This window comes from Xenopus laevis, chromosome 3L (genome assembly GCF_017654675.1).
Source record: "Xenopus laevis strain J_2021 chromosome 3L, Xenopus_laevis_v10.1, whole genome shotgun sequence".
NCBI classification, from domain to species: Eukaryota; Metazoa; Chordata; class Amphibia; order Anura; family Pipidae; genus Xenopus; species Xenopus laevis.
This window is the reverse complement of record NC_054375.1, coordinates 18,398,375-18,470,463: the sequence shown is the minus strand read 5'-3', so window position 1 is coordinate 18,470,463 and position 72,089 is coordinate 18,398,375. Positions and strand designations below refer to the sequence as shown.

Sequence of the window (72,089 nt, the reverse complement as noted above, 5' to 3'; positions counted from 1 at the left end):
GAAGCCTCTCCAATTTGCCTTAGAGAGGGAAAAATTCCTTCCTGACTCCAAAATGGCAATCGGACTAGTCCCTGGATCAACTTGGACTATGAGCTATTTCCCATAACCCTGTATTCCCTTACTTGCTAAAAAGCTATCCAACCCCTTCTTAAAGCTATCTAATGTATCAGCCTGTACAACTGATTCAGGGAGAGAATTCCACATCTTCACAGCTCTCACTGTAAAAAACCCCTTCCGAATATTCTGGACCCTCTCTAATACAATAAATGTCCTGTTTGAGTGATGGAGACCAAAACTGTACGGCATATTCTAGATGGGGCATTACAAGTGCTCTATACAGTGGAAGAATGACCCCCTCCTCCCTTGACTCTATGCCCCTTTTAATACAGCTCAAGACCTTATTTGCCCTTGATGCTGCTGACTGGCATTGCTTGCTACAGCCAAGTTTATCATCTACAAGGACTCCAAGGTCCTTTTCCATAATGGATTTGCCTAGTGCAGTCCCATTAAGGGTATAAGTGGCTTGGATATTCTTACATCCCAGGTGCATGACTTTACATGTATCAACATTGAATCTCATTTGCCACTTAGCTGCTAGATTGCCAGTTTGTCAAGATCATGTTGCAAGGATGCCATATCCTGGATGGAATTAATTGGGCTGGATAATTTTGTCTCATCTGCAAACACTGATACATTACTAACAACACCCTCCCCTAAGTCATTAATGAACAAGTTAAATAAAAGTGGACCCAATACTGAGCCCTGGGGGACCCCACTAAGAACCTTTAGAGAATGTCCCATTAACAACCACCCTCTGTACCCGATCCTGTAGCCAGTTTCCTATCCACATGCAAACGCCTTCATTAAGCCCAACAGACCTTAGTTTAGAAAGCAGTCGTTTGTGGGGCACAGTATCAAACACTTTGGCAAAATCCAAATAGATCACATCTACTGCCCCCCCACTGTCCAGAATCTTACTTACCACATCATAAAATGCAATCAAATTCGTCTGACATGACCTATCCTTCATAAAGCCATGCTGATTGTTGCTCATAATGCCATTCATTAGGACAAAATTTTGAATGCGATCCCTTAACAAGCCTTCAAATAATTTGCCTACCACAGATGTCAAGCTTACTTGCCTATAATTGCCAGGCTGAGATCGTAATCCCTTTTTAAATATTGGAACATCAGCTTTTCTCCAATCCATAGGCACCATACCAGTTGACAGTGAATCTGAGAAAATCAGAAATAAGGGCTGGTCTAAAACTGAACTAAGCTCTCTTAGAACCCAGGGGTGTATGCCATCAGGCCCTGGAGCCTTGTTTACATTAATTTGTATTAAAGCTTTTTGAATCATATCCTGAGTCAGCCACTGACTAGATTGAGTTGAACCATTCGTGCAGTTATTAAGTGAGCCTGTGAACCCAGACTCCTCTATTGTATACATTGAAGAAAAGAACTGATTTAACACATTTGCCTTATCTGTATCTGTTACAACCATACTGGTACCATTATTTAATGGAGCAACACTCTCAACCTGCATCTTTTTACTATTAATATATTTAAAAAACTTTTTAGGGTTAGTTTTCACCTCCACCGCAATTAACTCTTCATTTCTTTTCTTAGCCTTCCGGATTGCTGATTTACAACATTTATTACAGTGTTTATATTCATTAAATGCAGCTTCTGTCCCTACAGATTTGTAGTTTTTAAATGCCTTTCTCTTCTTTCCCATTAACTTCTTTACTTCTGTATTAAGCCACACAGGATGATTCTTAGAGCTTCTGCGTTTAGTCCTTAAGGGAATAAATTGAGAACAGTAATGATTTAATATCATTTTAAAGGACAACCATTTCTGTTCTGTGTTTTTAGCTGAAACCCTAATGCCCCAATCAATGCTCTGTAGGGCAGCCCTCAAGGCACTAAAATTAGCTTTTCCAAAATTCATGGTTTTTGTTGCCCCAGTATATTTTTGTTTTTTGCACCAGACATTAAAAGATATAACATTATGGTCACTATTACCCAGGGGTTCAATGACTTGCACATTTGCTAGAAGTTCTGGGTCATTTGAGATCACTAAATCAAGAAAAGCATTTTTTCTTTTAGGCTCCTCAACAACCTGTGCTATAAAATTGTCGTGCAATAAGTTTATAAACTTGTTTCCATTAACTGATCTAGCAGTACCGTTGCTCCAGTGAATATCTGGGTAATTAAAATCCCCCATTATCATTACTTTACCTAAACTAGCAGCCTTTTCTATTTGCATTAGGAGCTTTGTCTCTTCCTCCTCACTTACATTAGGGGTCTTTAACAGTATCCCCAGCCAAATCTCCTCCCCCATTTTCCCTTTCTTTGCCCACTATCTCATCTAATCTGTCTTCCACTGAATCTTTTACTGACCCCCCCCCCACACCTAGTTTAAAATCTCCTCCAACCCTCTAGCCATCTTCTCTCCCAAAACAGCTGCCCCATCATCATTGAGGTGCAGCCCATCCCTAGCAAAGAGCCTGTAGCCGACTGAAAAATCAGCCCAGTTCTCCAAAAAAGAAAATTACCTTGGAAGTCCTCGCCCTCAGCTTTGCACCTAGTTTTTTAAAATCATTTTTGAGGACTTCACCACCTCCTCTAACTTTGTCATTGGTACCTATGTGTACCAAGACCGCTGGGTCTTCCCCAGCCCCTCCCAATAATCTGTCCACTCGTTCCACCACATGCCGAACCCTAGCACCAGGCAAGCAGCAGACTGTTCGGCATGTAGGGGCCTTGCGACAGATTACGATATCCACCTTTCGAATAATTGAATCCCCTATAACTAGAACCTGCCTTTCCTTCCTTGCACTCCCCCCACCACCCGTATTAGAGCCACTGCCTCCCGGGGTGCTCCGAGAGTCAGCCTGCTCCATACACGCCAGTTCAGAGTTTTCCTCCCCAGCATCTTCAGCCAAAACGGCGAATTTGCTGTTTTGGACAAACTGTGGACCAGCCCCCTTACTCTTCTGTCCCCTACTTCCCCTCTTGACTGTCACAAACCTTCCTCCCTCATTAAGCCTCCACTGCCCCTTCTCCTCCCCCCACTCCACTAGCCCCTGCCAGTGGTTGCTCTGCGAGCCTCCTGTCATTCCGCTCGTTTGCCGATGCAAAAGAAGAACTTGCAAATAGTGGGTGAGTAAGGTAAGTAACTGGATATCCATTAACAACAAAATTAATAAACGGTTAACTTGCAGAGTCACATGCATAAGCCTAAAATTCGCATGGCTACAAGCATAGACTACAAGTGAGGGATTGAAAACTCAAAAGGGTGTCAAAAAAGAAAATTCATATCATACTTACCGGAATTTTCTTTTCCTGGCCATCCTCCCCGTCAACATGAAAATTCACTAATGGGTCATACCCAAGCAATTAAACCACAAGGGAGGGAAAATAATTATACTTCAATTTATATGGCCCAACAGGCTAAAAAAATAAGAGAACTGTCCAAACAGGACCTGAGATGAAGACATAACCTTGAATCTGTAGAGTCTAAAAAGAAGCGTAGTAGGGGTAACTGCAGATCATTTCGGAAGACACTCCTGCCTCTGATAGTTACATAGTTAAATTGGGTTGAAAAAAGACAAAGTCCATCAAGTTCAACCCCTCCAAATGAAAACCCAGCATCCATACACACACCCCTCCCTACTTTTAATTAAAATTCTATATACCCATACCTATATTAACTATAGAGTTTAGTATCACAATAGCCTTTAATATTATGTCTGTCCAAAAAATCATCCAAGCCATTCTTAAAGGCATTAACTGAATCAGCCATCACAACATCACCCGGCAGTGCATTCCACAACCTCACTGTCCTGACTGTGAAGAACCCTCTACGTTGCTTCAAATGAAAGTTCTTTTCTTCTAGTCTAAAGGGGTGGCCTCTGGTACGGTGATCCACTTTATGGGTAAAAAGGTCCCCTGCCATTTGTCTATAATGTCCTCTAATGTACTTGTAAAGTGTAATCATGTCCCCTCGCAAGCGCCTTTTTTCCAGAGAAAACAACCCCAACCTTGACAGTCTACCCTCATAATTTAAGTCTTCCGTCCCTCTAACCAATTTAGTTGCACGTCTCTGCACTCTCTCCAGCTCATTTATATCCCTCTTAAGGACTGGAGTCCAAAACTGAACTGCATACTCCAGATGAGGCCTTACCAGGGACCTATAAAAAGGCATAATTATGTTTTCATCCCTTGAGTTAATGCCCTTTTTTATGCAAAACAGAACTTTATTTGCTTTAGTAGCCACAGAATGACACTGCCCAGAATTAGACAACTTGTTATCTACAAAGACCCCTAGATCCTTTTCATTTAAGGAAACTCCCAACACATTGCCATTTAGTGTATAACTTGCATTTATATTATTTTTGCCAAAGTGCATAACCTTGCATTTATCAACATTGAACCTCATTTTCCAGTTTGCTGCCCAGTTTTCCAGTTTAGACAGATCACTTTGCAAAGTGGCAGCATCCTGCATGGAACCTATAGTTCTGCACAATTTAGTATCATCTGCAAAAATAGAAACAGTACTTTCAATGCCCACCTCCAGGTCATTAATAAACAAGTTGAAAAGCAAGGGACCTAGTACAGAGCCCTGTGGTACTCCACTAACAACACTGGTCCAATTAGAAAATGTTCCATTTACCACCACTCTTTGTAGTCTATCTTTTAGCCAGTTCGCTATCCAGGTACAAATACTATGTTCCAGGCCAACATTCCTTAATTTAACCAGTAACCTTTTGTGTGGCACTGTATCAAATGCTTTAGCAAAGTCTAAGTAAATCACATCCACTGCCATCCCAGAATCGAGGTCTCTACTTACATTCTCGTAAAAAGAAATTAAGTTAGTCTGGCAAGATCTATTACGCATAAAACCATGCTGGCACAAACTCATAGTATTATGATTTGCTATGAAGTCCAGTATCTTATCCTTTATTAACCCTTCGAAAAGCTTTCCTAATACTGACGTCAGACTAACTGGCCTATAGTTTTGAGGCTGAGAACGGGATCCTTTTTTGAATAGAGGCACCGCATTAGCAATTCGCCAGTCTCTCGGCACAATGCCAGATCTCAATGAATCCTGAAAAATTAAGTAAAGAGGTTTGGCAATCACAGAGCTAAGCTCGCTAATTACCCTGGGATGAATACCATCTGGCCCTGGACCTTTGTTAATCTTAACCTGTTCAAGTCTCTTTTGAATTTCTTCATGTGTGAACCATGCATCATTAGTTGTATTACTAGAATTGGGAGTGTTAAGAAGGAAACCTTCACTTACTGGTTCTTCATTTGTGTAAACAGATGAAAAATACGAGTTCAGAATCTGCGCTTTTATTTTGTTTTCATCAACCAGCTGACCCCCCTCTGATAGTAAGGGTCCCACCCCTTCCTGCTTCATTTTTTTACTATTGACATATTTAAAAAATAATTTTGGATTTTTTTTACTGCTTGCTGCAATATCCTTTTCTATAGCAATTTTAGCTTGCCTTATAGCTTCTTTGCATGATTTATTGGCCTCCTTGTACCTTATAAATGTTTCGGCTGTACCAGCTAACTTGAAAGCCTTAAAAGCACGTCTTTTCTTACCCACCTCAACACCAACGCTTCTATTGAACCAAAAAGGTTTTGCTTTGCAACGACGTTCCTTGCTTACAAGTGGAATATACTGACAAGTATATTTATTAAGCAGCATTTTAAAGACTTCCCATTTTTGTTCTGTGTTTAACCCTGTGAAAAGCATTTCCCACTTAATATGTTGCAGAGATGCCCTTATACTGTCAAAGTTTGCACGTCTGAAATTTAGTGTTTTAGTTACTCCCTTATAGAATTGCTTCTGCAACAGAATCTCAAAGGAGACCATATTATGATCACTATTCCCTAAATGCTCACCCACACAAATGTTAGAGATGAGTTCAGTATTGTTAGTTATTACAAGGTCCAAAAGAGAGTTATTCCTAGTAGGTTCTTGAACGAGCTGGAATAAAAAGTTGTCATTCAGCATATTTACAAACCTACTAGCTTTTTCTGTCTTAGCAACCCCATTACCCCAGTCAATGTCTGGATAATTGAAGTCACCCATAGTAACAACTTGACCCAGCTGTGAAGCCGCTTGTATCTGCAAGAGTAGCTGGGCTTCATGCTCGACACTTATACGAGGTGGTTTATAGCATACACCAATGATAATTCTTTTTGATACCTTTTGCCCAGTCGAAATCTCTACCCAGAGTGATTCTACACCCTCACCAGTGCTAGCTATTTTTATTTCTTTAGCGCATGGCTTTAATTCAGGCTTTACATACAAACCCACTCCTCCACCCTTTTTAAACCCTCTGTCCCTCCTAAAAAGGGTGTAACCATTTAAATTCACAATCCAGTCACATGTTTCATCCCACCAGGTCTCAGTGATACCAATTATATCATAATTTTTAGAGCATGCAATTAATTCTAGGTTTCCCATTTTACCTGACAAACTCCGTGCATTTGCCAGCATACAGCGGAGGTTACTACTTTTACTTTTGAAATGTGCATTACTTAGTGAAGAATTATACGTTAAGTTAGTATTATTCTGTTTTCCTTGTAACAGAGGGACCTCCTTAGCTGGTAAACTGTATGCCCCCCTCACTCCTCCCCCATGACCCCTTACTAACCCCACTACCCCGTCTACACTAGCTTCCCCATAATCCTTTATCTCACCCACCCCCCCTTGCCTAGTTTAAACACTCCTCCAACCTCTTAGCCATTCTTTCCCCTAGCACCGTGGACCCCCTTCCATTGAGGTGCAAACCGTCACGGCTGTATAGGTTGTACCCCAACGAAAAGTCAGCCCAGTGCTCTAGGAACCCAAACCCTTCCTTCCTGCACCAAGACTTGAGCCACGCATTAAGCTCCCTAAACTCCCGCTGTTTTCCTAAACTTGCACGTGGCACAGGCAAAATTTCAGAAAAGATTACATTGGAAGACCTTTCCTTGATCTTAGAGCCTAGATCCCTGAAATCATTCTTTAAGGTCTTCCATCTACCATTTATTTTGTCATTAGTACCGATATGCACTAAGACAGCTGGGTCGTGCCCAGCCCCACCCAATAATTTGTCTATCCGATCAACCACATGCCGAACCCTGGCACCAGGTAGACAGCAAACTGTTCGGTTGTAGCGATCCGGACGACAAATTACCCTATCCACTTTCCTAATAATTGAGTCCCCTACAACCACAATCTGCTTAGGCCTGACTCTACTCTCCCCCCCACCACTACTAGAGAAACTGGTCTCCCGGCTGTTAGAGAGATCAGCCCCATCTAGAATTGCCAATCCAGAGTTCATACTCCCATCATCTTCACACAATCTGGCAAATTTGTTGCGATGTATAATCTCCGGATCAGCCTCTATTTTCCTTTTGTCCACCTTAGATTTTCTAACTGTCACCCAGCTAGCTGCCTCAACATCCTGCTGCTGTTCTGTTCCCCCCAAACTATCTGACCCTGCTAGGTCCTGCTCAGTGAGCAAAAGACTCCTTTCAAGATTGTCAATCGACCGCAGTGTTGCAATTTGTTGCTCTAGTTCTCTAACTTGAGCCTCCAAAGTGGCAATTTGCTCACAACCACCACAGAGGTAAGCATTTTGGATCTCTTGTTCCAAATCTGCATACATATGGCAGACTGTGCACTGAGTCAGACCTTCAATCTTGCTAGCACTCATTATCCCAGTTATAGATCAAAACAGGAAAAAATATAAATAAATATATAGAAAAAAATGTGGGTTTAGAACAAACTTTTGACCTAGTTTGAACCTCCTTTAGTTTTCAACTCCGGTGTTTGTAACTCCACTTACAGATCCCCCACTTAACTCCGGTGTTTGTAACTCCACTTACAGATCCCCCACTTAACTCTGGTGTTTGTAACTCCACTTACAGATCCCCCACTTAACGAGCAAACACTTAAGAGAAGCTAACACTAGAGCAAGCTCCACTGGAGTCCCAGGGGTTCTATTTATACAGTCTGTTCAGGTGCAACTAATCAAACCCCACCCCCTCAAACGGAGGGAAAACTGCAAAGTAAAGCAGGTTGTGACAAACTTGCTGTAAGCACACTAGCACACCAAACTTTGCTGTTTAGCACCCAAGACAGAAAAAAAAAACCTTTTAAAAAAAATTAAACCACAGTAGTTAAATATAAACCTTAATATAAAAAAGCAGTTAAGAAATACTTATCCTTTTCAGATGATTTGTTTGCTTTAAGTTGCTTTAAACCTGTCAGCAGCCTGATTTAAACAGACTCACTGGAGTCCCAGGGGTTCATGAGGCTGCCACACCAAGTGTCTAATGTACCTTACTCCCCTAGGCAAATAGTTGCCCTGCTATTTATAAGCCCTTGATATGGTCTTGACTATCCAGGAAGAGTAGACTTGGAGGAAAGTTCCCCTTTTTTCCTTCCTGCTGGCACAGCAAACAGTATTCTAGACTTTCTGAAGTCTTCTCTTCTTCTGAATAAATCTCAAAACATTGTAAGTCTATATCTATAGTTGAATCCTCATCCCGAGAGGATGCTGTAGGCTCCTAGGACAGCAATACAATTGGTTAATTAATGTGGAACTTAGAAACAACTTAAGGCAGGATACTGATTACAGTCTGAGAAAACTTTCTCCTCATGGAACATCCTGTAAGGAGTATCTATCGAAGGGCCTGGCCCGCAAAGGGCTGACGTCAAAAGTTTGACTTCACAGCTAACTAGGTGTAAGCAAACACAAAGAACTTGATCTAAATGCTCAGTTGTGCAGTAGAGAGGGATCTCTGATCAAGAGGAAGACCCATGGTTGGACAAATAGACCAGTTCAATGGTGGACGTATTTTGAGTTTTGATTGGAAAAACGTATCTACTAATGGATCTCTCGACCACCTCTTCTCCAAATCGCCAACAATGCAGAGACTTGGTCTTTTAGAGTGCTGAGACTCAGACCCTTTTGAAGCCCTGTGTTAAGAAACTTCAGGATATCCACCGCAGATGGTGTCAGGCTTACCAGTATAATCCACTCGTAGAAGGAGCTGGAGCTGTAGATATTGAACCCACAAGCGCCTCACACAACCGCTACCCACCTGGAGTGGAACAGGGAGCAGGGTTGTGGAGAGTAGCCAATGAGACGATCAAGCGAAGTACAAAAGGATTAGGCAAAGGTCAGGAGGTCCGAGGTCAGAAGGCAGGCATCGAGATTCGTAAACGATGAGACAGGCCGAAGAGTCGAGACAGGCAGCACAAATCGTAGTCCAGGTACAGGCAAGGGTCAACAACAAGTATTCAAAGAGTATAAGATGCTAGAGTTTCAGTTAAACAACCTAATAACCAGGCAATGCATCTCAGTCTGGATCTGGTTTAAGTATTGTTACTTTGGCGCCAAACTGGCGTCCTTGCGCTGGCGTTGCGGAACTGACGCCAGCACGTCCGTCTTAGGCGTTTTCGCCTGCGTCCTTGCGCCAGCGACCGCCGCGTCCGTCCGTGCCTGCGCCGGACAGGACGCATGCGTAATTTCTCACATTGCCCCCCATCAAGGAGCGGCCTCAGGACGCGACAACCAGAAGGCTTACCAGGGTAAGTTCCATGGAATTTTTCCAGCACCTCCGGAGCGTGGATATTAGAAGCTGGTTCCCAAGAATTCTCTTCCGGACCGTAACCCTTCCATCTTACCAGGTACTGGAGACGCTTGCCTCTTAATCTGGAATCTAGGATCTCCTCAACCTCAAATTCTTCTTGACCATCGACCACCACAGGAAGCGGAGGAGGAGCCGTACGCCCAGGAAATCGAAACGTTGAGGCCGGTTTCAGGAGTGCAGCATGAAACACTGGATGAATGTGCCAGGATGCTGGAAGTTTAAGCTGGAAAGCCACAGGATTGACTTGACGCATAATAGGAAAGGGACCCAAGAAACGTTGACCCAACTTCCTACTGGGACAAGAAAGCTTAAGGTTAACAGTTGACAACCATACACAGTCACCCACCTTGAACTCTGGGTCACCTCTCCGTCTCCGATCAGCATAAGTCTTGAAATTTTGTTGAGCCTTCTTCATATTTTCTTGAAGTTTTTGAAAATTATTGGACAGAAAAGTTAATCGGTCCTTGACAGCAGGAACTAAAATGTCAGCAACAATGGCAGAGGGAAAAGTTACTGGATGAAGACCATAGTTTGCGAAGAAAGGGGACTGATTGATTGAAGAATGGTGGGAATTATTATAAGCAAACTCTGCAAGAGGAAGAAGATTCACCCAATCGTCTTGGAGGTACGAAGAATAACATCTCAGATATTGCTCGAGAGTCTGGTTAGTTCGCTCGGTCTGGCCATTGGACTGAGGGTGAAAAGCAGAGGAAAGGGACACCGAAATCTTGAGTGCTCCACACAACGATTTCCAAAACTGTGATGTGAATTGCGGTCCCCGTTCCGACACCACCTCATCTGGAATACCATGAAGTCTTACTACTTCCTTAATGAAGGTATCGGCCGTCTCGGAGGCAGAAGGAAGTCTTGGTAACGACTTAAAATGAGCCATCTTAGTTAAACGGTCCACAAAAACAACAATGGTGGAACAATCACAGGACAATGGTAAATCAGAAATAAAGTCCAAAGAAACTGATCCCCATGGACGAGAAGGCACTGGCAGTGGTTGAAGAAGATCTGGATCTGGTGCAAACTTCACATGATGAAACAAACTTAAAACAGTCTTTAGCCATCCCAGGCCACCAAAATAATCTCTTAGCCGAGATAATGGTCTTCTTGATACCTGGATGACCCGCCAATTTGGAATCATGAATATTCTTAAGGACCTCTAAACGCATTTGTTCTGGAACAAAAATTTTGCCTTGATGAAGAAGAAAACCCTCCTTGGAAACTAATGATGGTTCAGAGATGATTATGGATGCGTCTTTAATTCCATCTACAAGAGTAGACTGTAGCAGGAGGAAATTATTAGAATTTAAAATCATCTCAGGAGCCAAAGGAACCTCGTCTTCAGGAGAGAACATTCGAGATAAAGCATCCGCTTTAACGTTCTTAGACCCAGGTCGGTATGTGAGATGAAAATTAAATCTCATGAAAAATAAAGCCCACCTTGCTTGTCTAGGTCTCAACCTCTTGGCCGAACGTAGATACTGCAGATTCCTATGATCCGTAAAGATGAGAATCGGATGTTTAGACCCTTCAAGGAGATACCTCCAATCTTCAAGTGCCAACTTGATAGCGAGTAATTCACGGTCAGCTACATCATAATTACATTCGCTCTTGGCCAACTTACGAGAAAAAAAAGCAACAGGATGAAGATCCTCTTGAATCCCAGTTCTCTGCGACAACACAGCACCCACCGCAAGTTCTGAAGCGTCTACCTCCAAAATAAAAGGAAGGGAAACGTCTGGATGGTGAAGAATTGGGCCCGAAGTGAAGAGTGTCTTCAGTTTCTCAAAAGCCCCCTGAGCCTGTGTGGACCAAAAAAACTTTTGATTATTGCGAGTCAACTCAGTAATTGGAAGGATAACTTGAGAAAAATTCTTTATAAATTTTCTGTAAAAATTTGCAAAACCAATAAAACGTTGAACCGCTTTTTTGGAAGACGGAATTGGCCAGTTAAGAATTGCAGAAATCTTCCTGGAGTCCATCTGAATACCCTGAGGAGAAATGAAGAAACCCAAAAAGTCCACAGATGATTGTTCAAACACACATTTCTCGATCTTAGCATACAGCTGATGAGTGCGCAGACGTGCCAGGACCCTCTTTTTTTTTGAAAAGTTGTTTTTATTGAAAAGTTTTGTAAACAGACATACAGCACATACAATAAAGCAAAAAAGACAAGGGCAGGAGAGAAATAATAAATCAAGGTCAAAATATAATGCAGTATCAAGGACATACAGGAACAAGTCGCCCGACAGTAGGAGGAGTTGTGAAGAGTGGTCACATCCACTAGCCAGACAGCCTGGCCGAGATTCAAGGTACAGAGGCTGCATTGCAATAAAATAACAAATAACACTCCTGCAATTAAATCAGTGGAACATTACACACAAAACATTTACCCAACTTGTTCTGGATGTTGTCGTTTCTGAACCAGGGGGGGGAAAGGAGAAACTAGGGGGGTGTTCTCAAGGGGTTGGCGGGGGGTTCCCTAGATCAAACACTTCCTCTGTGCGGGGCAGCAATGATGGCATATGGTCGGATAGCCACGGGGACCAGATCTTTCCAAACTTCTTGGGGCAACCTCTACGCATATAGGTGATTTGATATAAGGGCAGTGAGTCATTCACCAGTTCTATCCACTGCTTTTTTGTAGGTGGGTGCTCGGACTTCCATTTGAGAGCAATCAAGCGTTTCGCTTGAATAAACAGGAAATTTAACAAAGCCCTCTCAGCTACTGTGGGGGCTGTTTCTTCAACTTGATTTAGGAGTAAGACCAGTGGGTCCATAGGAATGATAAGAGCCAAGAGCCCGCTAACTTCCTCTGTCACTCTCCTCCAGAACATGGCGACACAGGGGCAACTCCACACCATATGAATAAAGTCTGCTGGGGAAGAGTTGCACCTGGGGCACACATCCGGGATGGAGGGGTTCATCAGATGCAGTCTATGGGGTGTTAAGTAGGTTCTATGCAGATACCTAAATTGAATCATTTTGTCTTTTGCACTTATCAGCACAGCCATGTGACTGTCTAGTACATCTTCCCACATATCAGGGGTAAGGTGAGGAGCATCAAGAGACCATCTAGAGAATAATTTCGGTAAGACTGGTTTCTGAGGTGTGTTTAGTAGTGAGTAAAACCGTGAAACTGGTTTACTAAGGGACAAATCAAAAGCCAAAACCTCCAGCCGTCTGGGCGTTGTATCAATTTTCATGGATCCAAATTGCGCCCTATAGGCGTGTCTAAGTTGAAGATAGCGAAAAAACATGGTATTTGGTAACTGAAACTTCACTTTCAGATCGTCAAAGGGAAGCAGCTCGCCCAATTCAGTGATTTGGCCCAAATACTTTATATGACAGTTAGCCCAGAGTTGGACATCTGGAATAGTTCTCAGCTGGGGGAGAATAGGATTAAACCATAGGGGTAGGCAGCCAGAGTATTCATTCACCTTCTTGGGGAAGTACTGTAGGGCTATCTTCCACACTTGTATCGTACTAAGCATAAGTGGGGTGGTGGCGCTAATTCCTCCTCTACCGCGATACAGTAAATTTTTTAGGGCCTCATAAGAACCCACCAGTTGAGCTTCCAATATAGTAGCAGCGTTGTGTGAGTTTGGGGCACACCACCACCAGACATTGACTAACTTAGAAGTAAGGTAATAGAGGAATAAGTTGGGGGCAGCCAGCCCCCCCATGTCAGCTGGATGGTGTAGCTTTGTCAGGGCTGTTCTAGGGGAGGAGGCAGCCCAATAGAAAGTGATCAGCAGCGACCTGAGTTTCTGAAAAAAGCTTGTGGGTACGGTCACCGGGGCCTGATGGAATATATACGTAAATTTAGGCAATAGTATCATTTTGAACAGGTTAATCCGGCCTAGGAGTGTCAAGGGAAGGCTACACCATGCTTTAATTTTATTTTCAAATGTTGACAACAGTGGCTGTAAATTAAGTTCTACATATTTTCCCAGGTCCTTGTGGATCCAAACGCCCAGGTATTTAAAAGAAGAGGACCATTGGAGGGGGGCCTTGTACCTAATTTTGTCAAGCATGAAGTCATCAATGGGGAATATAATGGATTTGTTCCAGTTGATCCGCAAACCAGAGTAGGTAGTATGGGTGTATAGTAGTGCAAGCGCTGTGTCTAGTGTATCATAAGGGTTTTCCAAAAACAGAATAGTATCGTCTGCATACATTGCCACCTTCTCAGTATGGGGCCCCACCCGTAGACCCCTAACCTCCACTGAGTGCTTCATGAGGGATGCCAGGGGTTCCATTGCGATAGCAAACAGCAAGGGTGAGAGGGGGCAGCCCTGCCTGGTACCCCGTAGAAGCGAGAATGGAGAGGAGACATTTTGGTTGGTTTTAATCCTAGCTCTAGGGTTTCTGTAAATCTCTCGCACCCAGCTTCTAAAGTTCGGCCCAAATCCCATGAGTTCCATTGTGGCCCAGAGATACTGCCATTCGACGGAGTCGAAGGCCTTCTCATTGTCCAACGCAACAATGACCCTGTGACCGGCGTTAGCGTGAGGTGCAACAATGTTAGTAAATAGCCTACGGACATTAATGTCTGTCGTTCTACCAGTAATGAATCCTGTTTGATCAGGAGATATTATTTTGGTGATAACCTGGTTCAATCTAATGGCAAGAATTTTAGCTAGGAGTTTCGCGTCTGCATTGATCAAAGATATGGGCCTATAGGAAGCACACTTATGCGGGTCTTTTCCCAGTTTCAAGATAAGGGTGATTAGAGCCTCACTCATGGTGTCAGGCAGGACACCCCCCCCCCGCAATACACCATTGAATAATGGGGTCAGCATCGGTACCATCTTTTTTTCATGTTTATGATATACCTCGGGGGGGAGGCCGTCTAGGCCGGGAGATTTTCCCGATGCCAGGGAGGCAATTGCTGCACTCAGCTCTAGGTCAGTGATTGGTGCCTCAAGTATGTCTGAATCGCCCTGTGACAGACTGGGTAAGGGAATGTGACATAGATAAGAGTGGATCTGTGGGGCGGAATACGTTATGCGGGAGGAGTACAAGTCAGAGTAATATTCTTTAAACACCCTGTTAATCACAATCGGATCAGTTACTAAAGAGTCGTTGCTGTCACAAATAGCAGGGATGCTCGTCAAGGGAGTTAATTCCCTGGACAGTAAGGCCAGTAATTTACCATTTTTGTCACCTGTGGCAAATACGTTGGACTTTAAGTAAAGTTGTGATTTTCTGACCTGCATCAGCTGTTTAGTATGCAAAGCTGTTTGGGCAGTAACCCAATCATGTTTCGTTTGCGGGTTGGGGCCCTGAGTAAAAACCTTTTCTGCAGTTAGTGCCTGAGCCTCTAGCATGTCAATTTCACGCTGAGTTTTTCTGTTATGGGACTTGATTTGCAGGATATACTGCCCTCGAATGGAGGCCTTCAGCGAGTCCCACAGAATTTGGGGATTAACAGAGTTACTGTTGAGCTCAAGAAAGGCTCCGATCTCCCCGTCTACTGCCTCGGATACGCCCTCCTGCTGGAGCCAGTACCTATTGAGTTTCCATAGTCTATCACTAGGAAGCGGAGATGTTTCAATCTGAAGTAATACCGGGGAGTGGTCTGAGATTCCCCCCGGAAGTATGTCAACCTGGGTTGTCTGTACCAGAATCTCAGGGGACCCAAAGGCCAAATCAATACGTGACATAGTGTTGTGCGAGGCAGAAAAGCATGTGGGTGTTTCTCTCTCCACAAATCAATGTAATGAAAGGTTGACGCCCATCGAGACAGAGAGGGAGAGTGCCTAACTCCAGGTTTCAGTCTGTCTAGAGGCTCAGACATAACAGAGTTGAAGTCCCCCATCAAAATGGTGGGAGCCAATGGCAATAGTATAAGTTTTTCCATTAGGGTTGACAGCAGCGACTCATTGAAAGGGGGAGGAATATATACATTGACTATATTATACATTTTCCCATTCAAGTAACAGTTTAACAATATAAATCGACCCTCCCGATCCGTCACAATTTGAGACAGCGTAAATGCACAGGACCTAGTTACCAGAATCGAAACCCCCCTGGCATAGGAGGAGTAGGTGGAGTGATAGCAGGCCCCCAACCAGGATTTTCGCAGAGTACAGACCTTTTTGCCTTCAAGGTGGGTTTCCTGAAGAAGAATCAAATGTGGCTTAACCCTCCTAATCACCTTAAAAATGAGACCCCTCTTTATAGGGCTACCCAGTCCCCGGACGTTCCAAGATAACAGTCTTACCTCCGCCATGGTCTAAAAAAGTGAGAAAGTCTCAGAGAAGGAGAAGGCATACTCACGGGGAAGTAGAGGCCGAGTGGAAAGTAAATCCAATAGTAGAGAATGAGACTGCCCGAGAGCAGATAGGTGAATCCGAGTAGGACCAGAACAACAACATCCAGTAAAAGGTTCAGCAGTGGCAAAACAAAAAACATCCCCTCCCCACCCGTTCCACCCCAACTTGAGCGGGTTTCATTCCCAAAACTGTAAAGCATAACTGCAGGGGGAGGAACCAAAGGGTGTAAAACGTAGTTCTCCGGTTCCAGGGCTTTGGACGATGTAGGTCTTCGTTGCTTCTGACGCCGATGTCACTCCGAGACATGAGGCAGGAGAATTCCCTCACAATGGTGGTAGCATATCAAAACTGGAGAGCCAAATATTAGGCTTCAAGATGCACAGGACTTGGTGGACGTTGATCTCTCGGCTGTCGGGCAGGTAAGGGTAGAGAGAAACTTGCTTCAATCCAGCGCCGCGCTTCTTCAGGAGCAGTGAAGAAAAAGGCTCTGTCATCTTTTACCACTCGTAGACGGGCAGGGAAGGACATGGAGTATGGAACTTGCAGCTTCCGTAGTCTGTCTTTCACCTGATTGAATTTCAGCCTCTGATTACGGACCTCCATAGAAAAATCAGGATATATTGAAACTCTATGGTTCTCGTATTGTATGGAACCAAGGATCCTGGCCTCCCTCAATATCGCATTGCGATCCTTGTAATTGAGGATGCGGGCAATGATTGGCCTTGGTGGGTGCCCCGGGGGAGGCTCTTTCGTTGGGACTCTGTGAGCCCGTTCAATTATGAAGCATTGTGAAAAGGGTTTCTTGCCAAAGGTATGAGCGAGCCAGGACTCAATAAAAAGTTCCACTTGCTTGCCTTCCGCACGCTCAGGAATACCCACAATGTGGATATTATTCCGCCGTAGCCTGTTTTCTAAATCATCCGTTTTGGCTTGTAGGATAGAGATTTGCCGAGCATGAGCCTCCAGAGTAGCACTGTATGGCCCAGTCCTATCTTCTAGGTCTGATATGCGCCTCTCAGTCTCCTGAGTGCGCTCTCTAAGTTTTTGCACATCCAGTTTCACTATATTAAAGTCTGTTTTCAGCTCATCAAGCTTATTCAGTACAGAGACGTGATTAGAGCCAAGTTGTTGCATAATTTCCCCCAGAGTAGGCTCTGTGGGGGGCTCCACCTGGGTGCACACCGCTTCCCCCAAGGATACTGTAGCGGCAGCCATGGAATGGCAATCTGATGGTGGGGGGTCTTGCTCAGGTGTTCTGGTGAATTTACTGAGGGAACGCGCTGCATTAAGGCTCACCTTGCTTAGCTGCGCAGCATCTCGTTCCGACTCCGCTGTCTCCCACACAGTATCAGGCCCCGCGGCGCCATTTTGAGGAGGCGCATGGTGCGGCTCTGCAGATTTGGACCGGGGTTTTTGCAGGGTTATTTCTCCCCATGATTGACGGTACCGGACAGGCAGGAGGTACTTCACAAAGGCAGTAAGCGGCAATAGAGGCAGATTGTGAGGGTTTACAGGGTAAAGTAAGGGGTTTCTCTCGGAGCGCTCACACTTCAGCGTCCTACTCCATGCGTCGCTGGCCACGCCCCCTTCCAGGACCCTCTTTCAACGTACGCAGGCGAAAACGCCTAAGACGGACGTGCTGGCGTCAGTTCCGCAACGCCAGCGCAAAGACGCCAGTTTGGCGCCAAAGTAACAATATTTAAACCAGATCCAGACTAAGATGCATTGCCTGGTTATTAGGTTGTTTAACTGAAACCCTAGCGTCTTATACTCTTGAATTCTTGTTACCGACCCTTGCCTGTACCTGGACTACGATTTCTTCTGCCTGTCTCGACTCTTCGGCCTGTCTCATCGTTTACGAATCTCGCTGCCTGCCTTCTGACCTCGGACCTCCTGACCACGACTTTGCCTAATCCTTTTGTACTTCAATTGATTGTCTCATTGGCTACTCTCCACAACCCTGCTCCCTGTTCCACTCCAGGTGGGTAGCGGTTGTGTGAGGCGCTTGTGGGTTCAATATCTACAGCTCCAGCTCCTTCTACCACTGGATTATACTGGTAAGCTTGACAGTATAACCAGGCCAAGATGGATCCAGCTGAAGGAGCGTCTCCGTTTGCTGTCCTAACCCAGCAGCTGTCTACTCTCACGCAAGCTGTTCGGGAGCTGCAAAGTGGCTACTCGCAGCTACAGGAGCACATTAGAACTCATCCGCCAGCTGTACTCCCTTCCACGGCTGCTGCAACTCCTCCTGCTCCAGCAGAAGTCCAGGTGATTACCTCGGAAATCTCGGAACCCAAGGTGGCCTTTCCGGAGAAATTCGCTGGTGACCGAAAGGTGTTCCGGAACTTCAGGAGCAACTGTAAGCTGCTGTTCTCGCTCAAACCCCACACATACCCTACTGAGCAAACCCGGGTTGGGGTTATTATTTATTTCCTCACGGGAGAACCACAGACTTGGGCCTTTCGTCTCATGGATCGTCACAGTCCTGTATTGGCCACAGTGGATTTTTTCTTTGACGCAATGGCGGTCATTTTTGATGATCCACTACTGAGCAAACATGGGTTGGGGTTATTATTTCTTTCCTCATGGGAGAACCACAGACTTGGGCCTTTCGTCTCATGGATCGTCACAGTCCTGTATTGGCCACAGTGGATTCTTTCTTTGACGCAATGGCGGTCATTTTTGATGATCCACACAGGGCCACTACCGCCGAGGCTGCCTTGCGTGCCCAGTGGAAGATTACACGCTGGAGTTCCGGCAATGGGCGGATGATACTGAATGGAACCCAGCGGCACTAAAGCATCAGTATCGTTTTGGACTTTCATCCGAACTGAAGAAGCTATGCCTCCACCCATCTTCAGTACATCTCCAGAACCCATGCAGATTGGAGCCATTAGATCTGCATTAACTCCAGAGGAGCGTATCAGGCGTCGCAGACTCAACCTCTGCCTCTACTGTGGGCAAGCAGGTCATTTGCTTCGGGGTTGTCCGACCCGCCCAGCGGGTAAGAAGTTGCTTGAAAAAGACTTTACCTCTTGCCATGTTCCTGTGCCTCTCCTGACAGTTTCTTTGTCTTTACAGTGGGGAGACAAGCAGGTAGAACTCCAAGCAATCCTTGACTCTGGGGCCAGCGGGTGTTTTCTGGACAATAGAGTAGCACTACAGTTCCAGATACCGCTCCAGACCAAGAAGAATCCCATAGCTCTCCGTGTGGCAGATGGCTCTCTGATTACCTCAGGCCCTGTGGTGCAAGAGACTGTCTCACTTTTTGTTTTGTTGAATAAAAGGCATGCTGAAGTCATGAACTTTGATGTGGTTTCTTCTCCTTTATTCCCCGTCATCCTGGGATTACCCTGGTTGCAGAAACACAACCCGTCCATCAACTGGGCTACCGGTGAAGTAAACTTTCTTTCGAATTTTTGTTCTTCTCAATGTATTTCCTCTTCAAATAGAGTCTGTTCCTTATCCCCTGCCTCTGAAATCCATGACCTTCTTCCTCAGGTTTATTGGGAATTTTCGGACGTTTTCAATAAAAGAGGGGCTGACAAGTTACCTCCTCATCGTATTTACGATTGCCCTATTAATCTTCTTCCTGGGGCTCAGATTCCTTTTGGACAAGTTTATCCTTTATCCGAGTCTGAACTTGTGGAGCTTCGTTCTTATTTAGATGAGAATCTGGCTAAAGGTTTCATTAGACAGTCTTCTTCTCCAGCAGGAGCCGGGATTTTCTTTGTTGAGAAGAAGGATCATTCATTAAGGCCTTGCATCGACTACCGGGATTTGAACAAAATCACAGTCAAAAATCGTTACCCACTTCCTCTCATTCCTGAACTATTTCAACGTTTGGCGGAGGCTAAGATCTTTTCTAAGCTGGATCTCCGGGGCGTTTACAACCTGGTCAGAATAAGAGAAGGCGATGAATGGAAGACGGCTTTTCGTACTCGTTATGGGCATTTTGAATACCTAGTCATGCCCTTTGGTCTCTGCAACGCCCCTGCAACGTTTCAACATTTTGTTAATGATGTATTCAGAGACTTCCTTGATATATTCGTCATCATATATTTAGATGATATTCTTGTTTTTTCTAATTCTTTGGAAGAACACAGATTACATTTAAAGAGGGTCCTGGCACGTTTGCGCACTCATCAGCTGTATGCTAAGATCGAGAAATGTGTGTTTGAACAATCATCTGTGGACTTTTTGGGTTTCTTCATTTCTCCTCAGGGTATCCAGATGGACTCCAGAAAATTTTTTCAATTCTTAACTGGCCAATTCCGTCTTCCAAAAAAGCGGTTCAACGTTTTATTGGTTTTGCAAATTTTTACAGAAAATTTATAAAGAATTTTTCTCAAGTCATCCTTCCAATTACTGAGTTGACTCGCAATAATCAAAAGTTTTTTTGGTCCACACAGGCTCAGGGGTTTTGAGAAACTGAAGACTCTCTTCACTTCAGGCCCAATTCTTCACCATCCAGACATCTCCCTTCCTTTCATTTTGGAGGTTGACGCTTCAGAACTTGCGGTGGGTGCTGTGTTGTCGCAGAGAACTGGGATTCAAGAGGATCTTCATCCTGTTGCTTTTTTTTCTCGTAAGTTGGCCAAGAGCGAATGTAATTATGATGTAGCTGACCGTGAATTACTTGCTATCAAGCTAGCTCTTGAAGAGTGGAGGTATCTCCTTGAAGGGTCTAAACATCCGATTCTCATCTTTACGGATCATAGGAATCTGCAGTATCTACGTTCGGCCAAGAGGTTGAGACCTAGACAAGCAAGGTGGGCTTTATTTTTCATGAGATTTGATTTTCATCTCACATACCGTCCTGGGTCAAAGAACATTAAAGCGGATGCTTTATCTCTAATGTTCTCTCCTGAAGACGAGGTTCCTCTGGCTCCTGAGACGATTTTAAACTCTAACAATTTCCTCCTGCTACAGTCTACTCTTATAGATGGTATTAAAGACGCATCCATAAACATCTCGGAACCATCATTAGTTCCCAAGGAGGGTTTTCTTCTTCATCAAGGTAAAATTTTTGTTTCAGAACAAATGTGTTTAGAGGTCCTTAAGAATATTCATGATTCCGAATTGGCGGGTCATCCAGGTATCAAGAAGACCATTATCTCGGCTAAGAGATTATTTTGGTGGCCTGGGATGGCTAAAGACTGTTTTAAGTTTGTTTCATCATGTGAAGTTTGCACCAGATCCAAGGACTCTCATTCTAAGCCTATTGGTCTTCTTCAACCACTGCCAGTGCCTTCTCGTCCATGGGGTTCAGTTTCTTTGGACTTTATTTCTGATTTACCATTGTCCTGTGATTGTTCCACCATTGTTGTTTTTGTGGACCGTTTAACCAAGATGGCTCATTTTAAGTCGTTACCAAGACTTCCTTCTGCCTCCGAGACGGCCGATACCTTCATTAAGGAAGTAGTAAGACTTCATGGTCTTCCAGATGAGGTGGTGTCGGATCGGGGACCGCAATTCACATCACAGTTTTGGAAATCGTTGTTTGGTGCACTCAAGATTTCGGTGTCCCTTTCTTCTGCTTTTCATCCTCAATCCAATGGCCAGACGAGCGAACTAACCAGACTCTCGAGCAATATCTGAGATGTTATTCTTCGTACCTCCAAGACGATTGGGTGAATCTTCTTCCTCTTGCAGAGTTTGCTTATAATAATTCCCACCATTCTTCAATCAATCAGTCCCCTTTCTTCGCAAACTATGGTCTTCATCCAGTAACTTTTCCCTCTGCCATTGTTGCTGACATTTTAGTTCCTGCTGTCAAGGACCAATTAACTTTTCTGTCCAATAATTTTCAAAAACTTCAAGAAAACGTGAAGAAGGCTCAACAAAACTTATGCTGATCGGAGACGGAGAGGTGACCCAGAGTTCAAGGTGGGTGACTGTGTATGGTTGTCAACTGTTAACCTTAAGCTTTCTTGTCCCAGTAGGAAGTTGGGTCAACGTTTCTTGGGTCCCTTTCCTATTATTCGTCAAGTCAATCCTGTGGCTTTCCAGCTTAAACTTCCAGCATCCTGGCACATTCATCCAGTGTTTCATGCTGCACTTCTGAAACCGGCCTTAACGTTTCGTTTTCCTGGGCGTACGGCTCCTCCTCTGCTTCCTGTTGTGGTCGATGGTCAAGAAGAATTTGAGGTTGAGGAGATCCTAGATTCCAGATTAAGAGGCAAACGTCTCCAGTACCTGGTGGGATGGAAGGGTTATGGTCCGGAAGAGAATTCTTGGGAACCAGCTTCTAACATCCACGCTCCGGAGTTGCTGGAAAAATTCCATGGAACTTATTCTGGTAAGCCTTCTGGTTGTCGCGTCCTGAGGCCGCTCCTTGATGGGGGGCAATGTGAGAATTTACGCATGCGTCCTGTCCGGCGCAGGCGCGGGCGCGCTAATGCGCTAATGCGCGGGACGCCGGCGACGGGCGCGGCCGGCGGCGGTCGCTGGCGCAAGGACGCGGGCGGAAATGCCTAAGACGGACGTGCTGGCGTCAGTTCCGCAACGCCAGCGCAAAGACACCAGTTTGGCGCCAAAGTAACAATATTTAAACCAGATCCAGACTAAGATGCATTGCCTGGTTATTAGGTTGTTTAACTGAAACCCTAGCGTTTTATACTCTTGAATTCTTGTTACCGACCCTTGCCTGTACCTGGACTACGATTTCTTCTGCCTGTCTCGACTCTTCGGCCTGTCTCATCGTTTACAAATCTCGCTGCCTGCCTTCTGACCTCGGACCTCCTGACCACGACTTTGCCTAATCCTTTTGTACTTCGCTTGATCGTCTCATTGGCTACTCTCCACAACCCTGCTCCCTGTTCCACTCCAGGTGGGTAGCGGTTGTGTGAGGCGCTTGTGGGTTCAATATCTACAGCTCCAGCTCCTTCTACGACTGGATTATACTGGTAAGCTTGACACATAACGTGAAACTATTCACCTTTTTAGAAAGATATTCAATGAAAATGTATTACAAATTCTATGCCCTTCATTACAGACTTGTTAAATGCTTCTGAATCTCACTTACCCACTTTTACTGGGCTCTTCAGAAGGAGCAGAGGCACTTAAAACTGTAAGAGAATGCATAATAAGCATAACACTCTGAAGGTTCTTATTTTTTCGAAGTGCAAAGCATGGTACTCACTCGGCAGCTCTTGGAGCAGCTCTTTTAGATGCAGCCAGATCCTCATAGTGTACATGTAGGCAGCAGCAAGGAAAATCCAGATTGGCACCAAACAGCTTTCCATACAGGGTGTGTAAAGCACCAGCAGGCACTGCAAAGCAGCAATAATACCCCGGCCGCACAGGGTCCCCTTCCTGACAACGCAATTGTCAATACGGAACAGGGGCTATGGGTGGAGAAAGAACCTCCAGAAACAAAACTGCACCCGGTAATCTACAACTTGGCAAATAAGTGAGTACTTTCTTGTCCTGTAAAATAAAGAAAAGAGAGTTAGTTTAAACTGTTAACCCTCTCACACTATGCCCAGGCTGGGACAGAAGAAAAAGACTGATGTGAGCCAGGAGGGGGTGGGCTTTATGTGTTCTTAAAATTAACTATCTTCTGTCCCGGCTGGGAGTAGCAGGAGATTAACCCATTAGTGAATTTTCATGTTGACGGGGGATAGCCAGGAAAGATATTGTGACTTGAATTGCAGGGGCAAAGGTGCTTGAATTGGAAAGGGTGGCAGTATCTAGCATTATTATTGTTCATATCAAAACCTCATAGTGAATGTATAATGTCATATACAGACTAAAACATTACAGTACTAAAACAAATAATGGAGAATACAATATTAAAAAAATAAATAACTATAGCATTTTACACTGTATCAACCAGTATTACATATAATAATAACATACATTATATGTAATAACACAGCAAGCTTCCACTTGTAAATCACATGCTGCCTGTTTCAATTTCAAAATTGAATTGAAATAAATATTTCTGTGTCCTCCTTACCTTCATTGGTTTTCTTTCCATTTGTGGATATTGCGGCTCCCACAGAAGAAAACCCCAATCTTGACCTTGCAGTTTCTGCCCAAAGGCAAGGCCCCAAAGAATGGGCCTCAGTTTGCCGGGGTCCCGACCAACCCTAGCAGGACTTGGGCTCACTCCAGCAATTCTTTAGGCTCCTCAGCGTTCCCAAAACACACGTCATCACTCTATTGTAGCAGTGGGATAATAGTCTCTGGGAAGGGACTGTGGCTGTGGGATAGCAGGTATAGTTGGGAGAGATGGTGCCTAAGAAAAATGACAGGTAAAATAATATAGTGTCTGTTTAACTTTAGGTTCATATATGCAAAGCACCATCTCTCCCTACTATACCTGCTAACCCACAGCCACGTCCCTTCCCAGAGACTATTTTCCCCACTGTTACTATAGACACATCTCTCCCTACTATACCTGCTATCCCAAAACCACGGTCCCTTTCCAGAGACTATTGTCCCACTGTTACTATAGGCACCATCTCTCCCTACTATACCTGCTATCCCACAGCCACAGTCCCTTCCCAGAGACTATTATACTACTGTTACTATAGGCACCACTATAGTAGCAGTGGGGATAACAGCCTCTGGGAAGGGACTGTGACTGTGGGATAGCAGGTATAGTAGGGAAAGATGGTGCTTTGTATATAAGAACCTGATGTTAGACATACAATATAATTCTACCTGTCATTTTTCTTTGGAGCAAAGCCCTTAAATTCAAGCCCCCCTTCTATTCATTATTACTATCTGTTGACCTGAGCTGATTAACATTTGCTTCCTAACAAATCTCAAAAAGAGCGGAACGTGTGGAAAGCTTGGGAGCGCATTGATTCTGAAGTCTCAATAAGAAACTGAGCATTCCTGGTTCCTGAATTAAATCATCCCATTAAATTGTGTGTAAATCCCTTCTGAGGTCCCTTCTGCAGATTTATCATCCCTAATAGGGCCTTGGCAGCAGCCTTAGGAGTAAGCAGCTCTTCTCAGCTTGGGCATCCCATGGGATTGCTTGTCAGGGAGATTGCACATTGGCCTAGAGCCAGTGCCAGCCCCAGCCATGAATTTGAGCAGAGACCTGGCTATTTCTGCCCTTTAGCCCTTATTACTGGCTTTTCTAAACATTTTCCTGCCAGTAGCCACAGACTGACTTGACTCATAGTCACACAATGTATTGTTATTATTATTGTTTCATGTGCAAGAAGTAAGTCACACTTTGGTATGGAAACCTGGGACAGGGTTTAGGAATATCCCAGAGTTCCCTCTTTGCCTTTCTCAGTGGAAAGATTTAGGCATCATCCCAGTGGCATCATCTCCAAAATGGTGGTGCCCATGACCCATGTGATGTTGATGACCCGATGATGTCACGCACCTGGCACGAACTTTGAAACTTAAAGGACTTCCAGGTCAGGGGTTTGATGCCCGATTATAGGAAATTCTAGCTTGTGTTCCTAGGTGTTCCTAAATTGATTATTAATATTCTCCTGGACTTTTGACCCTGCCTGAACCTTCTTACCTTGATCCTTGCCACCTGCCTACTGATCTACTGCCTGAACTCTGACAACGAATACTCTTGATCCCCCTGGTTACCGCAAACTTGGATTTTTACCCGAAGCTTTCTCCTTGGTCCAGACTTCTGCCCTGGGAGCCGATAATCCCCCTGACAGTATAATCAGGCAATGGACCCCACTGAGGAAGCACCGCCTGATGTGGGAAGAGCTCTCCGGGGATTGGCACCTCCATGGAAGATTATGAAGCTCAGCAGACCTGCATTGGGTAGGTACTTAATACATTCCTCTCCTGTATGCCTTCTGTGTCCCCAGTTGCCAGAAGTCCTTGTTACTCCTCCTTCAGCGGCTTCATCTGCTGGTGAGCCCCACATTCCACCAACACTTCACTATAATGGGGATCCTTGTTACTTCATGTCTGATCCAGTTTGAGTTCCAATCCTCGTACTCCTGTGAACGAGCCAAGGTGGGGTATGTGATGTCCAGATTGGAGGGTAAACCGCTAGGGTGGGCAACACCTCTCTGGTAGAAGAATTCTCCTCTGATCTTCTATGCCAAAGCTTTCCTTCAGGCTTTCCGAACTGTGTTTGATGCCCCGGGGTGTGTTGTTAATGCCTCATCCTACAGGGAAATTGCAGTGCCAGTGAGCGCTATTTACTTCAGAACCTTGATGGCCGAAACCAACTGGAACAATGAGAGCTTTCCTTCAGGCTTTCCGAACTGTGTTTGATGCCCCGGGTCGTGTCATTAATGCTTCATCCCACCTCCTACAGATCCAACAGGGAAATCGCAGTGCCAGTGAGTATGCTATTGACTCTTCTTTATGGCCGAAAACCAAATGGAACAATGAGCTGTCTTCTATTAAGGGTTATCGAGCAGACTCAAAGATGACCTAGTTTCCAGGGATCTCCCTGAGCAAATGGAAGACCTGATTGTCCTCGCCATCAAGGTAGACACCTGACTCCAGGAGGGCCAGTCCCATAAGGAGCGCAATAGGAATTTCCTGCCTGTTCTGGCACCATGCTTCTAGAGACCACTCCTTCCTGTTCCTGTTGCTTCGCCTTCAGTCACTTCCCCTGAAGAACCTATGCAGATTGGTCCAATGCTCTGTACAAGAGAAACTCCGGAGATGACTGGCTGGACTATGGCTGTAAAGCCCATTTTGTCAGCAACTGTCCCTTGAAGTTGGGAGGATGTCCACGCTCAGGTACAACTGGCGAATGTTACCTGGGTGGTATTAAACCTGCGGCCCAAAAGAACTCTCGATTCCTTGTGCCTTTACAGATTTGGTTACGTGATAAGACGATGTTTCCACTTTTCTTTATTCCGGGCTGCAGGAAATTTCATGGATGCCACTTTTGTCAAGTTCCTGAGGGTTCCCCTATCCATCTATCTAATCCTATGAGGGTTTTGGCGTTTACTCTTGGAGACAACTGGAGAACTCCCTCTGATGGTCGATCCCTACATCAAAAAAATCATACTTTCTTTTTTTTATGATGTCTTTATTTGCACCAACAAAAACATATTAGTAAACAAGATTGAATGCAATGTAATGTTATACTCTTACATAGGGTTACAAGTATAAAGGAAGTAGGCCTACACATAAGGGTAACCCCCGGCCTATTCCCACATTTCTAGATACAAATAACAGGTTAAGACACCCTATCTACAGTAATAGATATCCTCTTTGCCATCCCACATGGTTACCTCTACCTGCGTCTAAGGCCTTGTAGAATATTGTGCCAATTGAACTGTTCCCATTTCCATTACGTTTTCATCATTATTGGGTTTCTCCCTGCCAATTCCTTTGACATGTACCATGTGGTGAAACGAAAAATATAGGAAATTTCCTGCTGACGTGTGTGAGAGAAAAATATAGGAAATTTCCTGCTGACGTGTGTGAGATAATGTTTGTATATACCTTGACCAAGTGGTGAAGAAGGTTGTAACTTGACGTTCTCTCTCCAGCCAGTCCATGCGACAAAATCTAGCTTTGTAATCATCATGTCAAGTGGTGGAGGATGGTCTGTTATCCAACAGTGTAGTATAGCTTTTCTGCTGACTGCAGAAATTATATTTGCCAGTTTTTTGTCTGGCTTTGAAATATTTGATACGTTTCCAAAAATTGCCCATAAAGGTGTAAGAGGGATCTGTATATGTAATGTAAGTTTACAATAGGAGATGACTCCCTCCCAGAATTGTTTATTTACTGAGCAGGACCATAGGCAATGATAGATGTCTGCTTTTGGGGCTTGGCACTTGGGACATGTATCAGAGTCAGACCATCCCACCTGTTTTCTCAATTCTGGTGAAAAACACTCCCTATGTAGAATATTTAGGAATATAACTTGGAAGTGACTCGAGGTGAGAAGTGAAGTCGATTTTAAATGTAGGTTGAATATCTTTTCGCGTGTAAATTCTGGAATTTGATGTAACCATTTTCCTACACCTCTTTCAAAGTCTTTGATAGTGAAGGTTTTATAACTCTATAAATAAGTGAGATGGAGGGTTGTATTGAAGTAGATCGAAACAAACAGTTGATTGGGTTGTCAATATCTTTTGTTTGCACGGCTTAAATCACCGTCTGTACATAGTGTCTTAATTGTAGATAGGAGAATGAGTCCCATCTTATCTGAGGATATTTTTCTTTAAGATCAGTAAGAGAATACACAGTTGTGGGCGTACGCATTAGGTGTTTTATCTGCATAAACCCCTGTTCTGCCCACCTCAGAAAAGGCTGGCCGCTATAGTTATTTAAAAATTGTGGGTTACCTATAAAAGGCAGGAAAAATGATGCATAGGGAGAAATTGACAGTCTTTGATGTGCTGCTCGCCAGGCTCTAATTGTCGTATAGAGTAGTGGGTTGTCTTTCGCTGCAGATGGGAGCTGTGTCTCATGAGAGTGCAAAAGAAAGGCTAAAGACATGTTTGGTATTAATGCTTGTTCTAGCTTGGGGAGTGCAAATAATTCTCTATTGTTAACCCAGTTTGCTGCGTAGCGGAGGTTACAAGCTAAGTTATATGTCTGTATATATGGTAAGTTTATTCCTCCTTGTTACTTAGATTGTTGGAGTTTCAATCTGCTGATTCGAGAATGGCTACTTCTCCAATTAAATTGGCTAAGAGATTTATTCAGCCTTGTCAGATCCTTGCGAGTCAACAACAATGGCAACATTTGTAAAAGATATAGTAATCGAGGAAACCATATCATTTTGACTAAGTGGCATTTTCCCAGGTAAATAATTGGTAGGTTTGACCACACCTTGAGTTCTTGAGTGAGTTTATCCAATAGGGGGTGTGACATGCCACTGGCCTGCACATGCACTTTTTGGGGGAATTAGCGTTTGGTAGGCAAGTAGCGTAGGATTTTGGAGCTTAGAGACAGGAACACCAAGGTTTAGGACAAAAACACAGGTTTTTTAAGCACTGGACATTCCCAACAAAAAGGCAACAGAAAAATGTTCAGGTTACAGTTCAACTTCACTGTAGAACATGCAGGGTACAGTTCAGTAAATACACTGCAAAACATTCAGGGGTTTCCCCCTCTCTGGTCACTCACCAGCAAGGGAAACTCTCACCCTCTTGCACCTTGAAGTATTTGGGCTTCACACTCAGCCCTGCTGGCTTACCCTCCTGGGATTCAGACTCACTAGCCTCTGCCAGTCCTTTTCTCTTTCTTCCCCCACAAGGGATTTAGGCTCCAAGCTCTGGAAATCTCTTGCTGGCAGAAAAGCTCCTTCTGCCCAGCTCTGTCTCTCACAGACCCTCACTTCCCTGGAGAGCCCTGAACTGTGCTCACACAGCCCTTTTACATGGTCAGGTAGATCCTCTCTCAGCTGCCACTTAATTACCTGGCTGAGAGGGAATATTAACCCTACCTGAGCCAAGTATTCCTTTGCAGCACATACAATGCAGTTTAAATGCACTCTTTTATGTGCCTTTTTCTCTAAGACAGTGGTGTTTTCCAAACACCCTGTCACAGGGGGTAATGTTTGAACTATATAGTGTATGTAGTTGTGGAGGAATATGGATCCCCAGAAATGGAATAGTCCTAGTAGCCCACTTAAACGGAAACGGACCCCGCCACTTGTTTCTTAATTGTAGATTAAGAGGCATCGCTATTGTCTTATTTAAATTTACATGAAATCCAGCCACTTTGCTAAACATTTCAATGTTGGTTAGCAGAGCAGGGATTGCCTCTGATGGATTGGTCATGAACAGTAAGATATCGTCCGTGAATGCATTTAATTTAAAGTGTTGGGTACCAAGTTGTATTCCCCGAAAAGCTGGAGAAGCTAATAATACTCGTAAAAAGGGGTCCAGTGCTAGGTTAAACAATAGTGGGGAGAGTGGACAACCCTGTCTAGTACCTCGTGCAAGAGAGAACAGTGAGGAGAAGTGTCCGTTTATGTAGAGTTTAGCTTGTGAGGGACGATATAATGTTGATATGGCCTTTATGAATAAAATGTCTAAATTTCACTAATCTGATCAAATGAGAGTGAAACACTCAGTCGAACACTTTGTCGGCATCTAAATTAACCAATAGGGTTTGGGAGTTTTTATTGTGAGAGTCGGCTGTTATGGCTGCTAATACCGAGTGTATCGCTTTTACAGAGTGCCTATTACATGTAAAACCTAGCTGTTCAGGTACTATCAGTTCTGGCAAAATATTCTGCAGTAGGTCAGCTAGTAGTTTTGTGAATATTTTGTAGTCATGATTAAGCAGAGATATTGGCCTATATGATTCAACCTGGTCTAATTGTCTGTCTTTCTTAGGGAGCACAATAATTTTTGCTTCGCTCAATCCATCCCAAACCTCCCCTGTCTGTAGGGTATATTGAAACAATGAGTGTAAAATTGGGGGGATTACGTCACATAGAATTTTGTAATATTCACTTGAGAATCCATCCGGCCCTGGTGCTTTGTTATTGGCTAGACATTTGATTGTGTGACTAATTTCTTGTTCGGTTAGGGGGCGTTCAGTATGTCTCTTTGAGATTGTGTTAATTTAGGCATATTTGCTGAGCGAAGATATTCCATGCCCTCGTGTATCATGTCATTGGGTGCCTGATACAGTGTTTTATAATAAGCCTGAAATTCTTGAAGAATCTCCGCTGAGGTGCGTTTAGGCCCCTCTCGTGATCTAATCATAGAAATAAAGGATGGGCCTTTTACCTTTCGCACAAAATTGGCTAATAAACGTCCAGATTTATTTCCCCATCTATAGAATCTGTTTTTCCTGTAATCTAGGTTTCTTTTTGTTCTATCTGATAATAAGGTATCTAAGTCTTGTGTAGCAGTTATATACAATTGGCGGTCTGATGGCGAGTCTGTGGAGAGATATGTTCGATATGCAGCCGTAAGGGTATTGTTAAGCACTGCATATTTTTCTCTAAACTGTTTGTTTAGTCTTGCTGTATATGCAAGAACATGTCCCCTCAAGACCACTTTTGAGGCTGACCAGAATAGATTAATGTTCTCTAGGTGTTCTAGATTGTCATCGACATAGTCCGCCCATTTGTTTTGCATATATAAGTGAAAATCATCAGAGTTGGCTAGGTAAGCCGGGAAGGTCCATTGTCTTGGTCGGTGTTCGACTGAGTGCAGAGATAGCACCGCCGAGATCATTGCATGATCAGAAACCGAGATGTTATAGATTTTAGCCTGAGAGATAGTGTCGGTCAACTCCTGTGATAACATAATATAATCTATATGTGAGAAGGACCCATGCGGGTGTGAATAGAATGTGTAGTCCCTTCCGTCTGGATTTAAAGTGCGCCAACTATCTATTAACCCAAATTGTAGACCCAGACGCTCAGATTGGAGGAGTCAGCTGAATTAACAGGGTTAACCACACCAGACCGTTCTAAAACCGGGTCCCAAACTGTATTAATGTCACCTGCTATTATGAGAGTGGAAGGGCTCCATGCTACGATAGAAGCGATAAGTTCCGTAAAAAAGGTGGATATGGCATTATTAGGCCCATATACATTCACTATAGTGTATTTTGTTTGCTCAATTAGCAAGTCTACGAATAAGAATCTTGCCGCCTCATCCGCCTTGACCCTCAATATTTTATAATTTAGCGATTTATTCAACAAAATAGCTACGCCTCTTTTTTTTCACATATGAAGCAGTTATACAATCTCCTATCCAAGTGTCCTTAAGAGTAGAAGTATCTGCACTACTCCAGTGTGTTTCTTGTAGACATATTACCTGTGCGTGGAGAGGTTTGAGAGATTGAATGACTTTCTTCCATTTTAAAGGGGAGTTTAAACCTTTTACATTGCAAGATAGAATTTTCAAAGTGGCCTTAGAATTATCAGTGTGAGGTCTATTGATTAGATGGAGGGTATTATTGTGAGTCGACATTAGATATAGTAAGACCTCGGAAGTGGTAAGATAGATTTAAGATGACATAAAAAAGCGAGTTCCTCTGTCCCTTGAAGCTGTGGAGCTCGCTCAACCGGGGTTGTGCCCTGTGAGATTGCAGCCTGTGGCATTCAATTCTAAAAGCGTTTTTATTATTACAATAACAATAACTTTTTTGGAACTTGTCAAGAACCTATGAATGTAAACACAAATACTTATCCAAACCCATAACTTAGTCATACACAAATACCGAAATACTTTGGGTCCCCCAATAGCAATAGTAATAAACAGTAATGTAAATGCATTTTGTTTCATATAGTAGGCAAGTATTTACCAATAAGTCTATTCCATCTGCTTCGTATCTTTTGAAGATGGTTACACAGCATATTCTTTAACTTTTACCAAGAAGACAGTTCCTATCAGTTCAAGTCAAAGTGTTGGAGGGCGTCTTCCGGTTTCTCAAAGAAACATGGTTTGCCGTCCACCAATACTCTCAACTTGGCTGGATAAAGCAAAGAGAACTTCTGACCTGCTTTGTAGAGTTTGTTGCACACTGGGACAAATGCTTTCCGCTTTTCCGCCGCTAATGCAGAAAAGTCCTGAAAAATAAGGAGTTTTGTTTGTTGACACATAAAGTTTTCTTGCTTTCGATATGCTGTCAGGATCTTCATCCTGTCTACATAGTTGAGTAGTTTCATTATCACCGGTTGGGGACGTTTGTCCGAAGATTTCTCGGGACCTATACGATGGAAACGTTCAATAGTAAGTGGTGCTGTGTTCTCGAGATTTAGTGCCCCCGGTAGTTGTCTGGTTAGAAAGCGTTTCAGTTGAATACCTTTGATTGTTTCAGGAATGCCGATTATCCTCAGATTGTTGCGTCTACTCCTATTCTTCAAATCGTCCACCTTTTCTGAGAGAATTGTAATTTCACGTTCCTGACAGTCAATTTGTTGTTTGGCTTTATCCAGGTCATTTTCTAGGTTTGAGATGCGTTGTTCTGCTTCCTATAGTCTGCTGGTTTGAGACGATAGTTGTTCCAGGACTTCTGTTAGTTTTGAATCTAGTGAGGCCAATTTTTGATCCAATAGTGGACCTAATATTGCTGTGAGGTCCGCCGCTAATACATACTTTTTTAATAGACTGTCCTTCAACTCCTGTAGTGCTGGGTCTACTCTGGCTCCTTCTGCATAATCCTTCTATTGACCGGTCAGCCAACCAGATATCACATTAGAGCTTGTTTTACCAGAAGAACTGTCTGCCTGCTAAGTCTGTTCATCGGGTGTCCCTCGCTGCTGTGGATCTTCAGTCTTTACAAAGACTTTTCACTTTGGACTTTGGATCTTTGAGGAGTGTACAACCTTATCCGCATCCGAGAGGGCTACGAATGGAATCTGTCATTCAACACCAGAGACGGGCATTATAAATACCTGGTAATGCCCTTCGGCCTTTGTAATGCCTCTGTCGTCTTCCAAGAATTTGTAAATGTCATCTTCAGAGATCTTCTGGAGCAATCTGTAGTGTTGTACTTGGACAACATTTTAATCTTCTCCAAAGACTTGGAAAATCACCGAACCAGGGTGAATGAAGTTCTCTCCCGTTTGAGAGAAAACTTCCCTTTTGCCAAGCTGGAGAAATGTGTCTTCGAGGTGCCTAAGATTCCCTTCCTGGGTTATATTATCTCTCGTGAGGTGCTCGAGATGGATCCTTCTAAAGTCATGGCAATCCAAGACTGTCCTCTCCCCACAAGCACCAAGGCCATACAAAGATTTGTCGGTTTCGCTAATTACTACCAACAATTTATCAAGGGGTTCTCCTCCCGTATCGCACCACTCATTCGGAAGGGAGGAAAACCTAATGCCTGGCCCCCTCATGCCCTGGAGGCTTGTTTGCTTCTGCTTCTATCCTTCGACATCCTGACCTTCTTCAACACTTCTTTATTGAAGTAGATGCTTCTGATGTCGAAGCTGGAGCTATCCTCTCACAGAGACAAGTCGCAGATGGGAAACTACATCCTTGTGCCTATTTTTCAAAGAAGTTCTCGCCTGCTGAGCAAAATTATGACGTTGGGAATTGTGAGCTTCTGGCAGTTAAACTTGCACTCGGGGAGTGGCGACACGTCATGGAAGGAGAACCTCATCCTGTCACTATTTACACTGATCACAAAAACTTGGAATTCATCTTGACTTAAGTGAATAAATCCTTTTCGGGCTCGGTGGGCACTCTTCTTCACATGTTTCAATTTTATCCTTACATATCGCCCTGGCTCCAGAAACCAAAAGGCTGATGTCCTATGCAGAAGCATCATTCCTGAGGGATGCATCAGTGAAGAGCAAGAACCAATTGTTCTTTATACTCTCAGCTGGCCAGCCAGATTCTATATGTCCAGTCCTCCGCTCCTGCTGATACCCTCATGGGTATGATATACGTGCCACCCGAGTTCCGCATTCACATGCTTCAGCAAAGCCACTGTTCCAAGCAAGCCGGATATCCGGGTAACCAAAAGACTCTTGAGCTTGTAAGTCGTCTCCTTTGGTGGCCGACCCTTAGGAAGGATGTGAAAGACTTTGTGGTGACTTTGTGCTGTTTATGCCTCTTCTAAGTCCAGTCTTTCTCGTCCTAGTGGTCTATTGCAACCTCTACCCATTCCTTGGACTCATTTAGAAATGGAGTTTATTGTGGAACTACCACCTTCCAAAGGGAATACTGTGATTTGGGTAGTTATTCACCGCTTCAGTAAGATGGCACACTTTATCTCTCTTCAAAAACCTCCCTCTGCCATTGAACTCTCTCTGTTGTTTATTCAATATATCTTCCGACTCCATGGCTTTCTGGCAGAGATTGTATCAGACAGAGGTTCCCAGTTAGTGTCCAAGTTCTGGCGTGCTTTGTGTAAAAACCTGGGTATTACCCTCCAATTTTCCTCTACCTATCAATTCTCAATCCAACGGGGCAGCGGAGAGACTAAACCAAGCACTGGAAAAGTTCTTGAGAAGCCACATATCCCTCTGTCAGGACTATTGGGCCTATCTACTCCCTTTGGCGGAATTCTCTCATAATAACAGTTGTCATGCCTCCTCTGGTAGATCGCCCTTCGTAACTGTATGCGGGGCATGGGCAGCATCCGCAAGCCTTCCCTCAAGACTTCTGATGTTCCAGCAGCCAATGATCACATAGCCCACATGTCCGCCATTTGGTCTGCTACCAAAGCCAATTTGGAAAAGAGCTCCCTGACCCACAAGAATTTTGCTGATCATAGAAGGAAATCTTCCCCTTTATACAAGGTTGGGGACAAAGTGTGGCTTTTAACAAGGAATATACATGTCAAAGTTCCTTCCCCCAAGTTGGGTCCAAAATTATAAGTCCGGACATTTTTAAACGTAAATGGAAAACAGAACTTAATACCACATTCCCAGTTGAAGATTGCACCTTGATCATGGAAAAAACATTTCAGACAGCTATTAGTACTATACTGCAAGAACACAACTACAAAATGTTATCCCATTGGTATAGAGTATACCCTAATCTCCCAGACACCTTTAGACTTTCAGTAGGAGAGAGGAGAGCACTCAAACGCAGATTGTGATTAATATTTATTTAAAGGAGAAGGAAAGCTACGGAGGCATTTTATTGCCAATAGATTAGCTGCAATAGTGCAAGCTAGAATGCTATATTTATTCTGTAGAATGTTTTACCATACCTGTGTAAAAAGCTCTAGAAACTCTCTGTTTGTTTAGGATAGGAGCTGCAGGATTAACATGGTGTGACATCACTTCCTGCCTGAGTCTCTCCCTGCTCTGGGCTCAGATTACAGTAGAGAAGGGAGGGGTGGGGGAGAGGAGCAAACTGAGCATGCTCTTGCCCAGGGCAATGAGGTTTAAGCTGAAGGCAGGAAGTCTGATACAGAAGCCCATGTGTACATAATAGAAGGAAAGAAATGCTGTGTTTCTTTTGACAGGGGACTCGGAGCAGCACTACTTTGGGGGTTTACTGGTATATTTAGATGGACCTTTCTGATAAGGCTTACTTAGTTTTAACCTTTCCTTCTCCTTTAAGCTGCTATACTCCCAGACACCTGTTGGCGATGCAATCAGGCAAAAGGAACACTGACTCACATTATGTGGGATTGCATAAATATAAAGCCATACTGGTCAGCAATTAAACAATTACTACCCAAATTTCGTGACATGGCTATTATTGACTGAGCTGCCTTTTTTCTACTTCACGGCAACCCAATGTCCTCTGCACAATGCCAGCGCTCAATAGTGTCGATCCTAATCAATGTGGCTAAAACTCTAATCCCTAGATACTGGATATCAGACCAGATCCCCTCGATTAAAGAATGGGTTCTTCAGGTTCAAGAAAAATACCAATTTGAGAGACTTAAAATCCCAAGAGATAATCGAATACAGGACAAATTCAGACAAAAATGGCTCAATGGCTTCTCTTTACAGAATCAAAAGACTACATAGTAACATTGTAAGTAAGGTTGAAAAAAGACACACGTCCATCAAATTCAACCTTTTAGTTTTTTTTTTTTAATCTGCCTAACTGCTAGTTGATCCAGAGGAAGGCAAAAAAAAACCCATCTGAAGCCTTTCCAATTTGCCTCAGAGGGGGAAAAAATTCCTTCCTGACTCCAAAATGGCAATCGGACTAGTCCCTGGATCAACTTGTACTATGAGCTATCTCCCATAACCCTGTATTCACTCACTTGCTAAAAAGCAATCCAACCCCTTCTTAAAGCTATCTAATGTATCAGCCTGTACAACTGATTCAGGGACAGAATTCCACATTTTCACAGCTCTCACTGTAAAAAACCCCTTCCGAATATTTAGGCGGATCCTCTCATCTGTTACAACCATACTGGTACCATTATTTAATGGAGCAACACTCTCAAACTGCATCTTTTTACTATTAATATATTTTAAAAAATTTTAGAGTTAGTTTTCACCTCCACCGCAATTAACTCGGATTGATGATTTACAACATTTATTACAGTGTTTATATTCATTAAATGCAGCTTATGTCCCAACAGATTTGTAGTTTTTAAATACAAATACAGCCCACATCCAGCCCTTATTGCTTAAAGGAACAGTTCAGTGTGAAAATAAAAACTGTGTAAATAGATAGGCTGTGCAAAGTAAAAAATGTTTCTAATATAGTTAGTTAGCCAAAAATGTAATATATAAAGGCTGGAGTGAACAGATGTCCAACTTCCTGCTTTTCAGCTCTATAACTCTGAGTTGTTCAGTGAGTTTGCAATAAACAAGGGTATGGATGGAGCACATCAAACGCAGTCTCTGCCGCAAAACATTCTTTATTGCATCACAACATGTTTCGGACCCCAAGGATCCTTTATCAAGTGAAATACAAAATTAAAAACACACCTTATAAAACCAACCCCCATTTACAGCTCCACCCCTGTAAATTAGTATAATTAGTTTGTAAGTGCTGCCAAGTGCTTCCTTCTTCCCCTCATTGGGTTTTCCAAGACACGCATCCAAACAAAGAAAACACCCCTTGAGAATGTCCAAACCACTGTGAATGTTCATAGCTGCCCAGAAAAAATAAAATGTAACCATTTTTTAGTGAGAAGCAACTTAACACCCTATACCATAAAATGTTGCACATTAAAATAGTCTAAAACATTTTTTAATTAATAAACAGCAACAAAAGTTGCATTTCTAAAACAGGCTGCATACTGCAGCCACTAAAATACACATAGGTACTACTCATATTAAAGTCTACCTACCAATGTTGTCCAGAAACATGTTTATTTAAACCTAGGGATTATACCTAATTCAGTAGGGATTATACCCAAATCCATTGTGGAAACACTGTACACCACAACATTCTTTTTTTAAAATAATTTTAAGCATATTGTATATACTAAGGTTTAGGGTTAATACAAAAAACACACCTTACCCCAACTTTTAATTCAATTGACTTTGTAAGGTAAAAAGGGCCAGTATCAAAGAATTCTGAAAAAGGAAAAGTTTTAGCATTAGACACAATTTACAAAAAACATTTAATGCTCCAAGCTTCGTTTAAGCCTTTCGGAGCCAGCGAATTTAGTTTTAAGATCCATTTCACCTCTCTTTGTAACATCTTTTGTTTAAAGTTACCTCCTCTGCTCAGTGGTTGGACTACCTCCAATACAGCCCATTTTAGTTGCCCATGTGTATGTTTTGCTGTAAAAAAATGTCGAGCAACTGCTGTGTCTGTATAGGTGTCATATTTAAAGTTACGGATATCACCCTTGTGTTCCTTGATCCTTGTTTTAATGCTCCTCGTTGTCTGTCCCACATAAACTAACCCACATGGGCATTTGAGCATATAAATGACACCTTTAGAATCACAGGTCGCATAATCATGTAGTCGAATCTTAGTACCCTGCGTTGGATGATCAATACTATCGCCCTTTATAATGGAGGCACAACAGACACAATTTAAGCATGCAAACGTGCCCATTTTAGGAGCTCCCAGAAACCTATGCTTCCTTTCTTTCTGGTGCACTGCTGGACACAAAACATCCCTGATACTTTTTCCTTTTTTATAACTAAATAGAATCAGTGAGTTCAGTGAGTTTGCAATTGATCCTTAGCATTCAGCTCAGATTCAAAAGCAACAGATATGACCCATGTGCCCCCCCCCTCAAGTCTCTGATTTGTTACTGCCTGGTACCAGGGTAACCAGTCAGTGTAAACCAAGAGAGCTGAAAAGCAGGAAGTAGTGTTCTGACTGACATGTTATAACTCAAATCACTACAGCCTTTATACCTTACATATAACTAACTACAGATGCAGCCACTTTGGTTTGTCTGTTTGACACAGAATAACTAAACACAGATATCCCATTTATCTCATTTAACACAGAAAACTGTGACACAACATCCCATCTAATTAAAGCATTCACCATTGTGAACAATGGTGCTTTGGTATGCTAATGAAAAGGTTAAATGCATTAAATGAGTTAAGATAACTTTAGATAACACAGTTTCTTCAATTAACTCTGAGTCATGACGCATTTAACTCACAAATCCAAGTGGCTTCATCTGTATATTAGAAACATTTTTTATTTTGCACAGCCTATTTACCAAGTTTTTATTTTTACACTGAACAACAACCTTTAATGAAATGTTTTGGGTAGCCGAGGATGAGTAGAGTATAACAGTGCTTTATTAGCAGGCTCATGCAGGCATTATACAACAGTAACTTTCACTTTTAAGCTGTCAGGAAGTATCTACAGGCCATTTGTATAAACACCACATATTACCCCTATAGTAGGAAAGCATTTGGACAACTATAATAAACAGCAACAATTAAACAGTATGCATTTTAAAATAATATTATGCATTATTGACATAGTCCGGGGTCCACATATTTCGGCCTATTGCAGTTGACATCAGGAGGAAAATGTCCTTCGTCAAATGGAGCTTTTCCAAAGTCATATCTAACAGGAGCAAGACAACTTGCATTCCATATGTGTCCATCAGACAGTTCATATGTGTATGGTCCTCACTGGCGTCTCACTTAAAGTGATGTAGTAAAGTTAGATTATCCTTGTTTCAGTATTCCTGGTTTCTTAATTCTGACTAAAGATCCAGGTTGAAAGTGTACTTCTCTTGCACCACATTTTCTGTCAGTATAAGCCTTGCATTTTGCTTGTTGACGTTTCACAATGTCAGCAGTTGTAGGATTTTGTAGGCACAGTATTTTGTGGAAGTTTAATGTCTGCAACATGTAACTTAGTGCTCATCTGTCTGCCATTTAATAATTCAGCAGGAGATGATTGGGTTGTTGCATGGCACGTTGCTCTGTAATTATGTTGTAAATACTTTCCAAGATTTCCCAGTAAGATTTGCTGTCTGTAGTGCTTCTTTCAGACTTCTGTTGAATCGCTCAATTTCTCCATTTGCATGTGGGTAATACTCTGAAGATTTCCTATGCACAATATTCCTTTCTCTCAGAAAGGATTCAAACTCATATGAGACAAACTGTGGTCCGTTGTCTGATATTAACTCCTTTGGATTACCTTCTCTGCTGAAGACTGTAGACAGAAATGTTATTACTGTAGCTGATGTTATATGAGAAACAAATGCAATTTCAGGCCATTTACTGTAATAGTCCATCAAGGTTATAGCAAATCTACAATCTATAGGAGCATCTGTAAAAGGACCGACAATATCAATAGCAAGTTTTTCCCATGCTGAATCAGGGAATGGTACTGGCTGAAGTGGTGGTGTATGTGTAATAACTGTTTTGTCATGATTCTGACAAGTAACACAAGAATGAATGGCAGTTACCGCATCAGCATCCATTGCTGGCCACCAGTATATTTCTCTTAGTCTTTGTTTTGTACGTACAATTCCTTGATGACTCTCATGTCCAAGTTGTATGAGCTTTTTTTCGCAAGGTCTCTGGTACCAGTAAAGAATGAGCTCCACAAACAACATAGCCATCTACTAAGGGCAGTTTGTGTCTAATCCTGTAGTAAGGAGTTTCTTCTCACCATTTGGCCATTTGGTTTGTAAGATGTCCCGTAATTTTACTTGAATTGGACATGTGAGGCAAGCTTGCTTAAAATCAGTATCTGTAACTGTAGATGATAGTAAATCAGTCAATGCTACAAATTCTATGTCCTCATCCAGTGTATCAGAAGCTGCAGGTAAAGGTAAACATGACAAACAATCAGCAGTTTGTATTGCATTTTTTTTTTTAAACTTTATTTTTGAATTTTCAAAATGCAGTTATTACATGCGACATAGATGACATTATCACTTTCCACCTACCAGTTATACATTTCGTACGTTAAACAGTCATCACAGAGCAATTTCGCGTATAATAGTAATTATCACAAAAAAGAAAAAGAAAGAAAAACAAAACAGAAAAACAAGATTGTGAACAGAGTAGGGTTCAGTTTTGACAAGGTTGACACCTAATTATATTGTTTCTAGTTATTCATTGATTTCAGTAATCAGGGGGGGAAGGAATAGATCCAGTTTCCCCATATTTCATCAAATTGAGGGAGCGATCTGTTACATAGGGCCACAAGATATTCCATCCGTTTCACCTCCTCTATTTTATCCTTCAATTCCCTATCCTGTGGGGTAGCTTTTTGCTTCCATTTTTGACAGATCAGCCTTCTGGCCGCCGATAGGATATGATTCATTACCTTCCTGGCTGCCTTAGTGAGATTAAGTTTAGGTTTCCCCAAGAGAAGAGTCCATGGCTCTCTTTGTATGGTGGTGTGTAATACTGTTTGCAAAAGTGTTCTCACAGTTTCCCAGTAGGGTATAATCTTGGGGCAGTCCCATAAAATATGTGGCAGTGTCCCCCTGTGCCCACAATCCCGCCAACATCTATCTGGGGTTGATGGGTAGATTCTATGGAGTTTCTCTGGGGTATAGTACCAGTTCAACAGAATCTTATAAATATTTTCTTTATATTGGACACAAGTTGAACTTTTCTTAGCATTATCCCATATACCTTCCCAGTTCCCATAACTTATCTCTGCCGGGAAGTTATCTTCCCAATATACCATATATATATATTTCGGGAAGTCATCAATGGGCAACTGTATCAATACATCATAGATTTGAGATATAACCTGTTTTTGACCTGGGCCCTTGTAACATAGTTTTTCAAAGGAAGAAAAAGCCTGCTTCGTACTCGTTTTCATTTGGGGTCTAAGATAGTGTGAGACTTGCAAGTACTGATAGAGGGGGATATCATCGTTCCCAGATTTTGTTTTCAAAGTTGTTAAGCCCACGGGCATTCGCTTAACAAAGTCCCATAGATCCCAGATATGGAATACAGTAGGATGGCCCCAGTTCTGTCCAAAATCTAGGTTACAACCCGGGGGAAACTCTGGATTCCCTAATATGCTACGTAAGGGGGAGGACTGGGATTGTAAGGTATGTTGGGACTGGGATGCCTTCCATATTTTTCTGGTAAAGTCGATAGTATGTAGAGGGTAGGTTGTCCCTTTCGGTATCCCTCCCGAACCCCATACCAGGTTGGTCAGATGAAGTGGACAGACAGCTGCACCTTCTAGTTCTGACCATTTATTGATAGGGCTCATAGCTGTCCAGTGAATCAGTTGCCTAAGATGACATGCCCAATAATATTTTTTAATGTCCGGGACTGAGAGACCGCCCTGCGACATCTTCCTGAGTAACACATCTTTATTAATTCTGGGTTTACGGTAGGCCCATATAAATTTAGTAAACATGGAATGTATGTTTTTCAAAGTTCCAGTGGGTACTTCAATGGGAAGCGTTTCAAATAGGTACAATAAGCGTGGTAACACGTTCATTTTTATGGAAGACATTCTCCCAAAACAAGACAAAGTGCCCCTATTCCACCTTTCCAGATCTTTTCTAATTTGATGTAAAAGAGGGGGAAAGTTAAAGGCATAAAGATTTTCATATTTCTTAGATATATGTATTCCCAGATATTTGATTGAGTCAGATTTCCATGCATAGTTGAAGTTTAATTGCAGGGTCTTCAACATATGTTGTGGAAAGTGGAGCGGGAGGGCCTCAGTCCTATGCTCATTAATCTTATAACCTGACAAGGAACCATATTCCTGAAGCGTTTTATGTAAGTTTGGAAGGGATGTATACGGTTGAATAAGCGTCAGAAGGACGACGTCCGCAAACAGGGAAAGTTTATAGGATTTACGCTGCAATTGGATCCCCTTGACATCTGGATTATGTATTATGGCTACTGCCAGTGGTTCTATGCATAAGGCGTAGAGAAGGGGCGATAGAGGCCTGTCTAGTACCGTTGGTGATTCGGAACTCAGTGGAGAGGTTATTATTTATTTTGATGGCCGCTGTAGGTGGACTATATATGGCTCCCACTGCCCGGAGGAAATTCCCCTCAAAACCCATTAACTCTAACAAAGCCATCATATAATTCCAATCAAGACGATCGAAAGCCTTCTCCGCGTCTAGACTTAACAGTAGTGTAGGTTGAGGGATGGCTTTTACCACATCAATTAGGTCAATAGTCTTAGTATTATCACCTGCTTGTCGGGTCATTATAAATCCCACCTGATCACTATCTATGAGGCGGGGCAAAATATGGACCAATCTGTTTGCCAGAATCTTACTAAAGATCTTTAGATCCACATTGATCAGGGATATGGGCCTATAATTAGTACATTCCAGGGGATCTTTCCCTTCTTTGTGTATTAAGGTGATATGAGAGAGGGACATAGTTTGAGGTATAGTACTCCCCTTTAAGAACCCATTGTATAAGTCTAATAGATGCGGAGTAAGGATGGATTGAAATGTCTTGTAATAGCCATAGGAGAAACCATCAGGTCCCGGAGTTTTTTTCCCTGGGGCATCCTTAAGGACCTGGGCTATCTTTTGGTAACCAGGCTTTCAGTTTAGTCTTGAGTACCCTCCTAAATTGAGGTATATCCCTTTGCGAAAGAGGATCTAGATTATATAGGGATTTGTAATATTGGTAGAAGACCTCGGTGATATTCTCAGTGGTATATTCTAATTTCCCTTGCTTATTTCTAATAGACATTATTCCTCTGGCCAGTTTTTGGTCCCTCGGTTTTTTTGCCAGTAACGTATGGGCTTTATTCCCATACTCATAGTATGTATGCTTGGTCCAGGTCATTACTTTGTCTATCTGAGTAATATCTAGGTCTTTCAATTGATTTTTTATAAGAAATCACTTTGGTCAGTATGGCTATGGTAGGTCTTTCGTAGAGCGTTTTTTCTGCTTCCCTAAGGGCCTTTGTTAATCCTAATCTGGTGGATTCCGTATCCTTTTTACGTCTGGAGGCTTTTGCTATAAATTCACCCCGGATTACTGCTTTATGGGCCTCCCATATTATTGCTTTCGAAGTAACTGAATCTTTGTTCAATATGAAAAATTCCTTTAGCGCTTTCTCAATCTGAGATTTAGTTTGCTCATCACTCAATAGGGTGTCATTTAACCTCCAAAAATATGCTTTTGGTTTGGGTTGCGTGAACTGAATAACTAATTCAATGGGAGCATGATCCGACCACGTAATATGATGTATCTCGGTAGAATACTTAAACCTCATAGCAGCTTGGTTCAAGAAGACATAATCAATGCGGGTGTGGGTGTCATGCGGAGGAGAATAAAATGTATATGCCCTTTCTTTTGGATGCTGGATGCGCCAGGGGTCATAGAGCTTTTGGGTTCTAATGTGCTGCCGAAAGGCCTTGGCTATGTGCTCTGCTTGGGTTGTACATTTAGACCTATCCCGGATTGCTGACCAGGCCATATTAAAATCTCCTGCAATAATCAAAGGGGTGTTCGTTGAGAAAGTTAGTTTAGCCAACACCCTCTTTAGATATCAGCTTTGGCCGCTGTTCGGACAGTACACATTTGCTAGAACAATTTCCATGTTCTCTATCACGCCCTTCAAAATCAAAAATCTCCCGTGTGGATCCTTAAGGGTCTCTATTGGGGAAAAGGATAGATTTTTATGAAATAGGATGGCTACCCCTGCTTTCTTAGTGTGACCTGAGGTGTAGTGGATCGGAGGGTAAAGTTTTGATGAAATGTTATTCGATTTCAACTGAGAGAAATGAGTCTCTTGTAAAAAGACAATGTCTGCTTGGTGTCGTTTGGCCTCTCTCAGGGTTAAATATCGTATACGCGGCGTATTGAGGCCTTTGACATTTAGTGATATCAGTTTAGCCATATTTCAAGTCTCAGAGGAAAAGGTTCTATATTTACCCGCAGATCCACCAGATAGTGGTGCCATCGTTCCCAAGAAAATTGAGATACATTCCTGAACACAACCTGTTTCAACATTTGCAAACAAAACACAAAAATGTGAACATTCAAACAGAAAACATATAAAACGCTGTGGTGGGGTTGTAGGGGCATATGTACTCTAAGCAGATGATCACCGTTAGGGTAGTGACTATTGCAGTGGTACAAATGTTGTGTCCCCTTTGTATCCCCAGCGTCCAAGGGTGTGTCCAAACGACACATTAGATCCATGGGGGGTGGTGGGGGCATGAAGCAACAGAGTGGGCCGGGGGTGGGGGGGGCAATAAGGAGAAGTAATTATAAAATCAGCCAGGTTCAGTTAGTATCATCATAGTTACCACTGTAGGTAATGAAGAACTGGATGTAGCTTCTCAATGAGCCGCGAAGTCAGGATGGCTGGGGTACTTCCTTGCCCTTCCTTGGGGTCGGGAGCTGCGTTGGAGGAGGTCGGTGTCTTTTTCCGTATGCTTCTTGCCATTGAGGTCTTTGTGGCATCGGTGGTGGTGATTGTATATCCTGCCAGTCTGGTAAGTCCATCTCCGGTAGATCCCAAGTGTTGAGGAATGGCTGCAAATCGTTGTGTGTTTTCAGGGTTGCAGCTTTACCTTGGGCTCTGGCTGTCAGTTGAAAAGGATAACCCCATCTGTAGGTTATCTTCCGTTCCTGAAGTTTTTCCAAAAGAGGTTTGAGCAATTTCCTCTTATAGAGTGTGTCTCTGGAGAGGTCAGGGAAAAAATGTAGTCTCACCCCTTCATAGACAAATTCCTGAGTCCTCCACGCTGTGTTCATAATCCTCTCTTTAAGGCTTTTAAGGCTCTCTTTATAGTCGTGGACCCTGCAAATAATGTCTCTAGGGGCGTTACTAGCAAGACCTTTAGGTTTCAATGCTCTATGAGCACGGTCCAATAACACAGAGTCCATGAGGGGTCTGTCCAGTAAAGTATTGACAATCAGTCTCACCGTTTCTTTCAACACACAATCGAATACCTCCAGTTTTCTTCATTGTTACAACAATTGGTGAAACCCATTCAGAGGATTCAGATTTTTCAATCACATCTTGCTCTACCAGTTTCTTTAGTTCCTGTGACACAGTTTCCCTTATAGAGTAGGGCAATCAATTGCCTCAATTTCTGGTGTACTGGTGTTACATCTGGTCTCAACTTAACTTTGTGTTCTTTGCACAACCCAGTTTTGCTGTGTGGTGAAATTTTAGACACTGGCTGTGTGGCAGGCACTGGTGCTGTAGTAATGAGACCATCAACTAATTGTATGTTTAATGCAGTAAAGAGATCCCTTCCATGTATAGCAGTACCCTTATTCACAATGTAAAAGTCAGATTTTGCAGTATTTGATTCAAATTGTACAGTCACTGGCAAGCAACCAAGCACAGGGATTGGATCCTTTAAGTAACTGATCAGTTTCAGGGCAGGTGCAACAAGCGGATCTTTTGCAAAGAATTTCAAGAAAATATCCTTGGTAGTATAGGTTAATGGAGTGGCCTTTGTCAGCAAAGGCAGTACTGACACTGACAGTGCATATAAACTTGTCTGGAATAAATGTACCAGCTTTATCCACACTTAATACGGTAACATTTGTAGTAGTGACTTCATGAACATCTGTAGCAGAACTACGGCAGATCTTACCAAAATGTCCTCCTTTTGAGCATTTGCGGCACTGTTTAGCTTTTGCAGAACATGTAACATGATTTGCAGTGTGTTGTATTGAACCACAGTGAAAGCAGTATTTTTATTTGTATTTGCTGCACGGTTTTGCCGTGTATGCGAATCCCTTTCCTTAGCACTGTATTTGGCCTGTGACTGTGCATTATTAGGCCACAGTGTTGAATTCACAATCTGTACATTCCCAGCAGTTCCCTGACTGAGAGTTATAGGCTCTGCCACTGCTGTTTCAATTTGGCTAGCAACTGTAATAGCCTTTGCAAGGGTTAAATCCTGCTCTAGGAGCAGTCTCTCTCTAATGCGAGGTGAGTTTGTTTTTCCACTATTTGGTCTCTTAGCATTTCATCTGTTAAATTCCCAAAGTCACAGGTAACAACCAGCTCTCTCAAAGCTGCTACAAATTGTTCTCTGGAGTCGCCATTACGTTGTCCACGTTGGCGGAATTTATATCTTTCAGCAATCATATTTACTCTTGGCACAAAAAAGTTCTTTATAGTAGTAAGAGTAGTTTCATAAGTATCATCAGGTAATGGTAATGTATAGAATATATGCTGTCCCTCTGCTCCCAGGCAGTGAATAAGTAAAGCACGCTTCCTAGCAACAGAAATCTCCCCTTGGTCAGCAGCAATAATGTAATTTTCAAACATATGGATCCAAGCAGTAAAAGGTATGGTAGGCTCACCAGGATTTGGAAGAAAAGGTGCAGGCTGTTCCAGAGGTAGAAGATCCATCTCGTCGTCAATCTGTTATGTTTTGGGTAGCCGGGGATGAGTAGGGTATTACAGTGCTTTATTAGCAGGCTCATGCAGGCATTACAACAGTAACTTTCACTTTCATTTTTAAGCTGTCAGGAAGTATGCACAGTATAAGACTGAACACAGTGACATCTACACGCCATTTGAATAAACACCACACTTAGATAGGTCATTGCATAAAAACAGTCTAATACCTTTTGTATTTAAGCTTATGTTAACACAATGTTGTCCCCAGCGACCCTCCTCCTCCTGCCAAATAACTTTATTTGTACACTGCAGTCTAACTGTTTCATTGCTTTTGAATTGTGTAATGTTACAAAGTTCTTCTATTTTCTCCTTTTTTTTTCCTTCTTCTATCTCTGTCTTTTTCTTTAATTTTTTTCCCCTTCATTCTTGGTCTTGAGTTTAAGTTAGTTCACTGATATTCTCTTTTGGCTTACTTATCATGCATAAACAAACCTGTAGAAATTACATAAATGTAATAATAGAGGTTTTATAGTATTGTTAAAACAATTAAGAGAACAATATTGTACATCTGTTTCCATGCAGAAATGTTTTATGCTGATGTGTAAATTGAAAAACATTTCAAAACCTGGAGGTGGGCATTGAAAGTACTGTTTCTATTTTTGCAGATGATACTTAATTGTGCAGAACTATAGGTTCAATGCAGGATGCTGCCACTTTGCAGAGTGATTTGTCTAAATTGGAAAACTGGGCAGCAAACTGGAAAAAGAGGTTCAATGTTGATAAATGCAAGGTTATGCACTTTGGCAAAAATAATATAAATGCAAGTTATACACTAAATGGCAATGTGTTGAGAGTTTCCTTAAATGAGAAGGATCTAGGGGTCTTTGTAGATAACATGTTGTCTAATTCTGGGCAGTGTCATTCTGTGGCTACTAAAGCAAATAAAGTTCTGTCTTGCATAAAAAAAGGGCATTAACTCAAGAGATGAAAACATAATTATGCCTCTTTATAGGTCCCTGGTGAGGCCTCATCTGGAGTATGCAGTGCAGTTTTGGACTCCAGTCCTTAAGAGGGATATAAATGAGCTGGAGAGAGTGCAGAGATGTGCAACTAAATTGGTTACAGGGATGGAAGACTTAAATTATGTGGGTAGACTGTCAAGGTTGGGGTTGTTTTCTCTGGAAAAAAGGCTCTTGCGAGGGGACATGATTACACTTTACAAGTACATTAGAGGACATTATAGACAAATAGCAGGGGACCTTTTTACCCATAAAGTGGATCACCGTACCAGAGGCCACCTCTTTAGACTAGAAGAAAAGAGCTTTCATTTGAAGCAACGTAGGGGGTTCTTCACAGTCAGGACAGTGAGGTTGTGGAATGCACTGCCGGGTGATGTTGTGATGGCTGATTCAGTTAATGCCTTTAAGAATGGCTTGGATGATTTTTTGGACAGACATAATATCAAAGGCTATTGACATAATATCAAAGGCTATTGTGATACTAAGCTCTATAGTTAGTATAGGTATGGGTATATAGAATTTAATTAAAAGTAGGGAGGGGTATGTGTATGGATGCTGGGTTTTCATTTGGAGGGGTTGAACTTGATGGACTTTGTCTTTTTTCAACCCAATTTAACTATGTAACTATGTAACCTCCTCAGGGACCGACTGTCTCCGTGCCTCAGGTATTCTATATGGCTTAACCGTAACTTTTACCTAAGGGCCTGTAACCACATTATGTTCAATTAGCTTAGTCCTTCCAGTGGGCCCGGTTCTGATAACAGGACCTTGTGAGGTCTCCAGGGCTTCAGTAAATTCACATGATAAAGTTGCACTTGGTTGCCGTACCTTTATAGTTCACCTCACCAACTATTTCAATAATTTCGTAAGACCCCTGCCACTTGGCCAGGAACTTACTTTCAACTGTGGGGATAAGTACCAAGACTCTATCACATAGGTTTTGCAGACCTATTATAAATCCTGCTTTGGGCCTCCTGTGCTTGGGTCATGTGCTCCTTTACAATAGGTAACACTGTTGTAATCCTCTCCTGCATTTAGCAATGTGTTCTACCATGGTCTTATAGGGGGTAGCCTCCTGTTCCCAAGTTTCCTTAGCTACATCTAGCAGACCCCTGGGGTGTCTACCATAGAGTAACTCAAATGGGGCGTACCCAGTAGAAGCTTGTGGCACCTGCCTGATTGAGAACAACAAAAACGGCAATAAGCAGTCTCAATTTTTCCCATCTTTATCCACCACCTTTTTCAACATGGCTTTCAGGGTCTTACCAAGCTTTCCACCAAGCCATCAGTTTGAGCGTGGGACACTGTTGTACGTAAGTGTTTGATACTTAAGAGGCAACATAACTCTTTGGTTACTTTGGACATAAAGGGTGTGCCTTGATCTGTCAGTATTTCTTTAGGTATTCCCTTCCTAGAAAACAAATGGACCAGCTCTTTGGCTATACATTTTGCTGAAGTATTCCTTAAAGGTACTTCTTCTGGATATCTGGTTGCATAATCTAATATTACCAGTATGTGTTGGTGCTGATTTTTGCAGGGGACCAACCAAATCCATTGCAACCCTCTCAAACCCCCACTTGATAGTGGGGTTCCATACAGAGTTTCAATCATAACTAAAGCAGTTGGGTAGTCTTTAGTGTCCCCATGAATGCACACTACCCCAACCCATGGGTTGGAAGAGTCAACAATGTCCACCAAACTCGCATGGACTAATGTTACCAAACTCCCTGAATCCAGGAGAGCTGCCACCTGGTGTCCTTCTCCGACTGTTGAGCAAAACTGTTTACCAGTCTCTTCTTGTAGAGAGGCCAAACATGCCAGCTGAGCATACATGGATTCTTGTTTTCCCCAGCTACAATCCATAGGCTCTGACGTTAGGGGGCAGTTAGCAGCAAAATGGCCAAACTGTCTACACCGCCAGCATTGTAACCCCCTTTTATCTCGGTCAGGGGTCTCTTGACCCTGACTGGTGGCCACCCTATCTTTGGCGCCTGTACTCAGTCCCAAAGTCATATCAGAGGTTTTTTCCTGGTTGCCTTGGGAAACCACCCCTGTAACAAATGGAACAGTCTTACCAGGATTTCCTTGCAGTCTCTGAGGCTTGATAAGGCGCTGGACAGAGGTTCCCTAGGTAGCTCTCAGTAGTCATGTACCTCTCCACAAGTTCCACCATCTGGGTCATATCTTGGGGGTCTGCTTGTCCTACCCATCGCTGTATATGCCGGGGAAGACCTTTCCTGTACCGGACTACGACGATCCTTTCCACTACTTGATCAGCTGTGTTGACGTCTGGTTGCAGCCTCTTTCTTGTGAGACACAGGAGATCAAACCCAGTCATTACATTTTTTGGCGTGAACTGCAGAAGTGATTCCAAGGTGGGACAGGATTTCCTCTTTTAACCTATTATAGTTATGAGAGTCCTGTACTTTTAGGTCAAAGTACACCTTTTGGGGTTCCCCTGTTAAGTAAGGTGCTATCACTTCAGCCCAGTCCTCTGGGGGTAACTTATTCCATGTTGCCACTCTTTCAAACACTGCCAGGTAGGCCTCAACATCGTCTGCTGGAGTCATCTTTTGCAGACATTTTTGTACTGCTTTGCAGACATTTATAGGTACTTGCCCCAGGGCCGAACCACCCTGTAATTTCTCAGCCAGTGCTTGTATCTCCTGCTGCAAATGCATAGTAACACTGTGTTGTTGTGCTAAGGTAACTTTACTGGCTTCCGCTTGGGCGTTAATTTGTGTAATCAGCAGCCGATTGGTTTCCTGTTGGGCCCTTAAGGACTCTTGATGGGTTTGCTGCTGGACTCTTAAGGACTCCTCATGGGTTTGCATCATCGCCTTCAATAACTCCTCCATTTTCATATGTGTTGAAGACTTCCCCTTTAAACTGTCTGTCCCTTTAAATTTTGGTCTTCGCTATTTTCAAATGAAAAATGCCCATTGCATACCTCCACCAATTGTGAGCAGGATCAGACGAACAGACAGTTCTTTAACAGGACAAAGTCCATTTATTGTTCACATATAAAGGCTCTGTGAGCAAAGCAGCATAAAACAAAATAAAACAAAACAAGATCCTTGCCACACTTGGACTCTAACTAATACAGAGGGTAGTTTCCCTCTCTGCTACCGGTCCCCTACTGGCATTCCCGGTCAAACACAAACAGTACAACTCCCCAGAGCCACAGTACCTTCACAAAGTCCTTTCCCTTTGGGGAAAAATAAACAGCCGCTTCCAATGGCTACACTCAGCTCCCAGCTCTCTTCAGTGTGTGTCTCAATCTTCCTCTCTCTGAGCACCAACCCTCTCTAGCAGCTAGCAGATCTAGCCTGCTAATTATTCCCCAGGTGAGACTTTCTAGGGGAATTAACCCACTCAGAACTGCTGTACATATGGGAGTAAGACATGAACCTAGGGGAAATATATCTCCCTTCACACTGTGTTCCAGTTACCGGTTCACAATGGTCAACAGGAATACGTGGTAGAGAAGATCTTGGACTCCAGAATCTCTAGAGGGTCGCTACAACTCCTAATTCCCTGGAAGGGTTTTGGTGTTCAAGTGTTCCTGGGTAAAACATACCCATGTCCATGCTCCTCGACTGATTCGTGGTGGTCCAGTGGCCCCCATTAGGGGAGGGGGTACTGTCAGGAGTTCCCGATGGTGCTCCCGTCTCTGGCGGCGTCATCTCCAAAATGTCATTGCCCATGACCTTACGTGGGCCAACACCGGTACCCTGACGCTAGCATGATGACCACACACCTGGTGCGAACTTTGAAAATAAAAGGACTTTCAGGTCATGGGTTCAATGCCTTACTATAAGAAATTCTACTTAGTGTTCCTAAATTGATTATTATATTCTCCTGGACTTTTGACCCTGCCTAAACCTTCTGACTTTGATCCTTGCCGCCTGCCTACTGATCTACTGCCTGAACTCTGACAACGAATACACTTGATCCATCTGGTTACCGCGAAGTTGGACTTTTACCCGAAGCGTCCTCCTTGATCCTTACTTCTCTCCTGGGAGCCGATAGGCCCCTTTGACAGTAATTTGACAAATTTAATTTGAGAAAAATAAAATAATTCTGTCATGTGAGATCATAATGGACATGACTTTGAAAGTTGCCCTGTAGTGTTTAAGGGGTACTAAGGGGTTCTAATTCTAGTAATTTAGTTGGTAATTGTTTTAAAATGAGTGCTCATTTCAAAAAAACTTGTGTCTGGGTTATTCCCTTGTACTAAGCACAATTCAGCAGGAACAGCCCCCTAAGTTTGCTCATAGCCTGTACAGAGAGATACCATAAAACTATGGCAGGATAGGTATTCCCCTGTACTTAGCACAATTCAGCAGGAACAGTCCCCTAAGTTTGCTCATAGCCTGTACAGAGAGATACCATAAAACTATGGCAGAATAGGTATTCCCCTGTAAGTTCAATTCAGCAGGAACAGCCCCCCACGTTTACTCACAGCTCACATAGTTTTATGGGGTCAGAGAGATCCCATAAAACTATAGCAGCATAGGAATTCCCCTGTACTAAGCACAATTCAGCAGGGACAACCCCCTACATTTGCTCCTAGCCTGTACCGAGAGTTAACATAAAACAATGGCAGCATAGGTATTCCCCAGTACTAAGTACAATTCACCAGGAATACCTGTAGGGTCTCTTAAAAAGGGTCCCGCAATTTGGGAGGGAGGCACCTGTGCACAAAGTGGGGTTACAAATGGATGCAGGCCATAGTGGAACCCTGTACTTACTAATTACTACTAAGGACAGGACTGCCTTGCTGCCGGCATGGCACTCAGCACCTACAGCAAGATTTCCAATCCAAGACTAAGTGTAGAGCACAGCCAAACCCCGTATTCAAGAGTTTTTAAATGAGGACATATGGGTCACAAGTCCCACCTAACTTGCATGTCATTCATATGTGTGCCCTTTAAAGAGGGTCTGTATGTACTCTGCATCTAGTGCCAGGTTGGAAATTGAATGACGTGCAAGTTTGGGGACCAGAGAGCACAAGGAGGAACGTCCCATCCACCCCTCATAAATATACAGCACTACCAAAAACAGGCAGCACAGAAACCTGTAGCAATTTCACTATGTGCAGGGTGGAAAGTGCAAAACCCAATAGGGATTGCACCCTTCTTTGCACCATGTAAATGACCCTCGTAGAGTCTGCTGTTTACACCACAAAAGCACAGATGGAATGTTTGATTTAAGGCCAAATTTAATCTTCAAATCCAGCCAATCTGGCCTCCACATTCATTTAAAAGGGTAGCATTTTATGTATATTTGGGAAAAGTGCCACTGTATTTAATCTGTGTGTTTTCCCTTGTTCTCTCCCTGTCGCTGTTTTATGGAGATCTCGGTGTGCACATTGGCACATTTTATGGCTGCTGTGTGATCGGGGGGGGGGGGGGGATTTAATTTATGGACACACTACAGCGGCAATAAAAAATATATTGTCATCTTCAAGAGATTTACAGGGTTTTTTCCCCTGTTTTAATTTATGGGGAATTTTTTTTTAGACTTTTACTAGAGTGGAATTATGTGCTGCAGGAGTTTGTAACGGCACCGTGTCACTACCAGGCCTGCAAGATATATGGCAAATCCATAGGAGCGGCCCTGCTTATTGAGGATGCGGGGAAGTATTTGCTTTGTGTCTGAGAGATGGACCTACAATCCTTTGGCCTGACTGCTTGCACTCATTTTTATTGATTAACTTCAAATCAGGGATGCTGCCCTAGGGTCCCTTCAGCTGTCATGAGATGAGAAGGTTGCCACCTTTTCTGGAAAAAAATACTGGCCTTCCTATATATTTATCTTTTTTCCCTATTAATAACATTGGGATCAACCATAATTTTAACTGGCCAGGCTGGTTTTTCTAGGATAAGGCCCCAATATGGGCCGAAACGTTGGATGCACAGTGATGTTGCAATAAATATTTGGTGACTTTTAAAAAAACAGGGGAGTCCAGTAAGGACAGTAAGGAGGATCATAGAGATTTGAAAGTTTGATCTGCTGGTCCTGGGCCTGGGAGAGACAGCCTCCTTTTGTTTCCATGGCTATTACAGTATAATATTATTATTATCAACATGTATTTATATAGCGCCAACATATTGCGTAGCACTGTAAAGTAAATGTGATTATACAACTAAATCACATAAATTATGTACACAGAACATATGGAGTTACATACACAATCAATACCAATACAAAAAGGTGAGGAAGGCCCTATGTATAGGCATACACTCTAAAGGGAATGGAGTAACACACAAGGTGTGGGAGTGGGCAAGATCGAATTAAGTGGGTGAGAAATGTGGTACTGTATGTGGTGTTGCGTTTTGGTAGTTAAGAAGAGTGAGGGTAGGCTTTTCGAAAGAAGTGTGTTTTAAGAGATTTCTTGATAGCATAAAGGTTGGGCGAAAGTCAAACAGACTGTGGGAGAGAGTTCCAGAGGAGGGGTGCAGCCCTTGCAAAGTCTTGAATGCGAGCATATGAGGAGGTAATGAGAGAAGAGTTGAGTAGCAGGTCAGTAGAGGAGCGTAGTAAGCGGTTGGGTGAGTATATAGAGATGATTTCAGAAATGTAGGGTGGAGCAGAGTTATGAAGTGCTTTGAAAGTCAGTGTCATTAATTTGAATTTGATTCTGAAAGCCAGTGCAGGGATTGACAGAATGGCGAGTCAGAGGAGGAGTGGTTGCTGAGGTGTATGAGCCTCACAGCAGTGTTCATTATGGACTGTAGAGGTGACAGTCTCTGGAGGGGAAGGCCAATTAAAAGAGAGTTACAGTAGTCTAGATGTGATATGATGAGAGAGTGAATAAGAATTTTGGCAGCATCTTTGGTGATAAATGATCGTATTTTGGATATGTTCCTTAGGTGGAAGTGACATGATTTAATAAGTGACTGGATATGAGGAGTGAATGACAGGGCAGAATCGAGGATAACCCAAAGGCACCGGGCCTGGGGAGAGGGGGTGATAGTGGAATAGTTAACTATGATGGATACTTCTGGGATGTTACTGGTGTTAGTTGGAAGAAAGAGAAATATTTCAGTTTTAGAGAGGTTTAATTTAAGGTAGCGTTGCGACATCTAGGTAAAGATAGCGGACAGGCAGGAGGAGACGCGAGTTAGGAGTTCTGGGTTGAGATCAGGAGATGAGAGATAGATCTGAGTATCATCAGCAAAGAGGTGGTAGTGGAAACCATACGAGTTGATTAATTTGCCGAGGGAGGAAGTATAGAGGGAGAATAGTAAGGGTCCCAGGACAGAGCCTTGAGGAACTCCAACAGAAAGAGGTAGGGGAGAAGATGCTTCTCCGTTGTAGGAGACACTGAAGGAACGATTGGTGATGTAAGAAGAGAACCAGGAGAGGGCTGTGTCACGAAGGCCAAGCGAATGGAGGGACTGGAGGAGGAGAGGGTGATCTACAGTGTCAAATGCGGCTGAGAGATCAAGCAGTTAGTCGAGTCAGGGCAGTTTCCATGGAGTTTTGTGGCTTAAAACCAGATTGTAGGGGGTCCAGCAGGTTATTGTCAGAGAGGAATGAGGTTAGTCAGTTGTAGACTAGGCGCTCAAATAGTTTAGAGATGAAAGGTAGCAGAGAGATAGGTTCGGAGGTTGTCAAGATTGGAGGGATCAAGAGAGGGTTTTTTCAGAATGGGGCTGACAAGAGCATGTTTTAGTTGAGAAGGAAACAGTCCAGTTGAGAATGAAAGATTTAATAGGTGAGTTAAGGCTTTGATTAGACAAGGATTGGTATTGCGGGGAAGTTTTGAGGGAATTGGATCAAGCGGGCAGGTGGTTAGGTGAGAAGAGGCCAAAAGCTTTGCGACTTCCTCATCAGTGACATGGGTGAAGGAGCACAGGAGAGACTGGGGAGTGTGGAGGGAGAGTGGTGGAAGTCTAGGGGGGTTGAGTAGTGTAATGTCCCTTCTGATAGTGTCAATTTTGTTTTTGCTCAGCAATATCTTGAGCAGAGACAGATGTGCATGGAGAGGGTGGAGAAGGGGAAAGGAGAGTGTTAAAGGTGGAGAAAAGTTGTGCTGGTTTTTTAGAAAGGGAGTTAATGAGTGAAGTAAAGTATGTTTGTTTGGCTGGTGTAATAGGAGCGCAGGGCAGATTTGTAGTTCCAAAAGTCTGATTCTGAACGGGATTTGCGCCAGCGACGCTCAAGTGCACGTGAATGTCTTTGGATTGGTTTTGTATGAGCAGTATGCCAAGATTGAAGTGGTTTGGGTCTAGCACATTTAGTTTTTATAGGAGCAAGCTCATTTAGGGCAGTGGTGAGAGTACTATAGTAGACAGAGGTAGCCACATTAGGACAAGAGATGGCTGAGATATTAGAGTCAAGAGAGATGTGACACGTCTACGGCTTGCAAGTCACGGTAAGTACGTGTTTGGGGAATAGCAGGGGGTGATGAGGGAGTAAGTGAGAGTTGAAATGTGAGCATATTGCGATCAGAGAGGGGAAATGGTGAGTTAGTAAAATTGGTGGTTGAACAGAGTCTGGTAAATATGAGATCCAGAGCATTACCATTGGAGTGAGAGGGGGAGTCTGAGCACAAAGATAAGCCTGGGGAGGAGGTTAGTGAAAGAAGGGTTGTTAATGGGTTTATTAAAGTCACCTAATATGATGGATGGGATGTTAGATGAAAGAAAGTAAGGAAGCCAGGCAGCAAAGTTGTCCATAAATTGTGCAGTTGGTCCTGGTGGTCGATATATGACAGCAATGCAGAGTGAAACAGGAGAAAAGAGCCTAATGCAGTGAGCCTCAAATGAGGACAATGATAGGGAAGGAACAGGTGTAAGAACTTTAAAAGTAGAAGAACTTTAAAAGTAGAGCGGGGAGAGAGAAGCAAACCTACCCCACCTCCAGGTCTGTTACCAGGCCTGGGGGGAGTATGAGTAAGGTGTAGGCTCCCATAGGACAGGGCAGCAGGTACTCAATGCTTTCCTTTATATTTGTATTTCTGCAATAAGCTGTACCCTAGCACTGTAGATGTAAAGAGAAATATATTTGCTGGCATTCTATATATTGCTAATTTACTGCACATTTGAAGGGGAACTATACATAGTTAGGAAATCCTTATTATATGTCTTTCCCCCTGGAAGGCTTCCACAGGCACACTTCCACGGACGCAAAAGGGAAGGGGTGATCAGAGGAATGTTATCTAAATTGAGCCATAAATCACTCAGGCTGTTCTGTGACACGAATGTTGGATAATCAGGAAGGCAGTTTATTTTGTTTCCTACTCCTCTTTGATGTGGCATTTGCCCAACAATTACAGACAAATCTGGAATTAAGGGCTAGTAAAGAGCTCTGTTTATTTATCAATGCAATCTGCACTTACCACTCCGTGGATATGTTTAGTACAGGGGCCTGACTTGCACAAATCTGTGTCCCAACTGTCCCGTTTTTAGAGGGACAGTCCCTCTTTTGACAGCTCAACCCGCAGTCCCTCGTTTATACTGGAAAGTCCCGTTTTTCTCTGTACTGAACAGCCAGAAAATTAAACAATGTTTCTAACTTAATTGATTTTTGGCAGACAGCCCAGAACAGCAGAGCAGCAGATAAGATACTTTTGTAACAATTTTTAGATAAGCAAATAAGTAATTGTAACAATATAAGATAACTGGTCCCTTGGGAAAAGTTAGACTCTCAGCTTAAAGGGCACCTTTATTAGCAAAACTGTAACTGGAAAAAAAAACCACAGAAATATTTTCAAACTTTCATAACTGCCAAATTTTGTAAAATGAACATGTTAATTGAGGGGGCGCTTGTGAGCAGCCAACCAAGATGGCCATATCTTGAGAGAGCTGCGTTCCTCTAAGATATAATCCCTGTAAAGCATCTCGCTTAAGCACTTTATATTGGGGAAATCTGCACTAGAAGACTCAGTAATTTTATTCCTGACACCCATATGGCCCACAGGCGCCAGAGAAGGGAAAAAAATACATTTCAACAGGCAAGGTCGGTACACAGGAATCAATGAGACAATCAATAATCACACCCAGGAATACACAAAGTGAAACCTATTCTTGGGCAATGTTTGCAGTGTCCAAGCTGCTTTAAATAGGCCAGTCTTGGCGCCAAAAGTTTGGACGCAATGACGTCATGATGCCGGCGACCAATCGGCGGGCGAGAAGATGCTGGCGTCACAGCGCTGCGACCAGCAGAATCCACATGGAGAGGCAGGGGGCCGCCATCTTGGACGCCATCTTGGACGTGAGTATCGGTTTCCATTACACATGTGGAGCGTATCGTCAAACCTTACTAGGCCGCAAGCCTCATATCCACCCTCGATGGCATCGCAAGAAGACTCTTCCCTGCCCGCGTTGCAAGAAGACTCTTCCCCGCCTGCTCCACCACCCCAGAAAGTACACCGGGAGAAGAACCGGCACTCCTGGATAAATTCAAAACAATGCTGCAGCAAGAACTAGCCGCAATGGCGGCCTCAATAACAGCCGACATATCCAAGCAAATACATGAACTCGGCCAGAGGACGAATGTCTTAGAACAAAAGGTTGATGATATAACTACCGTTCTTGACACACATGAGCAGGACATCGCTGAGTTACATAAACAGATGCAGGAGGCCATGGACAAAATCAAGGACTCTGACAACCGCTCCAGGCGCAACAATCTGCGTATTCAGGGCCTACTGGAAACCATCATCGACATACAGGCTGCAGTCCAGACTATATTCACCAGGTGACTCCTAATCTAGCACCTGAATGCTTAGAATGCGACCGAATACACCGCGCCCTAAGACTGTAGCTGGCCAGCTAAGACCTGTCCTAGGTTACTATTATGGTAATATATATGTATGCACCAAAACCTGCCAATAACCTCAGTACAGTTCACATGTTTAAGTAAAAAGCAGAGTTTGCCTGTAATTTATGTTTCTGAATGTGAATGTTATAACATTTATATGCATTGTGTTAGCAGAAGCAGAAAAAGAAAATGTACCTTTAAGACTCATTATATAGGTAAGCCAATCATAGCCAGCCTCACACTGCACAAGAGCCTCAACCAATCCCAGTCAGCTACACAATTGATCTGTGTGGGAGTTCCCCATGCCAGATCTTTCTGAAGCCATTACTCATCAGACAAAGGGAAGAAACAGAGAGTTCCAGTCAGAGATAAGTTTTATGGAAGCAGAGAAGGCCAAATAGGTATTTAATACACTTGTTTATGTTCCCCTATTGTTTAATAGTGTGAGTAGGTCTGTATATTGAATCTGTATATGTGCTTACTTATAGTTCCACCAATTTCAGACCTATCCAAGTGCCAATTTCAGAACAATTCGAGTGCCAATTTCAGAACAGAGTACCAGTTACAGACCAAATCCAAATGCAAATACAAAGGTGAATTGCTTACTGCTGATATAAAGCAAATGCACAGTGCTATACCAAAGTGCTATACCTAACTGAGAGTCAAATACATCCACCATCTTATGTTATCTGACAAGACTGAACTGTTGAACTGCCTTTTATGGTTTTATTCACCACGTGTTTGTACATGGAATATCCGCTGCACAAGCAGCAGTGTTATATGAAGAAAGTTGAAGTTATTAAAGAAGTTATTTAAAGGTATTGGTGTGTTTTTTAAACCTACTGCTTCCATAGAACGGCGCTAGAGGAATTAAAGAGTAAAAGAAAGTCTGATTAGACTAAAGGGACAGAGATTTTATAATTCTCTAATGCCACAGCGCACAAGGCACTGTGTAGTGCTGCGCCTGCCACAGTGGAACTATAACCTTCTGAGGGCAAAGCAATAGTGCTCCTCAATTTGCACAGTAAAGAGCGCATTAGAGAAGCGGAGTGCCAGCATATACCGACAAGCAGCAACTGTTCCCTGAGTGAGCACGCAGAGATACCTCAGCGGAGCTACCATACAGGCCATAGAACGTGGGCATTAGTCAGACTGCAGCCGACTCTTAAAGTGGCAGAACGGCAAAGGCAAGATAGTCAGAGAAAGAGCGCCAACCCTCATGCAATTCATAGAGAGAGAAAGAGACGCATGGTGGGAGGCCAGAGTCCAGAGCTAGAGTGTCCGCACCGCTATCCACCAACAGACTACGTGTTGAATCCAGCTAGTTTCCCACAACTAGGCCCAAAGCTTGCAGCAGCGCATCGCAAGTCATCGCAGAGCATCGCAAGTCATCACAGAGTATCGCAAGTCATCACAGAGCATCACAAGTATCGCAGAGCATCGCAAGTCATCACAGAGCATCACAAGTCATCGCAGAGCATCGCAAGTCATCGCAGAGCATCGCAAGTCATCGCACCAAGGAAAGACAAGTCTCCTTTAAGATTGACATTTGTTCCTGCAACCTTCAGATCACAGTATCCTGCTCTTCAAATAAGGTCAGAGCTTTCCCTTTTATAACTTGTCCTTGCACATAGGTTTTGCAAGAGACATCTTTTGTGTTCTGGAAAAACAGACTTTAAAGCAAAAAGGACAGTTTATAGTATATGGACTCTAAAGTATTTAAAGTGAATGTCATTTATTCCTGCATCTACTGCCATTACATTTAAAGTGAAAGTCATTTATTTTTTGCATTTGTCAGTATTGCATTTAAAGTGACAGGTCCTTATTATTCATATTAATTATTATAGCATTAAAAAAAAAAATGGCTGAGCCTAGTATTACCACTCCACCATTAGAGGATGCAAAGATAGATATAGTAGAAGGTGAAGAGCAAGAGAACCTGTCTGAGTTAGAAAGATCTAATCTAACAGTAGTCTCGCCCCAAACAAATATAGCTCAAACAGGTGAACTAAGACGTTCATCACGTGACAGAAAACCGACCCAAAAGGTGCTAGAAAATTTGGAGCAAGAGGCAGCGCTGAAAAGAAAAAGGTTCGCCCGAATGTATGAGAGGTGGAAATTATACATTATAGGCATTCGGAAAAAGCTAAAACAAGAAAGCATAAAAGGGAACCTGTGTGAAATGATAGTCAGTAGAAGAATCTCAGTCAGAGCTTATGGCAGCATATGTCAACCTGCGATCGTCTATGACACCTCCCCAGGATATTGTAAGGAACATGGACACATGTACAGCAGTCACTAGGGATTTAGCAAAGCTCATGAGAGAACTATCATCTGCAGCAAACTATGATGAAGTTAACGCTTGAAAGGGAATGAATGAGTTTTTCAAGAGAGACTATGCCAGGTCCTTAGGGGGAACCACAATCTCAAGTGCGACTTCCTTTGCTAGCAGAAGTACCAGCCAAATATCAGAGTCCTCAAATACTTCAGCCAAAAGAAAGGAATTAGCTGAACAACTCGCTGCCAAGAGAGCAGAAGTAGAGATGGAATCTGCCATTGAGATGCAGCGTCTACGGATAGCCGAAATGGATGCACAACGCGATAAAATGGAATCTGAAATGAAAAGTCTGGAAAGGCAAAAGGAAGTTAAGATTATAGAAGCCAGACTCAGAGTACACGAAGAGGATATGAATCAGGGTAGTCATAGGTCCAAATCGTTACTAAGTGAAGAAGCCGTTTCCTACTTTCTTTGATACACCCAGGAGAATGGAAGGAAATCTCCAGCATGTTATGAAAAAATAAGTTGTAGTCCTTCCATCCCTGCTCAGAGAGACAAAGAGAGAGACTTACTTAATTCAGAACCAAGTGAGAAAATAGAACCAGATAACTCTATCCCCGTATGTCATGGCAACGAACATGAGGATGTTACAGCTGTTGTCCCAGCGAGACCCCAGAGAAGATTCCTCACTAGACTTCCTGTTCCGGAACCTACTGTATTTTCTGGAGACGTACTGAAGTTCATAGAGTGGAAAGCAAGTTTTGAAATGATCATTAAGCATCATTGCTTCCGTCCAGTCGACAAGTTATTCTACCTTCAGAGATATACTGGCGGAGAAGTAAAGAAAGCTCTTGAAGGTAACTTCTATAGGAAAGATGAAGAAGCCTACAAGCAAGCCTGGGAAAAATTAAATGCAAGATATGGTCATCCCTTCTTAGTACAAAGAGCCTTCAGAGAGAAATTAATAAACTGGCCTAAAATAGGTCCTAAAGAACACTTCAAACTCCAAGAGTATGGTGACTACCTGCAAGCATGCAGCAATGCCATCCCACATGTTCAAGGACTAGAAGTACTGAACGACTATCTAGAAAACCACAGGATGCTAACCAAGCTACCTGAAGAAGTGGCTTCTAGATGGAATCGCTATGTGACTAAACAGTTAGACCAAGGCAAAAACTTCCCAAGTTTCAAAGAGTTCTCTGTGTTTGTCAATGAGGAAGCACGGATAGCATGTAATCCAGTAACAGCATCTTACGTCTTAAAACCCTTAGAAGAAAGGCCTGCAAGAGAGACAAAACGTGCAAGAGCAACTAGCTTTACAACCAACACAGCTACTAAAGGTCCAGATACCTATGAGAGCAAGTTCAAAGTCACTACTGGGATCAGTAAAGGGTTAGAACCGACAAATCTTCAGACTACCTTCAAGTGTATGTTCTGTGGAGAGAACCATTCTATACATAAGTGCCAACAATTGAAGGAAAAGTCTCTAGATGAAAAGAAGAAGTTTGTACTTGATAACCAACTGTGTTTTGGATGTCTAAGAAAAGGCCATGTTACTAAGGAGTGCAAGAAAAAGGCCACATGCAGCGTTTGTAGAGGACGCCATCCTACACCACTACATGAAGAGCGTCCAAAGAAAGAGAAATCCTTAATGCCCAGAGATACTGAGGAAGAAAAGAAAGTATCAGTATTCTCTTGCAGAGTGAGGGAAGGAGAAATCAATGGCACGTCAATGGTTGTACCAGTGTGCATTTCAAATCCTAAAAGGAAGAACAAGAAGGTATACGCCTATGCACTACTGGATGCTCAGAGTGATGTCACCTTCATTGATCAAGAAATCTGCAAGAAATTACAAGTGGCTACAGAACCAGTGAAACTCAAACTCACCACAATGACGGGAAGAGACACATTGGTGAACAGTCAAAGGACTGAGAGTTAGAGGACTTCATTCAAACTGCATATTAGATCTACCTCCAGCTTATACAAAAGACGACATACCTCTAGATCGAGACCGCATACCTACCTGTGAAACAGCCAACAAATGGGAGCACCTATCTGTCATATCCCATGAAATGTCCCCGCTGAAGGAGTTGGTGTTGGACTGCTGATAGGTTACGACTGTCCTGAGGCGTTGGTACCACGAAAGGTAATCACAGGAGGAAAGGGTGAACCCTACGCAGTTCAAACTGATCTAGGATGGGGTGTTGTTGGAGGAAAACAGCAGATTGCAAACTCAAGACAGATGACAGGATTGTGTCATCGAATATCCGTCCTAGAGTTACCAACTGTAAGTCCAGCGAAAGTAATCAAGATCCTAGAATCCGACTTTGCAGACGTAAGTTCTAGTGAAAAGAGTGTATCCCAAGAGGACATAAAGTTTGTACACACTCTAGAAGATAATATTCAGCAAAATCAACAAGGTCATCTTGAAATGCCCTTACCCTTTAGAGAACGACCTCATCTGCCAAACAACAGAGTTCTTGCCCTAGCAAGATTGAAAGGCTTAAAGAAAAGGATGGGAAGAAATCCCAAACTCAAGGATGATTATTTGAAATTCATAAAAGACATCCTCAAAGAAGGACATGCAGAGAAAGTTGATAGTCAGCCTAAAGAAGGAGAAGTGTGGTACATACCACATCAAGGTGTCTATCACCCAAAGAAACCAGATAAGATCAGAGTAGTTTTTGATTGCTCAGCAAAGTACAATGATGTTGCATTGAATGATCATCTACTAAAAGGACCAGATCTTACAAACACTCTGCCTGGAGTACTCTGTAGATTTAGAAAGTATCCCGTAGCAGTCATGTGTGACGTTGAAAAGATGTTCCACCAGTTTCATGTGAAGAAGGAAGATAGAGACTTCCTGAGGTTTCTATGGTGGGAGGACGGAGATATAGATACAGAGCCAGCGGTATACAGGATGAAAGTACACTTGTTTGGAGCAGCATCATCTCCAGGTTGCGCCAATTATGGTATGAAATATCTGGCCAAACAGAATGAAAAGGATTGTCCATCAGCATCAAATTTTCTGAAGAAAAACTTTTATGTAGATGATGGTCTTATAAGTCTAGAGTCCACAGAATCTGCAATTCAGTTGGTGAAAGAAAGCCAAGAGTTATGCGCAAGGGGAAACCTGCGTCTTCACAAATTCATCTCAAACAACAGAGAGGTACTGGAATCCATCAGTGACTCTGAACGTGCATCAACAATGAAGAATGTAGATCTTAACTATGATCATCTTCCAGTTCAGAATGTACTCGGATTGGGATGGAATGTAGAAGATGACAATTTCTTCTTTGAAGTATCCATTGAAGAGAAAGTTCCAACTAGATGTACCATTCTTTCCACAGTGGCTTCAATATATGATCCATTGGGATTCTTGGCACCAGCAATTCTCAGAGCAAAAGAAATGCTGCAAGAATTATGCAGACAGAAGTTGGGATGGGATGAACCCATACCTGAAAGCTTGAGGCCAAGGTGGGAGAGTTGGATAAGAGACTTGCAAAATTTGAAAAAAGTTCGGATACCCAGATGTTTTGTACCTCCTGATTTCGGAAAGTACAAGAAAATAGAACTTCATCGCTTTTCAGATGCCAGTAGTCATGGTTATGGTCAGTGCTCCTATATCAGAGTGATAGGAGAAGAAAAGATACACTGTGCCCTGGTTATGGGAAAGGCCAGAGTCGCACCAAACAGTATTCAGACAATACCAAGACTTGAACTGACAGCAGCTGTCGTTTCAGCATCAGTAAGCCAATTTCTGAAAGAAGAATTGGAATTGAAAATAGATGAGGAGTATTTTTGAACAGACTCACAAGTTGTCCTAGGATACATAAACAATGACGCTCGAAGATTCCACATCTTTGTCGCCAACAGAGTCCAGAAAATTCGAGGAACAACAAATCCAGAACATTGGCATTATATTGACACAAAGCATAACCCAGCAGATCATGCTTCAAGAGGCCTGAATGTAACAGAATTGAAGAATTCAAACTGGTTCACCGGTCCAGAGTTCCTTTGGGAAAAGGAAATTATACCCAGCGAAGGTTATACAGAACTGTCTATGGGTGATCCAGAAGTAAAGGTTGTTCAAACATTGAGCACTGCCGCCAAGTGTCAAGATGACATACTTGAAAGACTAGCCAGATGTTCAAAGTGGAATACAGTCATAAATGTAGTAGCTCGAATTCAACGGTTGGCAAAAGGAATCAGAAAGAAGGAATCGTTGAATGTAGAGGAAAGAATGAAAGCTGAAGAAACAGTCATAAGACTCATTCAACAGAGATTCTACAGTAAAGAATAGAAGAGACTTAGTCAAGAACCTAAAAGGCTTCCAAACAACCACCCATTGTACAAGCTTAATCTTGTTCTGCAGGATGGTATACTGAAGGTGGGAGGGAGACTGGAAAATGCATCATTACCTGGCAGAGTTAAGCATCCAGCAATTCTACCCAAAAATTCTACCTTCACAAGATTGATTATTGATCACTACCACAACAAATCCTTGCATCAAGGAAGAAACTTTACCCAAAACTGTTTGAGAGAAGGTGGTTACTGGATAGTGAAAGGAAGCAAAGTTATAGCAAAGTACATAAGTAAATGTGTAACCTGTAGAAAGACACGTAGACCTACAGAAGAACAAAGAATGGCTGATCTACCGGCTGATCGTGTGAACCCATCACCACCATTTCTTTATAGAGGAATGGATTGTTTTGGCCCATTTATCACCAAACAGAACCGCAAGGAGTACAAGAGATATGGACTAATATTTACATGTCTAAGCTCCAGAGCAATTCACCTGGAAATGTTGGAAGATATGTCAACTGATGCATTCATCAACGCCTTAAGATGTTTCATAGCCATTAGAGGTACTGTCAGAGAGCTTAGATCTGACCAAGGATCTAATTTTGTTGGAGCAAAGAATGAATTGAACAAGGCTCTAAAAGAGATGGATAAAGAAAAAGTAACTGAGTACTTGTTAGAGAAACAGTGTGATTTTCACATGAATGCTCCAAATGCAAGCCATACAGGAGGAGTTTGGGAGAGGCAAATCAGAACTGTAAGAAATGTGCTAAGTGCAGTGTTGAAAAGGAACGCCGGAAGAATAGATGATGCTTCACTTAGGACACTATTCTATGAAGTAATGTCTATTGTTAACAGTCGTCCACTTACAGTCGACAACATCAACGACCAAACAAGTTTGGAACCTTTAACTCCCAACCATCTACTTCACCTTAAACCTGATTACATACAGCCACCGCCTGGCAAATTCACCAAAGAGGATTTATACGCCAGAAAAAGATGGCGAAGAGTTCAATGTCTATCAGAACAGTTTTGGAATAGATGGAGTAAAGAGTACTTAGCTCATCTCACACTAAGAAGTAAATGGCAAACACCCAGAGGAAATGTCCAAATTGATGACATAGTGTTAGTAAAAGAAGACGACTTACCTAGAAGTCAATGGAAATTGGCCAAAGTCCTAGAAGTTCAAAAGGACGAAGACGGACTAGTGAGAAGAGTATTGTTACAAATAGGAGACTCAAAACTTGACAAAAAAGGAAAACGTCTCACAATTCCACTCAAGTTGGAACGTCCAATTCAAAAGTTAGTTGTTCTGCTTGAGAGTAACAAAAGACACTTGAGAGTTGAGAACCAGATGGAAAATTCCTCAAATCCATGTTGAAATCCTACTACTGAGAACATAGAGTTGTAGGTAATTTTGGTGGGAGTGTAGCTGGCCAGCTAAGACCTGTCCTAGGTTACTATTATGGTAATATATATGTATGCACCAAAACCTGCCAATAACCTCAGTACAGTTCACATGTTTAAGTAAAAAGCAGAGTTTGCCTGTAATTTATGTTTCTGAATGTGAATGTTATAACATTTATATGCATTGTGTTAGCAGAAGCAGAAAAAGAAAATGTACCTTTAAGACTCATTATATAGGTAAGCCAATCATAGCCAGCCTCACACTGCACAAGAGCCTCAACCAATCCCAGTCAGCTACACAATTGATCTGTGTGGGAGTTCCCCATGCCAGATCTTTCTGAAGCCATTACTCATCAGACAAAGGGAAGAAACAGAGAGTTCCAGTCAGAGATAAGTTTTATGGAAGCAGAGAAGGCCAAATAGGTATTTAATACACTTGTTTATGTTCCCCTATTGTTTAATAGTGTGAGTAGGTCTGTATATTGAACCTGTATATGTGCTTACTTATAGTTCCACCAATTTCAGACCTATCCAAGTGCCAATTTCAGAACAATTCGAGTGCCAATTTCAGAACAGAGTACCAGTTACAGACCAAATCCAAATGCAAATACAAAGGTGAATTGCTTACTGCTGATATAAAGCAAATGCACAGTGCTATACCAAAGTGCTATACCTAACTGAGAGTCAAATACATCCACCATCTTATGTTATCTGACAAGACTGAACTGTTGAACTGCCTTTTATGGTTTTATTCACCACGTGTTTGTACATGGAATATCCGCTGCACAAGCAGCAGTGTTATATGAAGAAAGTTGAAGTTATTAAAGAAGTTATTTAAAGGTATTGGGGTGTTTTTTAAACCTACTACTTCCATAGAACGGCGCTAGAGGAATTAAAGAGTAAAAGAAAGTCTGATTAGACTAAAGGGACAGAGATTTTATAATTCTTCTAATGCCACAGCGCACAAGGCACTGTGTAGTGCTGCGCCTGCCACAAAGACCGCAGCGTGAGGGAGACCTCCCGCGGGACATTATCCTGCGCTTGCACTACCACCAAACGCAAGTTGCCATTCTGAAAGCATCACGGCAATCCGACCGACTGGATTACCAAGACCATAAATTCCAGAACTACACGGACCTGGCTCCAGTCACCCTACAGAAATGCAAGGTATTTGCTCCTATAAACAAAGCGCTTTAGGAACACCGAATCAGATACCGCTGGCTTTTCCCAGTCAAGCTTGCTTTCTCGTTCAACGATCACCAACACCACATCCAATCGTTACAAGCAGGCACAGAGCTCCTTCTTCACCTAGGCCTGATGGAAAAGACAGGTGCCTCACCCCATAGGCCATCCCAAGCCTCTCCATGATGAAGTGTAACGCCCATCTTGAAAAAGGTTGGGGCCTCTCTTCCCAATCAAACCTGATTTTTAGCAGGTTTGCTACATTTTCGCTATACACAACCACTGTGTTTTAGCCCATTGAAATCATGATCCAGCTAAGGTAACATACCTAAATTTTTTCATGGGTGGTTGACTCAGACTATCTGCCTTTCCGGAACATAAAACACATTGTATCTCCCTAATGGAAGAGCCATGGGTCTCTTTAAGCCCCTTCCCTGATGGAATCGCTTCTACCCCGACTCAACCTCCTCAGGGGTAAGCGCAGAGGGATTTATTCGAATGACCCGCACAAGTCAGTCACCTCGGCTTCCCCCCAGTACTGGGGAGGGGGTCAAATGGACACTGACTGTTAATTCAAGTTCAGTTCCAAGTATTTTTAGGTTCTTTTTTATAATTTTTATTTTCTCTCGATTTTTCAAACAGTTCTGAAATGCCTTGTTATTGGTGTCTTACATATTTTCACTTTCCATTGTACATTATGGGGCACATTTACTTAGCTTGAGTGAAGGATTAGAATAAAAAATACTTTGAATTTCTAAGTTTTTTTTTGGCTACTTCGACCATCGAATTGGCTACTTCGACCTTCGACTACGACTTCGAAACGAATGATTCGAACTAAAAATCGTTCAACTATTTGACCATTCGATAGTCGAAGTACTGTCTCTTTAAAAAAAAGTTCGACCACCTACTTCGCCACCTAAAACCTACCGAACATCAATGTTAGCCTATGGGGAAGGTCCCCATAGGCTTTCTAGCCAATTTGTGAAAATCGTTGGATCGATGGATTAAAATCCTTCGAATCGTTCAATTCAAAGGATTTAATCGTTCGATCGACCGATTTTTCCTTTGATCGTTCGATGGCACTAAATGCGGTAAATCCTTCGTCTTCGATATTCGATCCTACGATATTCGAAGGATTTGACTTCGACGGTCGACCCTAAGTAAATGTGCCCCTATGTATTCTATCTTGTTGCTCTAATGATGGGGGTATGTGTAAAACAGCTATTATGTTTATTTTTCCAAGATGAGTCTAAAAATAATATCTCATAATACACAGGACCTGAATTCCCCCTTAAAAAGAAAAAAGGCTTTCTCTTATGCTTCCGTTCACGCTAATATAATTTACCTTCAAGAAACCCACTTCCCTAAAAACTCATTCCCGAAATTTTTACATAAGAAATTTCCTATTGTGTATATGGCTAATAGTGACAACAAAACAAAAGGGGTGACACTCTGCATAAGAGCTGGTTTAACTATTCAACTTATTGATAAATTTGAGGATACAGAGGGTAGGTTCCTAGCCCTGAAAGTTATACTCAATGATGAGAAACTCACCTTGATATCGTATTATGCTCCCAATACAGCTCAATACAAATTTTTTGAAAGACTATCTGCTTTTGTGTCAAATTGGGCCGAGGGTAATGTAATCATGGTCGGGAACTCCAATGTTGTTCTAGACAAATACTGGGATAGACAGTTAATGAACCAAAAACCTCTGATAGATCAACCCCAATCTTTTAAAATTGGAAAACTCTGTTCTGGTATAGGCCTGGTAGAGATTTGGAGGGAATTACACCCTGGCACTAAACAGTTTACCCACTATTCTGCTCCTCACAAACTATACACCACAATCGACCATATTTGGATTTCCCAGTCATTGATAACCTCATCACAAGCATCAAAAGTGTTAACCGTTCCCTGGTCTGACCACTCCCCTCTTTCCTACAGCATTTAATTTTACAAAACTCCCAAAAACTTCTCAAGGTGGCAGCTAAATAAACTGCTATTGAAAAATCCCAAATACTTCTCACAAATTGAAAGCTCTCTTAAAGACTACTTTGCCAACAATCTGGGTTCAATAACATCATACACTATGCTATGGGAGGCACATAAATCGGTCATGAGAGGCCAATTGATACAAATGGGAGCTCAGAGGAAGAAAATTTGAGAACAGCTCAAATTATCCAAACAACTAGAGGATCTAATCTCTGCTCAAGCAGTGGATCCACAAACCAACCTCTCTAACCAAATTCACAGAACGAAAACAGAGTTAGATCTATTGCTAACTTCTAAAGCACAAGGCGCCTTACAGTGGACTCAACATCGCTTTTACGCCCAATCAAATAAGCCAAGTCATCTATTTGCACGTAAGCTAAAGCACAGACTTGACTATACCCCGATCTCCACACTCAAGACCTCCTCAGGCCAAACATGTAACGCAATCCCTTAAATACAAGAATTTTACAAATTCTATAAACAACTTTATGCTTCCTCTTCAGAGGTCCCTCAATCTCGGCTTGAACAGTTTTTCAAAAATATAGAGCTCCCCACGATCCTTGACACCCAAAAGGCCTCAATGGAAAAAGAAATAACTGAAGAGGAAGTTAAATTAGCAATTCTACAATTCCAACCCTTTGAAATCCCCCGGCCTGGATGGATTCTCCACACTTTACTACAAAAAATTTGCACATATCCTAATTCCCCACCTTACTAAAATGTTCAACCAACTTATATCAGGAGACTGACTCTTACTGCCAATATCACCCTATCCCTTAGCCTAACTCGGACTCACAGATTGTAAGAACTACCACCCCATCTCACTCCTCAACATCAATATCGAAATCTAACCCGAAACTGTTATACTTATTTAGAGTACTCCCTGTCGATATCTCTAGGAAAGATCTTAATTTATTTGAGAAACACATCATATCGTTTATCTGGAATACTAAACCCCCAAGAGTAAACAAGAAAACATTAGAAAGGAGACCCCAGGAGGGTGGACTAGGCCTTCCTAATCTGAGAAAATATTATCTAGCTTCCCAGCTAGCTCAAATCCCCTTACTGCATTTGCAACACTTGCCGCCCCTTGGGTCGAATTAGAGAATACACTAGCACTTCCTTAATCATCTGAAACACTGATCTGGATGCCTCCAACCAATCGCCCACTCATATCACCCTATCTTACAGCATACACTAGGGTTATGGGACCAGAATGCCACATTATATAAACTGGTCTCCCTTCAAAATCCGGTTGCTCCAATTACTCGAAACTCATCTTTCCTCCCTGAGTTACAGGTGCTTTCTCTCAGCTGGTGGTCTGCAAATCAGTTATCTAGAGTGTGTAATCTTCTCACAATAAGAGGCCCCCTCTCAATGTTCTCAAAGAGAATTCTCAAAGAGAATTTTGACATCCCGGACTCTGAAATCTTTAGGGCCACTCAACTCCTACACTGGGTTAAGCAATGTTGGTCTACGAGGAACCCTGAAGCCCCTACTCAAACTTACTTTGAAAGATGGTGTACGAACAATTCTGCCACCCCAAAAGTCTCTTTACTATATCGTAATAGGATATCTCCAGCTAATCTCACGGATCTTAACTATATCAAAGCTTGGCAAAAAGATTTGGGGGATCTCTTTAACAGAGGAAGACTGGGTAAAGGCATGGGACTACTTAAAACATAGCTCAATGAAAACCATTATCTCTGAAGCTGGGTATAAAGTCCTCTTCAGATGGTACCTGACGCCAATGAGATTAGCTAGGATACATAATTTTCCACAAGATAACTGCTTCCGGGGTTGCTCCTCCTCAGGCACCATGGCACACATATGGTGGTCATGCCCAAGAGTGACAAGATTTTGGGCTCGGGTGTACAATATGATTTTTTCTATTTTGCAACTCAACCTAGCAAAGAGTTCCTCCTAAAAGAGTTCCTAATTTGAAGCTAAAATTATTGAATCAAATTTTCCTAGCCTCTAGGCAAACCATTGCTAAATCGTGGAAATCTTCTAACATCAATTTTGCAATGTTTAGAAGCAAACTGGACTGGATCTTCATTAATGAGAGACTTTCCAGCCTAGGCTCTGAAAATCTTCCAAAAGTATTGAAGATTTGGCAGCCTTGGATTTC

At 42.7% G+C, this 72,089-nt stretch overlaps 1 protein-coding gene across 2 annotated transcripts; it reads left to right on the top strand.

The window, feature by feature from the left end:
* Positions 1–58,817: 58,817 nt before the first annotated feature.
* Positions 58,818–68,424, top strand: LOC121401411. 2 transcript variants are annotated; one of them, XR_005966217.1, is made up of 3 exons: positions 58,818–59,195; positions 59,283–67,204; positions 67,292–68,424. XR_005966217.1 is itself a non-coding variant. In XM_041586023.1 (2 exons), exon 2 carries the CDS (start codon positions 63,315–63,317, stop codon positions 64,875–64,877), a length of 1,563 nt encoding a protein of 520 aa, XP_041441957.1. In that variant the 5' UTR covers positions 58,818–59,195; positions 59,283–63,314; the 3' UTR covers positions 64,878–68,424. The 2 variants fall into 2 exon arrangements, 1 of the variants encoding a protein (XP_041441957.1); XM_041586023.1 differs by having other exon boundaries at positions 59,283–68,424.
* Positions 68,425–72,089: the final 3,665 nt, after the last annotated feature.

Coding starts and splice junctions, on each gene's coding strand:
- LOC121401411 (XM_041586023.1), top strand. CDS start 63,315: ATGACAGGATTGTGTCATCGAATATCCGTCCTAGAGTTACCAACTGTA.